Raw genomic sequence first — 72089 nt, forward strand, 5'->3', positions numbered from 1 at the left:
TTTCTTTCTCTTTTTTTACTTAATGCTACTTAGGCTTGCCAACCCTTTCCCCTTGATGGTGGATGAGACCTTAGAGCTGCGACTAGCAGAAAATTATCCAGTGCTGCTTATCTCTTCAAGTGAATTGAGCTCCCATCCCCAATAATTCACAAAATGGAACGAGTTTGCTGTATGGGTGGAACAGGGCTAGCCTAAGACATTTTGGCACCTGAGGTGAACCACAAGATATCACCCACCAGGGAAGAAGGAGTGAGTGAAGATCTACATCCAGGAACAAGATGGCAGGTGAAGATTTCCATCGGGAACAAGGGTCAAATCAAATCCATTTTCCTGACAGGTGAAATGGGAATCAAAGACAGGGAGTGGGCCCTTCGTTCTGAATCATACTAGGTGGGCTTGGAGCCCAGGAGACCCCAGAGGGCAGCCCCCATCATTTTCTCCCTAGGGGTGGGGGGAGACCAGCAGCTCCTCCTATTTGCGGACTGTCTCACCAGAGTGGTGCATACTCTAGTTATCTCTCATTTGGATTACTACAATGCGCTGTACGTGGGGCTACCTTTGAAGGTGAGCCAGAAACTACAACTAATCCAGAATGCGGCAGCTAGACTGATGACTGGGAGTGGCCACTGGGACCACATAACACCGGTCCTGAGAGATCTGCATTGGCTCCCAGTACGTTTCCGAGCACAATTCAAAGTATTGGTGCTGACCTTTAAAGTCCTAAACGGCCTCGGTCCTGTATACCTGTCTCCACCCCCATCGTTCAGCCTGGACACTGAGATCCAGCACCGAGGACCTTCTGGTGGTTCCCTCATTGCGAGAAGTGAGGTTACAGGGAACCAGACAGAGGGCCTTCTTGGTGGTGGCGCCCACCCTGTGGAACGCCCTCCCATCAGATGTCAAGGAAATAAACAACTATCTGACTTTTAGAAGACATCTGAAGGCAGCCCTGTTTAGGGAAGTTTTTAATGTTTGTTGTTTTGTCGTATTTTTAATATTCTGTTGTGAGCCACCCAGAGTGGCTGGGGAAACCCAGCCATATGGGCAGGGTATAAATAATAAATTATTATTCACCAAAAATATTCAGAGATGGTGGGGTCTACTCCAAACAATGCACCACAGCTATTGCTGCCATTGTGACAACAGCATCAGGAGTGGATGATTCATTCCTTGGAGGCCATATCTGCTGCCCCTGGATCTTGTTACCTGAGGTAGTCGCCTCGCCTTGCTTCATGGGTGGGGAAGATGCTGGGGAAGATGCTGTCTTGGAGATTTTTATCAAATCTGCCCCTACCCCGCAAACTAAAAAGCTAAACGATTTGGTTAGTAATGGTTGTAAGTAAGAGCAACAATTTGAGGCAATTCAATTACTAATGGGATTGATTTATTAGTTATTGGAAACCGAAGTTTTCCCTTGCACCTAAATGAGATCAATGTGGGGACAAGCAAATGCCATTTGGAAGGGAATGCCATAACTGTGTGGGCCACCACCAAGAATGCCCTGCTTTGAATTCCTGCTTGGTCAAGGCATGCTGGAACAACAAGAGGGCATCTTCAGCAGACTCTGGAACACTGCAAGGGAGGGAAGTAAAAGTTCTGTCCCCCTTTACTCATGATTTTGAAGTGAACATAAACTTTATCTACTTAGTCATTCATTATAAATCAAAATATTATATATTTCTGCATTGTGAGTGGTATGGCAAATCACACAGTCAAAACTGAGGCCCAGAATTTCCTGATAGAGCTCAGGTGACTAGTGAGAAAATTGTGTGTGTGGGGGGGTTAATTTAAAAAAAACTCTCATAAGTGTGTGTGAGTGAAGCATACATACATCAACAAACACACATTCACCTTTAAAAAATTGCACTCCTCTGAATTTTGCAATGCATTCCTCTAAGCAAGTAACAAGTACAAAAATGCATATACCAAAGCAAAATATGTGTAAAAATCCCTACGTTCAGAAAATTGACATGCAACAATGCATTATATTAGGGCTTGGGCAGAATTGCATACAACAATGTGCAGAAATGTAAGGTAAAATGTTGATGAATTTTCACGGGGACTTTCCCAAAAATTACAAATTTCTCTGGAAAGCAGAACTGGACTTTAGACTGGAAAAATGAGAAACAGAGAGAACTGAAATTGATCAGATCACACACCCTAACATTCCGGACTGGAAGATAATGATTTGGGTTGTCTGACAATTTTTTCCAGCAATTTTCCCTCCATTTTTTATCTTTATCAACAATGTCTGGAATACTGCCTGGGAATTAATGTTCCTCCAGGTGGTGAACAAGACTGGTGCATGTTTCCTTGAAGTACTAAGCTTGTCTAGATAGGCTATGAGGTGGTTACTGAGAGGAGAAGTTGCTTCTTGCATGACAGGCACCGAACGGGCTGCTCCAAGTGCATGGAAGATACATCAAAACATCGTAAAAGTGGCTAGACTGAAATTTTAGAACCTTCGGCTTATGCCGCTCCTTATTTTCATGCGATGCTTTATTGCCTCTTTCTTTCTTTCTATCCAGAGCCCTTAACTGGATCTCGCCATGCTTTGCCCTAGGCATTTATCACATTTCCCTTTGACAAAAGAACAGAAAACAGCAATTGTAGTTTACCCCTAAATTGATTATCCTTTTTTAGAAAGTCTTAAAGTTCTGTGACAGATCAACAAAAAAAGCCACAGAAAACTAATTCCTTAAAAAAATATGTGAAAAGAGGAAGTTGTGCAAAATGGGGGCAATTAATCTTGCAATAAAATAATTGTTTACAGTTAAAATTAATGTAACATGCATTCCTCAGCAGATAATAAATTATGGGTTTTCTCATTAGCATTTGAATTGATTTCCTCTAATTTCTGAGGAACAAATGAGCATGTGACTAGATTAAGTTTAATTGGGCTACAGCTGGTACTGATTGGGAGTGGATAAAGGTGGGAGGTTTTCTGACTCATTGGCTGCTTCCGCATTGCTTTCCATTGTCTACATTCCCCTTCTCATTTCGGCTCCCCTGCTCAGGGACGATAAGAAAGGGTGAACCAAAGTAACAAGAGTATAAAAAGTAAAAAAGAATCCTGAGATTTCTAAACGAGGGGAAATGTGACAAAGGGCGTTTACGGGAGTTCTTGGTTTCAAGGGCTGAGCGAGATTCAGAAGAATAATCCTTCCTCTTGCCTTTCAGAACACCATATGGCACAGGGCAGCGTGCAGAAATGAACATTTGTAAACAATTGCCTTACTCCAGACTCAAACCTCACTTAGGCAGTGAAATGTACAGATGCGCTGATTTCTCCGGGAGCTAGCTGAGGAAGGTTGACTCTGTGAATCCCAGTTTCTTTCAGTTTCTCCCCATTTTTCAGTTCTCCAGTCATGCATTGTTAAAAGTCTTCATGAAAATTCAGTAGCATTGCAGTGCACGTTTCTCTTAATATAGACACGCTTGTATGCAGATTTGTCCATAACGTACATTTTTGCAAAGCCACTTATCCCAAATAAATACTTTTTGTATGTTATTTTCACTAATACTTCAATTTTTACTTTAAATATATGCATTTTTTGTATACATTACTTGGCTGGATAGCAAAATCTGGAAATGTGCAAATTTTGAAGGGTGTGTGTAGATTAGATAAGTATGCCCTACTGCTTGCCTCTACTGCTTGCCTTGTGAAGTCAGTTCTCTAAATGGGCTGATTTAAAACAGGAATGTAGAACTTTTGGCTCTTTGGGTGTTGTTAGACTCCAAGTCCCATCAGTGGTTGAGACCAATATTGTCTCCAGGATCTTGATTATGAATTTCAGACCCAGATTCATTCCTGCTCTACTGCATGCATTTTCAGGATTCATTCTGAACCAAAATTGTGAGTTTTTTCTCTTTTAATTTTTCTTTCTTTCTTAGCAGCACTGAGTTGGGTGAATACTTTCTAAAAGGTATATGTGCCCCTCATGAATTAATTACCCTTTAGATTAGAGAAGTAGTTTATTTTTAATTTTTTTAGAAAAGGTCAATTAATTGCTGATTCAAAACATAATGTGTAATGTAAAATAATGCTGATGTATTACTAGTGCTCTTTAACCTCAGGTTTCCAGATGTTGTTGGACTACAACTCCTATCATCCCTGACCATGGGGATAATGGAAGTTGTAGTCCAACAATATTTGGGGACCCAAGGTTGAAGTACACTGCACTGGAGTCAGAGTAACCAGAATGAGATCTAAAGAAACCTTGGTATATGTGCTCAAGGATTTCTGCACTCACATAAAAGAAAAGCTCTCTCTCTCTCTGTGTGTAGCTCTGAAAATCAAAATGTGTATGCTGTTTTCCACAGTAGTTATTTCCGTTTCACAGTGTATTTTAAATATGTATTCTATTTCAACACAGCCACTCAGCATTTAGGCCAGCCTTTCTGCCTGTCTGATCTTAATCAGGGGAGATTTCAACAACTTAGAAGTGTAAGTATCAACATCTTCTACCCTGTCTTTGAGTTTCTGTCAAACTGTGATTTTAAAAGAATGTAAAATTAAAATACAGGGTGCAAGGTTTAAAGCAGACCCACCCAGTAAAAGGAATGCTGTATCTCTAAACGCTTCCTTCCTTTCAGCTGATGGTTATCTAGTGGTTATATATGGCCTACTCATTTGTAATCCATGGTTGACAAACCCTGATAGGAAGAATGGAGCATCTCTTGCTTTTCCATCTCTCTCTCTCCATTGTTGTTATATCTAACCTTCATTGCTAATTAACATGAATTCCCAAATGAGTCTTGGGGGAAAGTGTCATGCTTTGTTCAAAGTCATATGTGCTTGCTGGATATGGCAACCTTCAGTCAGAAGCTTTTAATTTATGTAAAAAGGCGGGGTTCATCTCTGCTGAAATGCCATTCACTTGCCGTTTTAAAAAAGCCACATTCAGCCTGCAAACTCATGCAGTTACTTGGGAGTGAGCCCCATTGAACTTGATGGGACTTACTTAAATACACCTACCCACAGGACAGTGCTATTGTGGGTGACCTTTAATTCACTGAGGCAAAGTTGGAGTTCGCTTACAACTTCTTATTTGACATTCTGCCATGGTAGCAGAAATTAGGTCAGTGCTTAGGCAGAATATAATTTCTACCCACTTCAAGTCTGCTGGCCTCTGTCCATTTCATTCCAGCCTCCAAGTAATTTTTCTGCCCCTTCCCATGACTGGGAGAAACAATAACAAAAGTTCAAATGAATAAATACAATAAAAATTGTCGAACTAGCGTCTATGATTTATAGATTCTTCTTCTTAGGCGATCACTTGTAGCCAAGTAAGATTGTCTTCCATAAACACAGTTTTAACAGTGAGTCCGTAAGTGACTGAGGAGGCCAATTCTGGATCCACACGTCCTTCCACAGTGGGGACATAAGTTTCCGGGTGCGAGTTGATCATGGTGAAGGTTTGCCAAACATGCCTTCCTCTTGGCACGTTTCTCCCTTTCGTCCTGAGTTCGAGCGTCTTCAAAGCCCATGACACCTTTGGTAAAGGCTATTCTAAAATTGAAGCGCTCACAGGCCTGTGTTTCCCAGTTGTCGGTGTTTATACTCCATTTTTTAAGATTTGCCTTGAGAGAGTCTTTAAACCTCTTTTGTTGACCACCAGCATTACGCTTTCCATGTTTGAGCTTGCATTTTTAAGTTTACCTGCAACACAACAAACGTTTGCATGACTTTTTCCTAACCGGCTGGGCTGCCACGACAGGGTTTACCTCTCAGCAGGAGAAATCTCCCACCAGGGCCCGCCTATTAAATCTTTCGCCAGTCAAAAAGAGGCCTTAGCCCTCAACTCTTTCTTGCTTTGCTCTGCAGGAGAGCTATAATCCACAGTATTTGTTTGACGGTGGGAAGTGGTGGGGTTATCATAAATTGAAATACAAGCACACTTAAAATATCCTAATAAATAAAGTGCTATGTTGTTTCAAAGCTGCCTTTTCACCTCATTACAGGCTCAGCAGAGTGGAGAATGATGTCATGGTTGACCTAGCACCAGTCCGCCCATAAATGTTACAGTATGCGCCCCTCTTTACTTCCTGGCTAAAGCACCGGGAAGCAGCTTAATATGAAATTCATGTTGTGCTGACAGATTTAAAAGTTGCCACAATCTGGAACAGACAGCAGCCTCAGGTTTACAGACACATCTCGGGCACTCTCTCGTATACCTAAGTGATGACATTTTCCCTTAAAAGAGTTGTGTTTCTATCATATAGAATTTCTGTCCATCTAAAGAAATTTGGCAGGAAAAGGAGGAAAGCGAGGAGGGGGGGGAGGTCTCTGAATTTGATCGAGAGTTTTTACTAGGATAGTTTGCTACATGTCAATGACCGGGCTTGAGAGACCGCACACCGTGGAGTTCAAATATACAGCCTCTGTTGTCTGCCTTATGTGAAGGGAGAAGTGAGGGGAAGGAGATTGGATGTAGGGAGGAGATGGCCCCAGCTGTTGCACTTCATGGGGTTGAAATGCGTCCCTTATTCTTCGGACACTTAAAACCCGGAAAGTTCAAATGTTGCTAAACTGTAAATCTAGAGGCAGGAAATGAACAAGATGGCAAACTCAAGACACCCCTGTTTGGCTGGGTTTTTCCAAGCAATTAAGTAAATAGCTGTCACCCAATATCTCCTGAGTGATAAAGCATGTCACTGAAGTGGATTTATAGAAGAGGCCCAATAAGGCTTCCCCTCACAACCAAGCTCCGAAATTAGACCTTCCAAGTGTCCCTATTTTCCAGGGACAGTCCCGTATTTAAAGAAGGCCTTTTGGTTTTTGATTTGATCCTTAGGATGTCTCTATTTTCATGGGAGAAATGTTGGAGGGTATGGATTTATGCAAGGAGATAAGTACCGTATTTTTCGCTCTATAACACGCACCCGACCATAACACGCACGTAGTTTTTAGAGGAGGAAAATCCGTAGGCATGCCACCCATAGGCATTGATCCTTAGGATGTCTCTATTTTCATGGGAGAAATGTTGGAGGGTATGGATTTATGCAAGGAGATAAGTACCGTATTTTTCGCTCTATAACACGCACCCGACCATAACACGCACGTAGTTTTTAGAGGAGGAAAATCCGTAGGCATGCCACCCATAGGCATTGATCCTTAGGATGTCTCTATTTTCATGGGAGAAATGTTGGAGGGTATGGATTTATGCAAGGAGATAAGTACCGTATTTTTCGCTCTATAACACGCACCCGACCATAACACGCACGTAGTTTTTAGAGGAGGAAAATCCGTAGGCATGCCACCCATAGGCATTCCCTCCATAACACGCACAGACATTTCCCCTTACTTTTTAGGAGGAAAAAAGTGAGTGTTATGGTGCAAAAAATACGGTAGTTTAGAAGACATCTGAAGGCAGCCCTGTATAAGGAAGTTTTTTTAAAAAAAAAGTTTAATGTTTTAGTATGTTTTTATATACGTTGGAAGCCACCCAGAGTGGCTGGGACAACCCAGTCAGATGGGTAAGGTATAAATAATAGCATTGTTAATAATAATATTATGGAATAGGATGTCCCTATTTTCATCAGAGAAATGTTGAGGGAATATGAAATACTTCTGTGGCCCTGGCTATTCCCCTATGCTGAAGGGACTTCCATACTGAAAAAAAGCCAGACTGTGAAATGTAAGCTTCTGTATCTGCCTGTAACCTTGGTGCGTTCGTTTACCCTCTGTTAGCTACTTCCTTTCACTTTTATTTACTGTTGCACCACATGTGAGATAAAGCCCTCTCAGATTTATAGGTACCATGCAAAGTTATGCAAATAAATAAGTATTAATTATTAAACATTGGCCTAGATGAAAAGAAAAGACATTGACTCCTTCCCAGAAGGTATATTGCACCCTGCTCTCTCCGAATACATATAAACAGCTGGTGAAATTATGTTCTGTATCATCCATCAAACAGTTCCACACTAAAGGTGCTCTAAAATAGCATTCCTTTAAAACAGTGGTTTTCATGCCGAGGCACTGAGGCAGGATTTCCTATGAAAAAGACCACAGGGGCAAGCGTTGAGCTCTCAATTCAGTTTTAATCTGCCTTTTTTCTGGTGCACGAACATCACCTGACTTACCTATAGCCTCCAACATTTTTCTGATGAAAATAGGGATGGCCTTTTCAATAGTAGTAGTAGTAGTAGTAGTAGTTGTAGTAGTAGTTGTAGTTGTAGTTGTAGTAGTAGTAGTAATAATAATAATAATAATAATAATAATAATAATAATAATAATTTTATTATTTATCCTCCTTAACTTGGGTGGGTCACATAACTCCATACCCTCCAGCATCTCTCCAATGAAAAAAAGGACATCCTAAGGAAAAGTGCGACATTCTGGGATCAAATCAGAAATCAGGATGGCTTCTATAAATTTGGGACTGTCCCTGGAAAATAGGGACACTTGGAGTGTCCAGTCTTACATAGAATTATATGTTGTCCAAGGGGCTATTTCAATTTCAAATGGGGGGTGAGTAATAATAATAATAATAATAATAATAATAATAATAATAACAATAACAATAACAATAATATTTTTTACTCACAAAAGCTGTCGTGTGGGCATGGTGAGCAAAATTCACTGCAAAATTCAAAGGCCTTATTTTGGATCTGCTGAAGATTAAATTGTGGAAAAAAGAAAAAGAAATGAGATCTCCACTGACTGATCTACCACCATTGTAGCATGTGAGACAAGACAGATGCGAGCAACTTTATCCTTGCATGCCTGGCAAACACCCCACAGCATGACACGGAAGGTTCTGTGCTAGATTTGAAAAGCACGTGCACTACCCCAAATACTCAGCTGGACATTGTTGAGAAGACACAAAAGTTAGGGAGAAATTGCATCTTTGTCCCTATCACAGCCATCAAGCGGGCTTGATGCTGAGCTAATTACTTGTGTTCTGTTGGGCTTCCTGCATGGTTTCCATTGCTTCCATTCAAGCTGCCTTCCATCCTGATTCATTCCCCTCTGCTCTAGTGTATATCAAAGAGCTGAACAGCCTCAGAAGAACGTGATTGGTAGCATGGAAAAGAAGAGAAAGACTCAAACTCCTAGCATGATTTGGAGGGAGATGTCTGATTTCTAAGCAGGCTTCTGCCAATTCTCTTTACTCTAGAAGGCGGTTCGTTGACTTTTGAAGCAGAGTGTGGAAGTGGTCAATGCCTTCTCACCAGTTTGTATCTATGGAAAGTCTGCCAGGTAGAATCAAGGGCCACCATGTTTTACGGTTTGACCTTCACAGAACACAACTTGAAGTCCATATCTGAATATTGCCCTCACCTATCTCCCCAGCCCAAACTATTACACCCACCACACACTTCACCCCACAGGAGCCAACTCCTAGTGGCCAAGGTCCTTTCAGGTCCACCAATAAAATGTTTGAGCGGGCCACCCCCCAAAAAAATCATTGGGCATTGCCATTTAAATATGGGGGGGGGGGGTTGCGCTGCATCTTGTAATTGATTATGCAGGGCGGGCCCCCTCCAAAATTTTATTCAAGTTGGCATCCCTGCTTCACCCTCATCCCAGCCCTGCCCTCTTCTTAAAAAAGAAATTAGGCTGGACCACGAGATGCTTAGGAAATACAGCCGTTGTGAGTTTTCCAGTCTGATAGCACAGCTGAGAAGGGAACACACACAAAAACGTCAGGTGGGGTCAACCCATTGAAATGACTAGGTTAGGTCCATTAATTTCAGTGGTTCTACTCTGAGTAAAACCTAGCTGAGTACCCACCCATCCAATGGAGCTACTCTTCTTCAACCTCTCTGCTCTTCCTTTCTAGCTCTGGCCTCTCCACCCACAAGTGACCAGCCATAGGATTTGGCCCTCCGATTCCAGAAGAGGTATGACGACACTCTATTTTCCTGACATTTCCAATTAACGTGTGTAAATAAGACCTGGCACCTTAAGGTAGGGCATGCCACCGGGTGTCCTCTGTCACACCGCTGTCAGGCAAAGAGGACATCTTTTTAATCCTCTCTTCGGCCCAGCTTCCCCAGATCCATATTAATTTATCTTTGTCTCTGGCAAGGCCTCCCTCAGATAATTGTCTCTCATTTGTACTGTGACCTTTGCTAGCCCACTGGTTATCTTGTAACGAATGAAGGGAAACTCCCCTCACATGGATGGTTCTCCCTCCTTGCTCAGCTCTGCGCTAGAGAGAGCCCTGCTGTTTACAGAAGGTCTATGTGAGGATTTCCTATCCTTCTTGGAAAGGGCTCCAGCACTGACTGTAACAGGACAGCAACAAAATGTATTTAAAAGTGGGCATTAATGAAAAGCTACAGAAATCTCCTTGGAAGGTTAGATGAAGAGATCCATTGCATAGTTCCTTAGCGTGGTGGGTTTCTTTTTTTAAACAGTTCTTTCACACTCGTATGGTTGGCTGGATCTCTCTTTCCCCTTTACATTATTGATTTAAAGCAGCATATATTACATTACCAGCAATCTGCTCAGTTTCATTATTTTTATAGCCCACAGAGGATAGTATTATTGTTCCAGAATTAAGATATTTTTAAGGGGAAGTGTGGCTGATGCTGTAAAACTGAGGGAGTGAGAGAAACTCTGCGGCCTTTTTGCCAGACTAGGAGCATGGATTAGCAGTGTGTAAAGAAGAAGAAGAAGAAAGAAAAGAAAAGAAATCCCCAGGGATGAACTATTGACCCAACGAGCAAGTCCTCATCAACAGAGAGTCTAACAAAGTAGAGTGTTATTAATCACTACTTCCCATGTGTATTTTGATTTTTATTCTTTATTTGGCTAAGCAATATTGTTAATAAGTCATTTACTGAATATTGTTACTGTAAACATCCAGTAGATACACAGAGATATATAGCTACTGCTTCTCTTTCAAGTGACAAATTTATTGGGGTACCTATTAAAGGAATGGAGGCATTATATTGTCTACAATGGTATAGTCCCACTGGCTTCAGCAGAAGGTTACTGGAATTGAAAGGCCTTAAAATAACACCGTGCTGCTAAACATACTTCTTGGATGCAAATTCCATTAACTTTGGCAACGTGTTTAGGATTTTGAAAACTGGCTATGAACCAGAAGGTTAATCCAAAATGCTGTGTCACTGAAAAATATATGACTAGAGACTCAACTATACAGCTGCAAATAAAATGTTTTAAGTGTGTTTTCAGTGCAATATACAATGTGAAACTAGATGCTGATAGTGAGCCTTATGGAAAATTCAATGTAATTTTGAAAACGCTTTAAAAAACCCCAAACATTTCAGAACGGTTTTTATATGTGTGTAGATTCCACCTATGACAGGCCAGCTCCAGACATGGAAAAAGTGGGCTGGGGACTGCAACATTCTGAGTGTTCCCCTGAATGCCTGAACTGAGGTTCAGGGTATGGTCTGAAGACAGAGGAGGCTTCCAGAAGCTAAGCCGGTCTGGGTGTGGTCAGTGTTGAGATGAGAGACCTCTCAAGAACTGCATGTGTTGGGGTCCATGATGGAAGCCAGTGTGGTGTAGTGGTTAAGAGCGGTAGACTCGTAATCTGGTGAACCGGGTTTGATTCCCCGCTCCTCCACATGCAGCTGCTGGGTGACCTTGGGTTAGTCACACTTCTGTGAAGTCTCTCAGCCCCACTCACCTCACAGAGTGTTTGTTGTGGGGGAGGAAGGGAAAGGAGAATGTTAGCCACTTTGAGACTCCTTCGGGTAGTGATAAAGCGGGATATCAAATCCAAACTCTTCTTATAAATATAAGAAGTCAATCAATCAATCAATCAATCAAGTAAATCTTGCAAATGCTTTTAAGAAAAAGTGGCGATGCCCTTTGCACATGTATTTGCCATGTATGTTTCCAAAAAGTTAACCTGTGCAACATGGTAAGCAGAAAAATGAGTTGCACGTGTGATTTGTCAGTGCATTTCTGCACATCCTGTCCGCTACCCAGCCTGTTGCTTCATGCAAGCTGTTAAACTTTATAACCCCAGGAGTAATTGACTGCTGGAAGTTGGTGATCATACTGCCTCCAGAGTGTTAGTATTTTGTGGGAGGGTTTTTAAGCACATACTATAAATTTAGGTTTGCACCATTAAAGCGGATTAAAGCACCTTGTTGCCCTGCTGCAATAAACCTGCTTAACCCCCCCCCCAAAAAAAAACCCCTGAAGGCTTTTGGTAGAAAAGTGACATGGGAACACATTAAAAAGTGTAGGATGAATGAAACACCAATGGGAAGACATATAAACACCACACAAGGAAATCAGGATGAATTCAGGTAGAATGCTCCTATTTGTATAACCTCGCCACAAACAAAACAGGATGAACACTCAGTAAAGGGCCTTCTGGTGGTTCCCTCATTGCGAGAAGTGAGGTTACAGGGAACCAGACAGAGGGCCTTCTCGGTAGTGGCACCCGCCCTGTGAAACACCCTCCCTTCAGATGTCAAGGAAATAAGCAGCTATCTTATCTTTAAAAGACATCTGAAAGCAGATCTGTTTAGGGAAGTTTTTAATATTTAATGCTGTATTGTTCTTAACACTCAATTGGAAGCTGCCCAGAGTGGCTGGGGAAACTCAGCCAGATGGGTGGGGTATTAATAATAATAGTAATAGTAATAATAATAATAATAATAATAATAATAATAATAATTATAAAGGCCACACATAATCTAACCTCTGCGTTTGTGCAAGCAAATCTGGACAAATGCTCAATAAACAGTTTGTTAGGAAAAACCCACAGGGAGTGGGTTGTTGCACATATTTGGGGGTGCACTTCCAGTGTAAATAGTGCATATGTACCAAATTGGCTAAAATATGTCGATAAATATAAATATTGATTATTGTATAAACAGGGCTGCCTTCAGATGTCTTCTAAAAGTCAGATAGTTGTTTATTTCCTTGACATCTGATGGGAGGGCATTCCACAGGGCAGGTGCCACTACCAAGAAGGCCCTCTGCCTGGTTCCCTGTAAACTTACTTCTCATAGGGAGGGAACCACCAGAAGGCCCTCGGAGCTGGACCTCAGTGTCCTGGCTGAACAATGGGGGTGGAGACGCTCCTTCAGGTATACTGGGTCGAGGCCGTTTAGGGCTCTAAAGGTCAGCACCAACACTTTGAATTGTGCTTGGAAACGTACATAATAAATGATTTTTAATAGAGGGTGAATTGATTGGGTGGAAGGGGTGGGGGTTAGAGGAGAGACAGAAAGAAGAGCTATTGTCCGTGGCTAGGGGGCACAATCTGGACAGTTCTGCCAGGGGCGCAAGATCACCTAGCTACGGCTCCGTTTTTTCCATGATCCCAAAAGGGCTTTAGACTTGTGTCTCTTGAAAAGTAACCCCCCCCCATCCTACCCATCCACACAAATCTGCATGGCAAACTGCTTTTGAAACTGGTGTGGCCTTTTCTTTCCCTCGAAGGGAAAAAAAGAGGAAAACTCCATAGGTGTGCCCAAGCCTTGGGATGTGACTGAGAAGCAGTTTGGATCCCAGCCCTCGAAAACGGAACTCTTCCAACTATTTCAATTAAGCCGTGTTGTTAAAATGTTTTAATGTATGACTTCACCCTTCATTTTTATGGCATTCCTGGAATACTGTTACAAATACAATAAATGCTCTTTTAATCTTAAACGCTCTACTAGTTGTCATTTGTGAGACAGTGCAATAAAATGATCACAAGTACTAAATGGCCTATTTTATATAGAATACAATATCCGTTGCTATAACTGTGAGGTATGTTTCAAGTTAGGATTTACTTTAGGATTTAAAGTTAAAACGTCCGAAAGGAGCTGTTCGTATTTCATTTGGCACATGATTTCCAGTAGAAGTTAATCAATCCCTGAATGTTCTGGGCCTTCCAGTTGTGTAACATATTTATAGGTGAATGTAATTGATTCTATGCCACTGTTTGCTTTAATTCTGCAAAGTATATATTCAAAGTCTGCTTCTTATTATCAGCTAATATGGATATCCCCATCAGAACTATTACTTTATGGTTCCACAGAAGTCATTGCTTATGCATGCACTTTGTATAGTTGTGAGTGACAGTCACCATTTGGTGCATGATATTTACACCCGTTCATCAAACTGTCTCCCCGCTGCAAGTTCTCACAAGCTCTCTCTGCTATATACACAATTATGGTAATTTGGAAACGAAACATAGAGTAGAAAAAAGTGCATGATAAATGCATATCATCTTAGTTTTTATGGCTCTAGTAAATTTCACACCCTAGGCTAGATCAAATTCACTTTGAGTTGCTCATGCAGCAATCATTTTTGAAATGAGTCAATCAACAGGCTTTTCCTTACTCATTACTCCTTTGCAGAAAAATCTTAGAAATCTGTTTTCATTCCTTTATCAGTTTATTTCCAAGTAATATTGTTGCCTTTACCTAGCACTGAAACCATTATTTCCTGTTTATAACAGTTGCAAAAGTAAAAGATTTCCCTCTAATGCCAAAGACGTCTACTTTTGTGGCTGAATATTTCAATTTCTCCAAGATGCTTGGCTAAGAACAAAAATAAAAAAGCAATTTTCTCTCAGCAGTAGGTGAATGTTAGAAAAGAAGGGGTTAAATCCCCCCCAACACTGTTGATATACAACTGTGAATTCATCTGAAGAATTTGGATTTAGAATGATTTAATCCCATCAAAGTCCATGACATCAGATTGGTTCAGATGGATCACAGCACTTCAGTTTTACACGATTGTGGATAGATTCTTCAGCTATTAGATTATTTTATATTACTACCCTAAAGACAGTTATATTCAGTCTCCCTGGGCATTACGGAAGACTACATTCTACACTGTCCAGCAAATAGATTGTAGGAGGGAAATAAAGATTGCCTGAAAATGGCTTGTATTTGTAAACAGTTCTGCGAGAACATTGTACACACTGTATATCAGCTTGTCAGTGTAGTATATTTTTTGAGTTTATATGCATCATCCCCCGCTCCTTTAGCATTTTCAAGTAAATAGCTCTTGGAATAGAAATATTAAATATTAAGATCTGAGAACCTTGGAGAAAAAGAAGGGAAGACAAACTGTCACTTAAAAGACAATTCTGGTTGTGAGACTTATAGCTGAAAGGTGTGTGTGTGTGTGTGTGTGTGTGTGTGTGTGTGTGTGTGTTTTACACTCAATGTCACCCCAGGATCATTAATAAAGAAGAGCATTCACAAAGTGGTATATGTGGAAACATCTCTGCTAGCTTTATTAAATATTAGAATGTGTAACAGAAAACACACGCCACAGTTTAATTAATATGGATGATTAAGAAGAAAACATGGTGGACCATTTGAGTCCTCTGCAGGTATTCTTGTTCTCTTGTTTGCTGACACAGGAGTAAGAATAAATGAATAAAACTTTATTTGCGTCAGCCATCGGCCATAGCAACAAAAGAACATTGCGATATACACAGAACAAAATAAAATTTGATTATATAAAACACAGTTTAGGATCCTGAATCAGCAGTCAAATAGTGGACCATATTCTGACTGCCCCAGCTAGAAACCTTTGCAGTCATCTGCTCCTCTTGATCTGCCAGGAGAAAAAGACACTGTGGCAGTGGTTGGGTGACCCAGAATAGACAATAAAAGATGGGTGATAATCTCGTTCATCAGGTCTTTGTAAAGAATGCACACAAGGAGGGCATCCACCACTGATTCGGTGCTGCCATCTCTGCAGGGACATAAGCGTTTTTCATATGGAAGCTGTTGGAATCGTCCCTCAAGTACAGCCGAGGGGAGTACATTCCAGTGGTACCTCTAGTTACAAACTTAATTCATTCTGGAGGTCCGTTGTTAACCTGAAACTGTTCTTAACTAGAGGCGTGCTTTTGCTAATGGGGCCTCTTGCTGCCGCTGCGCCACTGGCACATGATTTCCATTCTCTCTCTTTTTAAAAAAAATATGTTTATTAACAGGCCAATCAAGTCACATTATTTCCAAATCACATTAGTTCCATGTTATACAGCCAGATTTTTAAATTTTGCTGGGGGTACCCATACTTCAAGCTCCGAACGGGGGTCCAAGCATCACTTATATTGCTGCTTTAATTAGACAATTCTATCCAGTTCTGTCCAGATAGTCTCTTTATTACTTTCTTCATCTTCTTGTTGTTATCATATATTCCTTTCTTTGCGATCTCTGATAATCTTCACAAGCGGGTTGGAAACAAACATCCTCTGTGTGGGTTTTAGACTCTCCCAAAAATCATATCACATAGGGACAGATGCCATTCCACACTTCCGTAAAGAATTTATCCTCGGTCTGCCCTTTAATTTCCCCAGGCTTGCCAAGTATATCACAAAGGGCTCTGCCAGGTTTAGATCACATTCCAATCATCATTCACATTCCGATGATCCTGGTCCTCTCATCCTGGGGCAAAGTTCTCAACTTGAGGTAACTCTTCCAGGTTAGTGGAGTTTGTAACCTGAAGCGTTTGTAACCTGAGACATTTGTAACCCGAGGTACCACTGTACAAGAGTAAGGAATGAGGGTGTTCCAAGTAGCACCCCTCTCTAGTCTTTGTGTGAATTGCTCAGCCGTCTGTAGTGATGGGGACTTTACACATATAGCTGCACACAGAAAGACTTTCTTGCAACCACAGAACATCCATTGTGTAGGGTCTGCAGCAGATGATAGTGTGGTGTGGGAGTGCTCAGCTGATCTCTGGTTGCTGGGTTGCAGCACTCCAGGAAGGAAAGGGAGAGTATTAAGGTTGGTGGGATGCAAACGAAGCTGCGGAGCCAATCCAGTGTTCCTGCTGGTATGTTTGCACCATGATGACACGTCACCCCTCCCCATTCTGGTATGCAGCAGTGATGTCCCCTGTTCCCCCCCCCCCAGGAAATGTGGAATCTTATGCACATATACCACACAAAGGTTATATATAAAAAAAGGTTGCACTTTTCGTACAAAGAAACCTGTTGGGAAACATGGGAGCAAGAATGCTTGGAATAGGGCTTTGGTGAGTTAGCCATTTGTCTCGGGCAAATATCAGAAGCCTTGACTGATGGGAGAGGAGTCTATGATGTAGCTCTGATGGGTTTCCATGTGCAAGAGGATGCCAAAAGGCCCAGTGTCCATGCCCCCTTGTCCCCTCCCGCACATGATTAGCCACTTCCAGCTGGATAGTTTCTTGTTGTTTATTAGGGACAGGGTGTTACATCACATGCTTCCCCCCCAGTTGACAACACTCCAGCAGTTCCTTCTTGGGGCACCTGTTGGATATAGTTTGAGACATCACCCTGTGGCCTCTTGAGCTTCTTTCCAGGAACTTCTCCCTCCTGAGAGAACTCAGGCCATCTCTCCACCGCCCCTTCTCTTCCTCCTCAGTTGTAAGGAACTCTGAAGTCCTACCAACAACAGTTGGGTCCTTCCTGTTGTTGTTGTTTTAATCTGTCTTGTTGTCAGGCTTCACTGGAGAGAGGCTAGTCTTGCCAACCAGAGTTCTGACCCTGCATGTACAATTCCCATAATTCCCTTTGACGAGGGATTGATTGCTAAACCACTCAGAGAGTTAGGCGCACCAACTTGATATTTGTTTTAAGGGAGCTGGGCCTCCTCAATCTTCAGGTGGCCCTACATGCATGTGACGTCATGTGCACAGCATGTGGTGCATGGTGTAGGTCTGGTGTGTCAGGCTTTGGGGAATCAGCTTCTTCCCCCGTGGCGGTAAATAAGAAAATCCAGCAAAAGGAATGTCTTACCAGTTAGGTTCTTTAATAACCACAGGGAGAGACAAAAGAACACGTCTTCTTAGAATGGCGGTGCTCCAAATTAAGGCTCACTCTGCCTTTCCGTCCCTATTAATCTACATCACTCTTACGTCTTGTAATCTGAGCTTGTACCCTCTATGCTTTCTGTTCTAACACTTACTGAGCTCTCAGTCTCTTTGGGGAAGGTGGGGGTGATGCTGTCCAGAGACAGTGAACCCGTTAACCCTCTCTCTCCCAGTGTTTCTTTTCCTAGCTGTTCCCCATCCAGTATTTCCCAGCTTCTGCCTTCTGAACTATGGCCCTCCGCAAACCACTGTTCCAAATCTCTAAACACCCTTAACAGACTACAGCTTCCAGAATTCTTTGGTGTAAGCCATCACTGTTTAAAGTCGTATCATAGTGCTTTAAATATAAGGTGTGAATATGACCATACACTATTCCCACAATTTTGTCTGCTTGGGGGGGGGCTTCATTTAAAGGATTATGCTAAAGAATAGTGGATTGACTTTAGCAAGTGTTTGAAAATGGTGGCACTCTGGCTGCTGACATTAGGCATGTGAGGCTCCTGCTTCTTCCACCATATACTTTTTAATTCCCCAACATGCATCCATGATAGTAGGGGCTTTGTTTATAGGGTTATGCTATGCCCTCTGTTGTTGTTGTTTAAGTAAGTCAAGCTGAATGTCAGGAATTACCAGCAGGACATCTAGCCTGTTTTGCAATGGGTGTATAGTTTAGACCTCTAGTCAAACACAGACAGCAGTTTAGCTGTTGAGGCACTATCACTCCTGTGAAAGGTGAGATGATTTAGAGGCCGGGAGAAGCTTAATTTTTCTTGATCACCACATGCAACCTGGAATTTTAATGGCAGGCATAATTAATTCTTCTGATGTTAATCATCAGGGCTGGACTCCACAATTATCAGCCTTGTGCAGCTGGGGCATGGTGCAGACATGAAAAATTAGGAAAATGAATCCGTAATAGGGTGGCAGATTTAATCTGCATCGTGCAAAACAAAGTTGAAAAAGAAGGGAGACTGGGAGAATTTCAGCCGAAGCTTTTGTGCCAATAAGTGCTGACAGAACTGAAAAATGTTGCCGATGTCCAAAGTGATTGGTAATTACCAAGCCATTGAATTTTTTATTGTCAATTTATCATTGCACCAGAGGTTAAATTTAACATCTTCTTCTAAAGCCATCACTCTAGGAGGAAGGCAAGCTTTGTATCACGTGATCCCAGGAGTCAGTGAAAGGTTAATCAGGTATTCCTTTAGCTGGCGTGTGCTTCCAAATAATTCTTCCTTTTTGTGTCCTTGTATGGGTGTGTGTCTCTGCCGGGGTGGAGGGTGTGGGGAAGAGATTTAATTTTCACATTTACAGCACCTGTGCATTTCAGTTAAACATCTGATTGCATTCCTCAGATGCATCTCTGGTCCATACAATTTCCCTTCCTTAAGGTGAAAAAAAACCACATTGAAATTTTACTTATAGGGTAATACAAGGGAGGATATTTCAGAGCTTCTCACTGTGTGTTTTAAATCACATCTTTAGCTGCCCACAAATAGAATCTTAAGCGTCTTGCATCTCAGAAATGCCTCTTTTCTGGTCAGAAATCTTTATTTCATTTCATTTCAATTTTGCCTCTTCGTTTCCCTAATGAGTCATAACTGGATAGTTTATTGTAAAGTGAGGGGCCTATATTTTTTAGAACGGAAAGATATTTTTTAGTTGTAAGCAATATGTGACATGTTTACATGCCTTGTGGAACTCCCAGAACAATGATGCTTCTTAAAGAAAAGGAATATATAGGATGTTTATGTGTGTTTTAATATGGATTGCCCCATAGTCAAAACATGCATGGCACAATCCAGACAAATTTAAGTGCTGTAACAGCACCAGCCTAGACATATATACTCAGAGGTAAGTCCTATCCTGTTCAAAGTACGTTATGGTATTTGTGCATAGGATTGCAGTCTTAGTCGCATTAATTTCAGGGGAAGAGATATATATATCACAAGCCTATGCATTCTTATTCAAAAGTAAGTCTCACTACATTAAATGAAGCTTACACCCAGGTAAACTTGTATCAGTATTAAGCATGCATTTAATGCTCCACCTGAAATCAGTGGGACGTAATATGCTTGCTATTGTTTTGATAACACACACAAAAAGTTTAAAATTACCACAAGATTCATAGTAAAATTCCCTAAATGGCGTCCTGATATCAGGAACCAATCCCAGCACATGTAAAAATCCAATATATCTTCATAAAGTTAGTGAGATTATTTTCTTTAGCAGATTGAGTTACAGCCTCCATTGTTAGCTCCTCCCTCTAAACAGCAAATATGTTTTTTTCCCCCTAATCATTGCAGTTCAGCCTCTTTTTAATATGATATGAAATTCACCCCTTGCCCTCATCGCTCGCTCATCTTTCCACAGAGCAGGCACCGGATATTTTTTTCTTGAATTCTGGGCTGTGCTCTGTTGAAAAGGAATTGTATGCGCTTTCTATAAATTAAATATGGAAATGACCTTTAAGGGGGAAAGTGGGGATCGGAATCAATGTGTGCATTAATTACTGCAATTCATTACCCAAATAAACACAGAGCCTTTCCTTCTTTCTTTCTTTTCCTGGGTGCAAATGTTGGGGCAAAAGATGTTCGCAAGAGACAAAGGCTTTTGATCCGGCTATGTTAATCTGCAGATAAAAAAAGAAAGGGAAAGAGTGTGACTTCAGCTTCAGTGTGCAAGCTCCTCTGGGGATATCCTGGTTGGGATCAATTCCCACATGCAGGCAGTGAATTATTGATGCTGAATACAAAAGCTAGTCATGTGACCCACACCGCTATCACCTAACAGTCCCCTGCACGATCTTCATGTTCTGACGCCCTGCCTTTTTATTATTAAACTCAACACACAAACCAGCACCTCTATTCTGATTTCTCTTATAATCAGAAAGATAATGCCTCTCATTGCAGCTACTCATTTATCTCTCTCTGTGTATATGGGAGGAAACCCAACATGAAAACGAAATCTTTAGCACCCTAGAGCCCAAGCAGAAGCCTAGAAAATATATAGCACGCATAGTTCTATGGGAAAGATGCAGTGAATTATTGAAAGGATTTCCTGCTCGTCTTCTGAATTAGTATCATCTGTTCCTTCTTTTTCTTAAGCAGAGCCACTGCACAAATGTAATTCCCCCTCCCCTCCTCGCAGTGTTGGGCTGCCTTCCTTTATAGCCTGATGATAAATTGTCACAGGAAGGTTTTTTCCCCTACAAAAAAAAAAAAAAAGCCCCAACGACGAGGTATGATTTTAATTCTGAAGGGTTTTTGCATAGCAGCCATTGCTTATGAGAGGGCATAGCAATACACATTAGACCGGAAACTTCAGCTATTTTAATTGGATGCCATCCAAAATCGCAAGTAATTAAGAATCAATTTGAGGCCATTAGTAAGTGAGGCTAGCTAGCCAGTGTTGCATATTTCAGAAGAGTTAGTTTTAATGAGAGGAGTTCCTGGATTGGGAAGAGAGGAGAAAAAGAAAAGGGGGAAGCGGAAGGGGGGGGGGAACGCACCAGAGAGAGATTAAAGATAGTGTAGGGACTGTCTGCTGCTTAACTAAACAACTAATGGTACATGGAAAGATGCTGAACTTGTAGTCCTCTCTAATTGATCTACTTACTGTTCTTGAGGAAACTTTAAAAAATGAATGTAGGTATTTACTGTGCATTAGTGGCTCAATACCTATTTATAAACATTAGAAATGAGTGCATCCCTCAATGCCTTTCTCTTCACCATGGAAGCCTAAGCTGTTTCTTTTCAGACATATCAAGCTTACGACCGTCAAGCCATTTGCTCCTCCCTGGACTTGGTAGCCCCATAGTTTCCACCGCGTTGTCTGCAGAGGGCAATGTGAAAAATAATAACAACAACAAAAGGATTTAGAGAGTCATAAATTGGGGTGGGAAGAAAGCTATTGGCTTGTCTGCCAATTCCGAGGAGCTCATTTGATTCGTAATTGAACCTTGCTCAAATCTAGATTTCTCCTCCTCTCTCTCACACACGCTCTATTGCTTAATGATAAGTTTTAATTCATTTTAAAGAAGGGGGAAAGGGGGAGAATGTTGGATTATTAGATGCTCACCTGGGCTTGAAGGTTACAGGCTGGAGGGATGAAGTTTCATGGGAAGAGTTGCAGATTTACTATAGGAGCGGCAATGCAATAAATCAAGCACACAGACCTGGGCATGGTCTCGATATTTCTGTTGCAGACCTCACTTTTTCCATGGACGTATCTCCTTACAAATTATTTGGGCCCAGGTTTTCCGGTAAAACAAACACCAGTGCCACATTACTGCTACCGGGTTGTTATTTGTTTATACACCATACAATGGCGCAACCCTTCGGAGAGCTATTTGTATTTCCAGGCTGTGAACAGAAAAGAACATTGTTCAATGAAGTGCTGGCGTTACTAAGATTAAGGGTTACATTCTTCTTTTGAAAAGTAAATATAGGTCACAAGAGCATCACTCTCATATGACCTTAGCAGTGATGGATTCCCTCAAAGTGATTTTGTGTGTGTGTGTCCCCCCCCAATTTTTTATTCATTTTATAACACAAATAAAAAAACACAAACAGAAAACATCTGAAGAAGTGTGCATGCACACGAGAGCTCATACCAAGAACTAACTTAGTTGGTCTTTAAGGTGCTACTGGAAGGATTTTTTTTTTATTTTGACAAACAGAAAAGACAAACAATACAAACAAATTCTTGTCATATCCTTATTTTTCTAAACATTGTTAAGTGGGCTTCCCCAAGTCCCACCTGTCTGATTTTCATTTTACTTCATCTTTAGCAGCTTACATATATCATAATTTCTAACCATCTTTTTTTTAAAAAATCACACTTAAAATAACTTCACATGTTATCACTTACAAATAATACTATTTTAAAATACCCTATCTTCTACTTCTAACCCTACAGCCTATATCCACTTCCAAAGCTATTCTAAGTTTTAAATATTAACATATTTTTTCAAATATTCCTTAAACTTCTTCCAGTCTTCTTCCACCATCTCTTCTCTCTGGTCACGGAGTCTCCCGGTCAGTTCGGCAAGTTCCATATAGTCCATCATCTTCATCTGCCATTCTTCAATAGTTGGCAAATCTTGTTTCTTCCAGTTCTTCGCTAACAATATCCTCGCAGCTGTTGTGGCATACAGAAAAACAGTAACATCCTTTTTGGGGATTTCACACACCCCCTCAAAGTGATTTTTGGGGGAAGGGGGAACGAGGTGCTGGTACTCATATTTTGAAAAAAAATATATGCCATGGGTGCCAACACAAAATGGCTGCCATGAGCAGCAAAAATATTGGTGACAATACTACAGTCCTGGTCCTTGGAACTGTAGCCCTATGAGGCATCTCTGAACAACTCACATCACGTTTATCAAACTATGAGGGAAGTGGTATAAGAGTATGTTAAATGTATGGTGTGAATGTGAACATGGAAAAGAAGAAATTTATAATAAAAAATAAGAGAAGCACCAATAGAACAGAGCTAAATGGGTGCCGGAAACCAGCTTAGAAGGACACGTCGTACCTTACGAAATTGAGAAAGAGCATTTCTCAGTCATTTCACCTGCCTCAAAATCAGTTATTTTGTTTGAGTTATATCTCATGGGTGGACAAAATTCTGTTTGAGGAGAATTGGCTGCCATTTTGTTGTTCTGGTTGTTTTTCTTTCTTCTTTATTTTGAGAAATTCAAAATGGCTGGCAACTTCTTCTTTTTTAAATGGCTGCCTCTTTTGCCACCCACTGATGGTGTAATACCCCACCCTAAGTAAGGGCATTTGTTGTAGCAGGCTTGTTTAAAATATGATATCACAGCACATCGTTCCAAACAACCTTACTTTTAAACCTAAAGAACTTATTTAATGTTTGCTTTTATTTTTATTTTAAATGTTTTTGCAGAAAGCCAAAGACACTTTAACCAAAAGAAGATGCAAAGATTTTAAAGGCATCTCATGTTTTCTAATACTTGTGTTGGGGAGAACCAGAGATTAATAGTGCAGTCCTGTGTGGCTAAACAAAGGTAAACAAAGTTCAATCGGACTTATTTTTGTTATTATTTTTTTTAAAAGAAAAATGGTCTTAAAGAAAATCCATCAGCATTTTAGTGCAAATTTATCCTAACAGACACATTTTTGAAAAGCAATTTCCCCTAAAATAATGCATTTTTTGTACTGTACGTTGTGTTCACTAATACATTATTTTTTAATGGACACTTTACTCCAGGCTTCCTCAGCCTCGGTCCTCCAGATGTTTTGAGACTACAATTCCCATCATCCCTGACCACTGGTCCTGCTAGCTAGGGATCATGGGAGTTGTAGGCCAAAAACATCTGGAGGGCCGAGGTTGAGGAAGCCAGCTTTACTCCAATATATACATATTTTATACAAATTACTTGGCTGGATAACTGCATTGCAAAATTCAAATATGTGCAAATATTGAGGGATGGGTGTGTCTTGGTTCATGAATTGTGCCTGAAAGTGAAAATCAAGAATAAGAAAAAACAAAGAGAAGTTACAAGCTCAGAAAGAAATGAGTTTAGGTTCCAAAGCACAGGATGTGAGCATGTTTTTTTTTTCTTTCCATTTTTCATTTTGCTTCTGGCAGCCACACTGGTTAATTTTCCCCACAGATTAGGAAAGGTTATGGAAAATTGATTTAAAATTTACAGATTGTTCTTTGTTGAAAGAAAATTATATGAAGATGATGTATAGATGGTATATGACACAATTGCAGTTAGGAAAAATGTATAAAACCAGCTCAAATATGTGTTGGAAGTGTAAGGAAAAGGAAGGGACATTTTACCATATGTGGTGGGAGTGTAATGAAATTAAAAAGTTTTGGGAAATGATATACAATGAATTGAGGAAAACGTTCCATCTAACATTTGTTAAGAAACCTGAAGCATTTCTGTTAGGGATTGTAGGAAAAGACCTGCCAAGGAAGCTGAAAAATATCTTCATGATTGCGACAACGGTGGTGAGAGTTTTAATAACACAAGGATGGAAGAATGAGAAAACCCCGACGAAAGAACTATGGCAAGAGAAACTGATGGACTATGCAGAATTGGCAAAACTGACACATAAACTACGGGACAAGGATAACTGTGACTTTAAAGATGAATGGGAACCTTTTACAAAGTACTTAAAAAAGCAACAAAGTGAAGTGGGCTCCTTGGCAGGTTTTGAATAAACACTCACAAACTTTTTATTGACAATAACCAGTCAGATAAATTAAGGATTTATACAATTTTGTAACAGGCAGAGAATAGCATTTGTAGAGAAACCAGAGATTGGAGCTGAGGGAAGTCGGGGGGGGGAGGGGGGTTGTTATATGGAGGGGGGAATGGGAAAAAAATTAAGGATGATATGTTTTAAGATAATACGTTTTGTTCGCATGTCTAATAAAAAAATATTTTTTTAAAAAAATTCCCACTCATTATTTTATAATACATTTTCTTCCCCATTTGTTAGTTTTTTTATGTGTTTTTAATTTCTAATTTGTTTGGCTTCTTCTTTGGAAATGCAGCCCGGGTTCTGATGCCTGAAACTTTAGTGTTTTCAATCCAAAGGGTATGACATATTCAGGTATACTCTCTACTGCTTTCACAAGGCTCAGCACAGTCTGAACTGGTTCCAACTGGCCTAGACCTGTTCCAACCAGTTTGGAGTGGTTCAAAATGGCTTGGACCGGTTCCAACCTGTCCCAACTGGTTCCAACCGGCTTAGATCTGTTCCAGCTGGCTTGGACCAGTACCACCCGGTCTGTTCCAGTTCCTACTTGCCTAGACCGGTTCCAACCGGCTAAGACCGGTTCCAACTGGTCTGAACTGGTTCCAACCGGCTTGGAGTGGTTCAAACCAGTCTGTACTGGCTTCACTTGGTCTGGACCGGTTCCAACTGGCTTGGACCAGTTCCAGTTGGCTTGGATCGCTTCCAACCATCTTGTACCAGTTCCAACCAATCTGGGCTGATACCAACTAACCTTGACCTGATCTAACCAGCTTGGACCGGTTCTAACCAGTTTGAACCAGTTACAACTGGCCTGGCTTGGTTCAATCCTGCTTGGACTGGTTCCAACTGGTGTGAACCGGTTCAGAACTGTTGGAACTGGTCCGAGCCGGTTTGAACCAGTTTAGACTGGTTAGAACTGGTTCAGACCTGTTGGAACCGGTTCAGACCGGTTGAAACTGGTCCGAGCCAGTTGGAACTGGTTCAGACCAGTTGGAACAGGTTCAGACCGGTTGAAAGTGGTCCGAGCCAGTTGGAACCAGTTCAGACCAGTTGAAACCGGTCCAAGCTGGTTGGAACTGGTTTGGACCAGTTGGAGCCGGTTCGGACTGCTTGGAACTGGTCTGAGCCGGTTTGAACCGGTTTAGACCGGTTCAAACCGGTTCAGACCGGTTAGAACTAGTCCGAGCCAGTTGGAACCGGTTTAGACTAGTTGGATCCGGTTCAGACCAGTTGGAACTGGTCTGAGCCAGTTGGAACCAGTTCAGACCGGTTGAAACTGGTCCGAGCCAGTTGGAACTGGTCCGAGCCATTGGAACCAGTCCAAGCCAGTTGGGACCGGTTTAGACCGGTTGGAGGCGGTTTAGACCGGTTGAAACTGGTCCGAGCCAGTTGGATCCAGTTCAGACCGGTTGGAACTGGTCTGAGCCGGTTGGAACCAGTTCAGACCGGTTGTTTCCATGCGCTGCTCTGGTTCTCCAGAAGCGGCTTAGTCATGCTGGCCATGTGACCCAGAAGCTTGGCCAATAAAGCAAGATGAGCGCCGCAACACCAGAGTCGGTCATGACTGGACCTAACGGTCAGGGGTCCCTTTACCTTTACCTACCTAATTGGCAGTTCCCTAATCAATGCACAAACTGAAACAAAGTTATCCTTCAAACTTCAGACAACCCTCCTCCCTCAAGAGTCATTTAAAATGAATACTTTAGTGAAAAATAACATACAAAAATGCATTGCGTGGACAGGCGGAGTCCCCAGATCCTGCACGGTCCCCCCGTCATGTGGAATAACGACTCAAGACAACGTGCTATGGGATTAAATTGGCCACAACTTTATTAAATTTCAAATGTGGGTAGACCTTGGCTCAGGCATTGGGCGTTCTCCCTCCCCGGTCCCCAGCCGGGGACCTAGGGAGCATCAGGGTTATCCAGTGTGTGTGGGGGGGATGGGCCGGCTCTGGAGAACATATGTTCAAGCAGAGATAGCCGCCCCCGTAACGCCGCCGCCGCAGGAGAGAGCAATGACGACCTTTCGGTGTACGGCCAAAGCCTCCCTTCAGAAAACCCCTTTAACGGGGAACCCTGGTATCGCCGCCGCAAGAGGAAGATGGACAAAAGGATTCCGCCCAAGGCCTGATACCGCCAAAGTTGTGACGTTTTGCTATGGGAAAGGCGAAACCTGCCAATGCAGGGAAATTCCTTTCCGGCCCTTTAACAGTGACCTTAACGTAGCAGCGCCCGCATACCTGTGAAGAAAAGTTAACCTGCAAAACCTGTGAAGAAAAGTTAACCTGCAACATAAGACATTAACTGAGGGTGGATAGGGTGGGAGAAGCTCTGGAGCCAAGTGAGGATTCCTAGGTAAGATCCTCCCTCTATTGTGTGGGCAGGTAATCCCTCCCCTACCTGGCCTGGTCTCCTTGGCAACGCTTCCCCCAGGTGGGATTGGACAACTGACTGAGGTAGGCGGAGACCTCCAGGTATCCCACCTGAGGGAAGGCAAAGCCAAGCCTATGCTGATGGGGCCGCTCCAGATCCAGGGGCTGCATGCGTCCACGCAAAGGGCGCCCCCCATTTTAAGCGGGGAGTGGGCATTATATTAGGGAAAATTGGTTCCCAAAATGTGCATGCTAGGAGGAATGTGCATTAAAATGCCGGGTTTCATGAGGAATTAAATAAATCACAAACTGATACATGAATGTGGTGAACTTAACTATTCACATTTACATGATGTGGAATTTTTGCCAAAATAACAGCTGAGTCCCATCTTTCGAAAGCACAGTCCCCAGACAATCTTTGTTGAGTTCACATTCTTGAACTTTTGTCTTTCCGTTGATGAAATGCTATTTCTAATAAACATTCTCCTCTGCACTGTACAATAATGCTGTCACTAAGATTTTTGACTCCTGGAATTTCTTTTGCAAATGACATCATGGAGTACCTCAGCTGTTGACGAGATACCAAAATCAAGTCTAGTGAAGAATATATAAATGAACCTGGAACTGCATTCCAAATGTATTTGGCGATGTCCTGAAATATTCAGGCTAAGCTTTGAGAAAATTGTGCACCACTGAGATCATGTCAGCTGTTGGTCGCATGATATGTCTCTCTCAGATGGTCACTTGATTACCCACATGCAATGAAGTTGTTTACTGTGTTGGTAGTCACTATAATGTTCAGAGCAACTGGTGCTCGTTGTGTAATAATCCATCCAGCTGAAGAGAAAGTTGAAATATTCTCTCAATTTTTAGATGTTGTGATACTAAAATGTTTAAACCACCCCCTTGAAGCCATGGACATGTAGAAAATGGGTTGAACATTCACATTGTGGGTGAGTCCTTCAGGCCTCCATTGGCTATTTCATCTAGAACAGAGGCGTGAACCTGTAGTCCTCCATATGTTGTTGGTCCAGGCAGGTCCAGGTTGGTTGGAACCTGTTTGAACCATTCCAAGCCTGTTTGAACCACTCCAAGCTGGTTGGAACTGGTCCAAGCTGGTTGGAACCAATTCACACCAGTTGGAACCAGTCCAAGCAGGATTGAACCAAGCCAGGCCAGTTGGAACTGGTTCAAACTGGTTAGAACCAGTCCAAGCTGGTTAGATCAGGTCTAGGCTGGTTGGTATCAGCCCAGATTGGTTGGAGATGGTTGGAAGCGTCCAAGCCAACTGGAACTGGTCCAAACCAGTTGGAACCGGTCCAGACCAAGTGGAGCCAGTACAGACTGGTTGTAACCAGTCAAAACTGGTTTGAACCGCTCCAAGCCGGTTGGAACCAGTTCAGACCAGTTGGAACTGGTCCAAGCCGGTTGGAACCAGTTCAGACCAGTTGGAACTGGTCCAAGCCGGTTGGAACCGGTCTAGGCAAGTAGGAACTGGATCAGACCGGGTGGAACTGGTCCAAGCCAGCTGGAACAGGTCTAAGCCGGTTGGAACCAGTTTGGACAGGTTGGAACCGGTCCAAGCCGTTTTGAACCACTCCAAACTGGTTGGAACTGTTAGTATCTCAGCTCACAGTCAGAGGTAAACTGGCCTCCCCCAGGCAATTGAGCTGGATACTTGATGACCTCTCCGCTGCGTCTCCCGGCAGGCAAGGTCATAAACCCGGCGATTCTCCTCATTAGTCAGACGTGAGGAAAACACAACCTCTGCTACTCTTTTTCTCTCCCTCCCTGCATTCTCCCCAGGGAGGGGAAATGAGACAGACAGGAGTCCTATTTACATGTTTTATTCCTGTCATTCAGCAGTACATAGAAACGTGTCTGCACCCTTCAGACTCCATCAGAAGAGTCACAACTCCACCCCCTGTACTTCCAGCACAGGTCACATGACACTCTGAGCTAACATCCGGTGCTCAGTAGAGAGAATAGACTCCTCCTTTTCTCCAACAGTACATCTGCAAACCACAACATATTGTTTTGCATTCCAGCCATCTGGAGCTGGCTTTTGCATTGCTGCTTTTATCCAACAGGAACAGGTCTAGGCCAGTTGGAACCAGTTCAGACTGGTTGGAACCGGTTCAGACTGGTTGGAACTGGTCCGAGCGGGTTGGAACCGGTTCAGGCCAGTTGGAACTGGTTTAGACCGGTTGGAGGCAGTTCGGACCGGTTGGAACCGGTCCAAGCCGGTTGGAACTGGTCCAGACCGATTAGAACTGGTTCAGACCTGTTGGAACCGGTTCAGACCTGTTGGAACCGTTTCAGACCAGTTGAAACTGGTCTGAGCTGGTTGGAAACGGTGCAGACCGGTTGGAACTGGTCCAAGCCAGTTGGAACCGGTTCAGACCTGTTGTGACCGGTTGAAACTGGTCCGAGCTGCTTGCAACCAGTTCAGACCAGTTGGAACCGGTCCAAGCCAGTTGGAACCAGTTTAGACCGGTTGGAGCCGGTTCAGACTGGTTGGAACCGGTTCAGACTGGTTGGAACTGGTCCGAACCGGTTTGAACCGGTTTAGACCAGTTGGATCCGGTTCAGATCGGTTGGAACCGGTTCAGACCGGTTGGAACCAGTTCAGATCGGTTAGAACTGGTTCAGACCTGTTGGAACCAGTTCAGACTGGTTCAAACGGGTCTGAGCCGGTTGGAACTAGTTCAGACTGGTTGGAACAGGTCCAAGCCGGTTGGAACCGGTTTAGACCGGTTGAAACCGGTTCAGACTGGTTGGAACTGGTCCAAGCCCGTTTGAACCGGTTTAGACCGGTCAGAACTGGTTCAGACCGTTTGGATCTAGTCTGAGCCGGTTTGCACCGGTTTAGACCAGTTGGATCTGGTTCAGACCAGTTGAAACTGGTTCAGACCGGTTGAAACTGGTCCAAACCAGTTGGAACTGGTCCGAGCCGGTTGGAACCGGTTTAGACCAGTTGGATCCGGTTCAGACCGGTTGGAACTCGTCTGAGCCAGTTGGAACTAGTTCAGGCTTCTTCTTTGGAAATGCAGCCTGGCTTCTGATGCCTGAAACTTTGGTGTTTTCAGAAGGTCGGTGTTTTCTGATCAGCAAGTCCTAGGCTCTGTGGTTTAACCCACAGCGCCACTTGTGTCCCTTCACGTGCCAATTAGGTGGATTCGCCTTAAAATGTGAATTGAACTGAATATTCCCTCCATCCTTAGTTAAGTAAGTAAGTAAGTATTCCACAAAGTAACGCCCGTCTTTAAAGCAACCCAAAATATCCAAGTAGTTCATGAAGAACACTATAACCCTTCCTGTAGGTTCAAAGTCTAACACTGCTTTTACACAACACAAAAGAGAAGGGCTGCCGACTGGTCCTTGCAGTGAAGTGCTGCACTGAAATTGGGGCATTACCTGCACACAACCACTGAGCAGACACTTTAGCTTTAGCCACGTTCAGCTCCCAGGTGTGTATTAACTCTAGATGAAGACCTGCCTCTCTTTAGTGCAAAATTGGCGATTCCTGTGGCCCTCAGATGTTGGGCTCCTACTCCCATTGGCCCCAGCTAATTGCTGGGATACTGCTGGGGAGACGGGGATGTCAGGTAGGCCCCCAGCTGGTTCCAGCCACCGGCGGGCAGCCGGGCGATCACCAATCTCCCTTGGAACAGCATCAAACAGCGACACAAGCCTCAGATAACTTTAGAGACTCGGCACGCTCTATCAGCAGAGTGAATTCATCTTCTCACAACGGAAGTGGCAGACAGAGACATGTGTAAGCATATTGACAGCGTTTATTCAGCATCGTTCAGGAACAAAGGAAAAACATGTCTGCTTCCCTTCGTGTCAGAGCAAACAGCAATAGCAAAAGCCATCTACAAAACAGAAGTTCCCAGCAGTCTGTGCTGGAAGTAAACAGGCATGTGACACACAACAGTCATGCCTGTTCCCTTTTAAGGTGGAATGGAACTATATCCTAACACTAATATGGCCAATATGCAGGGATGATGGGAGCTAGCGTCTAGCAACTTCTGGAGGGCTGCTCCCTGCTTTAAATGTGAACAGGGTTCCCCATTGGAATGTGCAGTGAACGTATGTGAAGCTCCACTTCTTGTAGTACATGAAGTGGACCTCTAACATCAAAACATGTTGGCTGTGCTTGGAGATAGCCAGGGTGCAGTGTGAGACGCAGCTTACAAAGCACCCTGCACATTGAAACTGATGGATAATGCGCTGTCTTGCTCCTGGGCACCTTCTCCTTAGAGCTAAATACAGTGTGTTATTATTACAAGAGATGTTTAACTACACAGAGGGCACCCTCTCTGCATCCTCTTACCTTCCTTCTGACCATTTCCACAAGCATTATTAACCTCTCCAGGAGCTTCCATGTTTGTTGGTCATGGAATCTGCTGCAACAGTTTTGATAATAAAATTTAGAAAAACAGGAACCCCAAAAGCAGAGCTTCTGGAAATCGGCCAAAGAGAAAAGCGAATGGAAATCAAAGGCAGGGTAATTAAATGACTACAGACGAAAGATTAGCCAAGGCTGCAGTAGCCTGGTAGGCGCACACACACACACACACACACACACACACACACACACACACACACTAAAGCTAGCGATGGAAAGCCTCGCTTCCCATTCTTTATGCTTAAGAGTCTGGCAGGGTCATTACATTTTTTATCATTTGGGCTGCAATGTGCTGGAAAGCAAAGAATGCCCAGAACCCACAAAGACCGGGGACTGATCCAAGCTTGTATGGTTTTTAATGGAGTAAAGAGGGTGGCAATGGAAGCTAGACAGAACTTTTTACGAAGAGCGAAACTACAAAACGTTCTAGAACGGACTGTCCCGTTAAGTCTGGATGAGACATTCTGCGAACACAGGGTGTTATGTCTTGTATTGGTTTGCACATGTATGTGATTCCCTTGATGACAATGGATTGCTCCACAGGGGAGGCTTCCCTGACACCTCAAACACAATGTGTAACAGAGACAAAACCCCTATGTTGCAATATAGAAAAATCTTCTCAAATCAAACCGCAACACATGGCTAATAATGTATTATCAATACAGTCATACCTCAGGTTACAGATGCTTCAGGTTGTGTTTTTTCGGGTTACGGACCACCAAAACCCAGAAGTACCGGAACGGGTTACTTCCAGGTTTTGGCGACTGTGCATGCGCAGAAGCGCTAAATCATGCTTTGTATGTGCTCAGAAGCGTCGAATCGCAACCCGCATGTGCACAGATGCGCCGCTGCGGGTTGCGGACGTGCATCCCGCACGGATCACGTTTGCAACCTGAGCGTCCACTGTAGTTAGGTCATAATACAAAATTTACAAATCATAAACATCCACATATAATGTATGTATAGTTATGCAAAAGTCCATAAACAAGAAATAGTAAGCACAATAAACTGAACAGAACAGAACAGTGTTTCTGGGATAAGTTAACTGTTTCAAGGATGATTCTTCATCAGCAGATAAATTCTTATTCCGGAAACACTGTTCTGTTCTGTTCCTGTTTTGTTTGCTGTTCATTGCTGCATTCTACATGTTGAAACACCTACCACTGCAATATTGCTGGATATTGACTATTGATAGGCATCCTGCCTTCCTTGCGGTGTCCCCTGGCAGCAATTTATCATGCTTACTATTTCTTGTTTATGGACTTTTGCATAACTATACACACATTATATGTGGATGTTTATTCTTTTTAAATTTTGTATGATGACCTAACTATTGATAATACATTATTAACCATGTGTTGCGGTTGGCTTTGAGCAGACCTCAAACACAATGGCTTGTATCCTGAGATCCTGTGACCAGCACTCTACTCATGTGATGCTCCTCCTGATGGGAGAGAGGTGCTTTTTGATGGTTCCTCCTTCGCCACAGAGCTCCATGCAGCTGGCACGCCATCACACCTCAACATGCAAATACCTCATATACAACCAAGCGCCAAAACATTCTGGGGGAAAGAGCATCTTCTGCTGCTGCTGCTGCTGCTGCAAAAAAGTGACCACCAAGGCATTTTCTCCAGAGTGTCCTAAAATGATGCTTGGCCCAGTGCATTCTGGGGGAAGGGGGAATGTCACAAGGGAAGAGCTATACTCTGCTGGCTTCCGTCAGCAGAGAAGAGCACAACTTGTGGCAGGGGGCTCCACCATAATGGAGACCCCAGTTCCCAGTGGCAGTAGCATTGGAGTGCTTCAGGGATTGGGGCATGGTGTTCGTGGCTTTGAATCCATTCAGTCCAAAGTCCTGTTGTACCCCCAAGGGCCAAATTCTTGGTCTCTTATGCTGGTGTAGCCAAAAAACAAAACAAAATGGTGACAGCACCACTCACCCACTGAAGGTTGAATCCTGTGAATGATAACATGGTTTTCCCACCACAGATCAAGGCCACTGTGGACAAATTCCTTCTACAACCAGCTTATGCCAGATTTTTGTGTGATTTGACAGTGATGATCCATAAAAGCAAAGTTTAGAGAAATCGGAGCTTTCAAAATATTTAAGAAGCACAAACAAAAGCAGCAACAAGGCACAAGAATTCTATCTGTAATCTGTTTCGGTGCTGTTTTCTAACAAAGATGACTCCCTTCCCCCCGCTTAAATTTTGATAATTTGTTGGATTTTATTTTAAAAAAGCAATAAGACATGACAAGTGTGAATTATGGCACGCTCATTCACACTTCAGTTCAACACAACTGGATGTAAATTAATGTCCCATAACTCATTTAGCAGAGCGCAGGGTCTTATTACAATTGTAAAGTTTTATTTGAAAATGTTTTTTAAAAATATTTATACTGTTAATTAAGTGATGATGAGTCCCATAAATTCTGACAAGTGAGTGATGTTGTATTAGTCACTCTCCAGATTCCACATATTAGCCAATCAGGAGTCTTGTATTGCTGTGCTATGTCTTGATTTATGAAATATTAAGGCCTGCCTAGGGCACTTTTCAGTTTTGTGGGTACTCTTTGTTCAAGACTTTACTCTGTAAGCTAGTAATAACACCTGGATGGGTCAATCCAGAGATGTTACATTCATCTACAGATGCAATGGGCATAATTCACAGGACATTTTCCTGCCTAAGTTCTACTGAAAGGAGTGAACGCAAAATCAGAAACTGTTATGCTCCCATCAAACTTTAAGAAGAAGATTGTTCCCCTCCCCCAATGGTTTTGAAGGAAAGCAATTTGAATGTTTCTGTTCTCCTTTACAAATGAAATGAAGCACAGGGCTGATTGGTGCATATTGCAATCTATCTAACATCTATCTATCTATCTATCTATCTATCTATCTATCTATCTATCTATCTATCTATCATCTATCTATCATCAGAAGTTGACTGATAATGCTGGTCTTTGCCATGCTTGGATTACAGTGTTCCTGGGGCTTTTCTCAGCAAAGTGTGCCAGGCATTCTGATTATCACACTGGTTTCTCCTTTTCTCCTTTGTTCTTTAAAACACAATTTCATTTTTTGTGCTTCCAACGCTAGGAGCCTGCTGTATCATTCGTTGAAGGTGTGAAGACCAACAGACATTAGAAACGGTCAAATGAAGTCGAGGTTTAGATGAACGTAGTATATTTCTTTCACATTTATATGCGAAAATTAAAAACAAACGAATGGTGCCAAAATTAAATATATAACCTGGTAGCCAATGAAATGGGCAATAACAGCTAAATGCTCTTGTGCAGCTTTACAACATTTTAGTACAAACACAGTGTGTAATCTCATATAAATCTGTTCTAAGATCTAGCTGTGCTTGCAGAATATGTCTTATAATTCCTAGTTATACCACAATAGAATACATAGTTGTTTTTGCAAATGTTCAAACCACTTACAAAATCTTCATTCATAGATTTGCTTTGAGTATTACTCAGAGAGCTGTTTTTAATTTTGTGTCCAAGCTGGATTTTTAAAGGCTCACTTGAACACTGGGAGGTGTACTTGAACAAGGCGGGCTGCCAAGCATCTCATAGTTTCTGAAATTGCACTCCTTCCTTTTCCCCCATATGTCTGCCACTAGGAGGGAAGCTATTTCAGTAAGTTTATTCCAAGATACCATTGCTGGAAAACATTGGGTCTGCAATGAATGCAAAAGAGAGCTCTCCATAGGTCTGTTATTCACAGTGGAATGGACTTCAGACTTGAAAGCTTAAAACCGATTACATTTCCACCTTGGCATGCTTCTCTGTCATGAACTGTAGGCAGAATACCTGCTTTTCTGTAGCTTGGTGTTAAGTATCAATGGAGCTTGCCCTATGCAAAAGCAGCTTTTCAAATATTATGATACAATGAAGACAACCTTTGTGGAGAATTGTGAGTCTTGGTGTGAAAGAATACTATAGGTGTAGCCAGGGGGGCAGCTCCCCCCATCAAGCAAATAAGTAAAAATACTTAACTAAAAGTAGAAATAATCAGAATATTTGAAATTCAAATGCTCGCTGAGAAGAAGAGTTTGGATTTGATATCCCACTTTTTCACTACCCGAAGGAGTCTCAAAGCGGCTTACATTCTCCTTTCCCTTCCTCTCCCACAACAAACACTCTGTGAGGTGAGTGGGGCTGAGAGACTTCAAAAAAGTGTGACTAGCCCAAGGTCACCCAGCAGCTGCATGTGGAGGAGTGGGGACACGAACCCGGTTCACCAGATTACAAGTCTACTACTCTTAACCACTACACCACACTGGCTGAGGTCACTTGGATGATGTTGTGGAGCATTCTAGTGATGCAACTGGCAAGCCAACTGAACGATAGGCGAACTGACCAATTACTTCACAGGTAGCTCAGTTCTATCCCTCCCATCATAAATTCTGGCTACGCCCATGAAGAATAGGTAAGGCAGAAAAGTGAGTTGGGGGGGGGGGAGATTATTCCAGATGAGTTAATTCAGAACATTTCTTTCTCTGACCCCATCCATCATCTGCTTTGCCTCAGCCTGCCACCAGCATGCAGCCCCTGCTAGATTCTTGTAGCCCTAAAAAAATGGATGATGTCCACCCCTTAATTAGCGATCCACTCTTGTAGTCACGTAACCTCACAAACAACTTGCCTTTTCTTTTTCAAAAACAGGACTTACATGAATTTGAACATTAACCTGAAATTTGCCAGAATGCTGTTTCTATCCAAAACCAAGATGAATTAATCAGTTGGTCCAGATGACAAGTCTTAACTTCAGGCCCAGATGGAACAACATTTTGCATCTGATATTTAGAACAGTAAAGGTGTAGACTAGACTCTCTGTTCATTAGCTGAGGCTGTGTACCTTCAATTAAGTACTGGTGATGCAAACCATTGCGCGCACCCCCCCTTCTAGCGATGCCTGATGAAGCTCTATTAACTCACTAGAGGTCACTCCATACTAAAAGAGCAACGAGATGGACTTGGCGACAGATCTAAATATTCAAATGCCCAAGAGCTTGCAAGCACTTAAAGCTTCCAATTTCCAACCAGGGCCACCAGGGATTGGTCAGTAGAGCTTCAGTGATTCTAGGAATTTGTTTTAGAATGGGTTGCTAAATCTCTGTGTCAAGCATGAGAAATCTCTAGGGCAAGAAGCCCTACTAGTGGTTGACCGGCAGAGTCGAAGGATGCAGTTGTTAGCTTTCTTGGAAAATGTCACAATGGTAATATAGTTAAGAACAGAAACCAAATTTTAAATCTAAGTCTAATGTCTGATCCTTTTTAATTGAAAAGGAAGTTGAAAGGCAAAGTCAAGAGGGCCAAACTACTCCAAAATGCTTGGGAGTTGTTGTTGTTTTCTGTGTTTTTCCAAAAAGTGACTCAACTAAAGTGTAGACCTCAAAGCAGAAAAGGTACCACCAGGGCTGGATTTAGGTTTGATGAGGCCCTAAAGTATTGAAGGTAATGGGGCCCTTTATATCCCAGCTGTCCTTTGTCAACAACAAATTGTCACTGTTTTTTATGTTGAATATATGCTATACAGTGGTACCTCGGGTTACATATGCTTCAGGTTACAGACTCTGCTAACCCAGAAATAGTGCTTCAGGTTAAGAACTTTGCTTCAGGATGAGAACAGAAATCGTGCTCTGGCGGTGCGGCAGCAGCAGGAGGCCCCATTAGCTAAAGTGGTGCTTCAGGTTAAGAACAGTTTCAGGTTAAGTACGGACCTCCAGAACGAATTAAGTACTTAACCTGAGGTACCACTGTATGGTAATTTATGGACCTAATAGGCAGTGGCGTAGCGGGGGTGCAGGGGGGGCTGGCCGCACCGGGCGCAACACCTGGGGGTTAGGGTTAGGGGGCGCAAATCCATGGGTTAGGGGGTGCAAATTACTTGCTTTGCCCCGGGTGCTGACAACCCACGCTACGCCACTGCTAATAGGTATCTAAAATCAGTGATATTTTAGGGAGCAGGCTAGCAGGCGGGGCCCATTACTTATATCATAGGAACCTACACACCACAAACACTGCTGCTGTATGTAGGTTTTATTTTATTTGTTTTTTTATCTTATATTTTGGAAATGTACACCCAGTTTTTCTCCCTTTTGGGGGGGCACTCCTAAGCTATAGCTTGCTTAGCTTATACGTAAATCCAGCACTGGGTACCACCCAAGCTAAGAGGATGCTAAATAAGCTATTAGAGGCAAGAAGGCTTCCTTCAAATGATGAGAACAAAAAGAAACACAAACGTTGACAAAGGAAGTGCAGGTAGACAATAATGAAGAGAACACCGCTAAAAACATTAAGATCGCCAACAAAATGTTATTTAAATATGTTAGTAGGCGTAAACCTAGGGCGGTGGTTGGACCCCTGGATGACAAGGAAGTCAAAGGTGTACTAAACGAGAATAAGGAGATTGTAAAGATGCTGAATGATTTGCATCTGTCTTCACAGGGGAAGATATAGGGCCGATCCCCATGCCTGAATTTTGCAGCAGGGGAGCCTGAGTAACTGAGGCAAAAAGTGTGGTTTAGAGACGAAGTTCTAGATAATAAAAACTTGTCCCTAAGACCAGCTTCCATACCTAAAAGCTAACAAGCCAGTGCAACACCAGTTCTACAAAGGGATCCAACGGGGTTTCTGGGAATTATAAGCCTGTTAGGGAAACCTCTTAGCAAATTAAACATGGCTTTGTTTGGGCTGCATACTTGTTCTTTTACCTGGGAGTAAGTTTCATTGAACTCTGCAGGGCTTACTTCAGAGGAAGCGTGCCTGAGATCACACTGTTAAGCGCTTATGGTAAAACTCTGATTGTGTGCCACATATGTATGGAAAGCAATTAGAGAGCGTGCCAGGAAAGCAAAGTACATTTCCGACAGTTCCAGGTGATGTGGGATTGCGGCACATTAAGAGCATTTGTTGATCCAAATGGATCCGCTGGGCTTTCCTTTGCAAGGTAAATAGAAAAACGAATGCATATCTGTTGGCTATTGATGCTTACAGACTGAGGATGGAGGCAATTTGGGGACTGCAACAGTCTCCACAGACTGCATCACTTGACGATGCCTTTCTTTTTCTCTGCACACAGCAGCCCAAGTAACATTTAGATCTGCACCATCATTAAAATTCAGATCACATTCCCGAAGCTGGTGCTTTTATAGATAATCCCCCAGAAATTTCATCAGCGCGAAAGCTTTGGTGTACAGTAGGCAGCGAATGATAAGGGCTAATATTTAATAAAACCATTCGCGGAGAGCTATATTTTTTGACAGGATGCTTCAGAACTGATCTGATTCATTACAGATATTAGGCAGCATTTGAAAATATTAGAAAATTGCAAAGTAAAAACGCTCTGTGGTTTAGTTCCGCTTAAACCATTGCTTAATATTAATGAAAGCAACTTGAGTGAAAAAAGAGGAAAGTTTAACTGTCTTCCAAATAAGCTAGGAAAACAAATCCCCAATCATGTATAGCTACTAAATGTCAGATTTCTTAAATGTCAGGGAAGCAATAAAATAAAATAAAATCTTGATAGTATTTTAGTTTTGATTCAATTCTTGGGGTGCCATTGCCTGTGTAGACAAAATAGCAACAGTCACACACAGTATCACCAGACTGAGGCTTGCAAAAGTTCAAAAAACCTTTTACAGTGTGTGTGTGTGTGTGGGGGGGAGAGAGACAGAGGACAGGGTAACCTTCCACAAGCGTCCCAATGTGGACTGAGCATGCCCAGTGGCCATGGAATGCTGGCATGCCTGTTGTGAGGAAAAACCACAACAACTGGGCATGAGTGGATATGGAACAAAGTGACTGGAAAAGCAAGATGGCAGAAAAGACACTTAGACAGATGTTCACTGATTCTCTCACCAACTGACACCTGTCCGTTTACTCTCTCACCTGTCCATTTGCTTCAAATTTTGAGCATTTAAAAAAAAATTATTCCACCCAGTTTTACTCTGAGGGTTGTTGTTTTTTAAAAAACTTGATAGAATACACATCCAGTGCCAGATTTACGTATAAGCTAAACAAGCTATAGCTTAGGGCCCCACTCTCTTGGGGGGCTCCAAAAAAGGAAAAAACCAAACCTGGATGTACATTTCCAAAATATAAGATAAAAAACAAATAAAATAAAACCTGCATACAGCAACAGTGGCAAATGGCTTTAGATACCTATTAGGTCCAAAAATCACCACATAGCATATATTCAACCCAAAAAAACAGCAACAATTTGTTGTTGACAAAAGAAAGCTGGACATATAAAGGGCTTCAGTAGCTTAGGGCCTCATCAGACCTAAATTGGGCCCTCTACACATCTATCCATGACTATAAATCAGGCAGACAGGGGTTGTCTTTGTTTGTTTTCCCTCTATTATGTATTCTTTTTATATTGTGATTTTTGTGTTGTAAACCTCGGTATAAAAATTTATTTAATTGTTATTATTAATAATAAAGGGCATAAACAAAAGGTGCTAAAGAAGGGTCACCTCTTCGTGTCAGAAAGCATGCTCTGCATGCAGAAGATTCCAGGTTCGAGCCTCAGCATCACCAGGTATGGCTAGCAAAGGCTCCTGTCTGAAACCCTGGCAGCCTTTCTCAACCTGTGGGTCCCCAGATGTGGTTGAACTACAGCTCCCATCACCCCTAGCTAGCAAGGCCAGAGCTCAGGGATGATGGGAGTTGTAGTCCAACAACATCTGGGGACCCATAGGTTGAGAACCGCTGCACCTGGAGAGTTACAGCCAGTTAGACAAAGCTGAGCTTCCTCAAGGCAACTTCTTATGTGGCTCATCAAGATTCCAGTTTTTCAAACCAGTTAGGAGCTTCGGGATGGAAAGAGGTGGGAAAGAAAGTCCTCATTACAAGTTTGCAGTGGGTCCAGGGAAAGAATACTTGAGCAATGGATCTACCTAATTCAGTACTGACTGACTGCTCTGACTAGCAGCAGGTATCCAAGGATTCAGTCTGGTGTCCAACTGTGCTATGTGGGCTCCTTGGTAGGAATGTTGAGATAGAAAATGAACTGTATTTTTCCGTGTACAGTGGTACCTCGGGTTACAGCCGCTTCAGGTTACAGACTCCGCTAACCCAGAAATAGTACCTCGGGTTACTAAACTTTGCTTCAGGATGAGAACAGAAATCGTGCAGCAGCGGTGCGGCGGCGGCAGCAGGAGGCCCCATTAGCTAAAGTGGTACCTCAGGTTAAGAACAGTTTCAGGTCAAGAACGGACCTCCAGAATGAATTATGTTCTTAACCTGAGGTACCACTGCATAAGGCACCCCCATGTATAAGACGACCCCTATTTTGGGGGACTAAATTTAAAGAAAATGAGGGGAGAGATGGCCCAAAGTTGTTGAGGGTTTTTCCAGGGGGAATTGCACTCGCGCCATCTCCCCCAGCAGGGCAGTTGCTGGGGGTTGGCAAAGCGGGCAGCCGCTCCCCCCACGCCACTGCAGGCGGGAAGCTCCCTAGAGTGTGGCCCGCCAACCAGCTGGCTGGTGGCGTGCAGCTCCCCCCCCCCATGCCACTATCCATGACCCCAGTTTTTTGACATGATTTGAGACTCTTTATCTCTGGGTTGTGGGCTTGAGCCCCATGTTGGGCAAAAGACTCCTGCATTGCATCTATAATTCTATGATCCTGCATACAAAATATGTGGTCTCTGCCACTGAGCTATGTAATCAGAAGGCTAGCTCTCAAAGCACCACAGAAATAAAAGCCAGGATTTCTTGTCTGTTAGACAGGTGCTTTAAGCCAGTTTAGCCAGGGCATAGTAAACTCACTAGTGATGAATCAGATCACTTCCCTTGCATGCACCTCCCGTTTCCTGAAATTAGGATGCATTTGAATTTTTACTGGAGGTTTTTCTTGGGGGTGGGGGGAAGCATTATGTATTATGGGCTAAATGCTCCTCCCTCATGTTGTTGTTGTTTAGTCGTTTAGTCGTGTCCGACTCTTCGTGACCCCATGGACGAGAGCACACCAGGCACTCCTGTCTTCCACTGCCTCCCTCAGTTTGGTCAAACTCATGCTGGTAGCTTCGCTCCTCCCTCTTAACATCTTCCAAATGGCCTTCCAATTGCCAGAGAGAGGAAGAGAGAGAAGTAGCAAATACCAAAAAGACAATACTGCTGCAGAAACAGCCCATTATGCCATGGCCCAGTAGCTGAGAGAGAGAGGGGAGGGGGAATATACCTTAACTTTTTGAAGGCTCCCTTCCCCATTGCTGCAGTACACATCTCTGCTTTAAACAAAGTGGCGAACTAATGAGTTTCAGCAGAATCTATGTTCCCAGGGCACTGGAATGACTTGGCAGCCATTCATTTCAATGATAGTAATTGTGGACAATACATATTAGAACATGTACTCTTGATGTGAGAACATTGTTGGCAGAGAAAAGACAAATGGTCCCACAAACAAACAATGCACTGGGCATCGCTTCAACAAACAATGAGCTTTGAAGAACATCTGCTTGCTGTTTTCAACTGTGAATATATTACAAAGCTGGATAGGAACCAGCTTGTTGTATATCTTGGGAAAAAATGAGTGATTTAAACCCATTCCTAATGTATCTTGTAGGTAAGCAATAACTTGATTTGCTGAGTGGGAGAAATTTATGTGTCTAATGCATTAGGCAAATAAAAACATCCTCATTCAGTAATAAAGGTGAGGATAGAATGTCTATATTTGCAAATAAATAAATTACTTAAGAGAGCCAGAATTGGCTTGCCAGGTCATTTTCTAATACATGCTACAAAAAGAAGGTGATTTACTTCCCCACTTCCCCCAACCCCGGACCTTTCTGTCAAAAAAATTATTTGAACGTCCAGGTTGTTGTAAGTAACCCAAAGTTTTCAAAATAAAATTTAAGGAAGTTATAAATATATTTGGTTTGTATCCATTATTATTTAGGGGAATGTTTTAACTTATCAATATGACTACTCATTTATTATGGAGTTTCTATTTGCTTAATATAATGCATTAGATCCATAAATACCATCCACTCCACAAGTCAAGACATTGCCTGTGGGTTTAAATCAGTCACACGTTGAGATATATTGCAACTTATTCCATATACAGACTTGCTTCCCATGGCATACTTCCTATGAGTCACTGGATGAATCTATGGCTGACACATGTTAAGAAACAGAAAGAATTCCAAAACAAATTATTATTATTTTTTATTAAAAATATATGATTGAAGCTTAACAGTACTGGTATTTCTACACCGCCCTTTCCTTCCTGCCTTTACACAATTTGCTCACTCATTTTTTCCTAGACTCCAAACAACAATCCTCCTCCATGTTATTTTCCAGTGTTGCATTGCTGCCGTGCGTGTTTTTAAATGTGATTTTTGGAGCTTCCATTGTAAGTGCAGCACAAGCCTTTCAGGTATGAGATGGCAAAGTGAATTTGTGTCACCTCTCCACCTGCTCCACCATCAATACCATTGACTTTCCCCACTTTCTGCTCTCTGATAAAACCAATAAGATGGCAGAGAAGCCTTGTCAATTCCATGGCTTCCCTGCCATTTCCCTTCCATTTTGGTGGTGCACATCACACAGGCTTTTATGAATTAAAAAATAATTCCTCAGAGCAGCATCACCTGTTACAGATCTCTGTGATTATTGCTGCTGCTGCTTCTTCTTCTTCTTCTTCTTCTTCTTCTTCTTCTTCTTCTTCTTCTTCTTCTTGTAGCATTGTCCCTTCCAAGGCTAAATAAAAATGCTAAATAAAGAATAATATATGCTGTACGTTCACCTCTAGGAAGCATGTTTTGCTAGTTTTTGTAGCATTTCAAAAATCTGCAAAATTCACAGGGACTAAAATATACTGAGGGTACATTCGTGATGTGTACGCAGAGTGTACCCGCCACAATCCTTCTATCAAAGCAGTTTCCATTCTCTCTCTCTTCCCTCTTTTACAGTGTATTAATGCGGTTGGGTTTATTACTTCAGAGCCCTCTTAAAAAGTATTGTCTGCCTTCAGGCTAAGCTGTAATTCAACGGCGGGGAGAAAAGAGCAACTGATAGCCTTACATTTTGCACGCTCCTCTACAGCTCTGCTGTTCTGAACTGAACTGCAGAAGTCTATAACAATGATAGAACTCTAAGAAGACAGAAGTCCTCCTTGGGTGGTTACCCAAGTGAAAGGCGTGTCCTGCCTTGACGCCAACTACTGTCAGCTGTAGAAGTTGGCTTCTTTCTAACATGCATTCAGAATTAATTTGCAGAGTATACAACCACTTGTTACCAACTGATGGGCGAGCCTGAGTGTTGGGGATGTCAAATGATGGACACGTAGGGTATTCAATTTAGCCAGGAACTGCTGCAGAGGCTGATATACTGTAGCATTTGACACTGATAGTGATGAGTAGTGTGCAATGCCAAGTTGGAGATGAAATGCTAAAGCACATTCTTACAGGAGAAGCCCACTTAGGAGCCTGATCTTTCTGACTGCCGTGACTGACTGGGAGAAAGGCCATGCCTGGCTTGAATTATATTACTGTAGAAGGTGAAGGGAGAAAAGACTTACCGCTTTATATCATGCCCCACCTCCCATTTGGGCGAAGCGCATTTTGACAATTCACGTAATTAGAACTTTGCTCTTGGATTAGGAGGAAATGCGCCAGGATAAAAGGAATGAAAAGCTGTCAGATTTCCTTGGCAGTGTCATGTCCTGAAGAGAGATGGCTGCCGGAGCCTTCACCTTCCATGTTTCGCCCATATCCCAGTGCAATAACGTATTGCCTGCATGGCACAGGTTGCTGGCAGGCTCAGTAAATCAAAAAGACACTGGAGATGAAAGAAGCAGGTACCCATCTAAAGAGTTCAAGAATCATGAAGCCACCTCCCTTCACCACCACCTTGGTAAGCAGCTACGGTGGTACCTCTGGTTACGAACTTAATTCGTTCCAGAGGTCCGTTCTTAACCTGAAACTGTTCTTAACCTGAAGCACCACTTTAGCTAATGGGGCCTCCCGCTGCCACCGCACGATTTCTGTTCTCATCCTGAGGTAAAGTTCTCAATCCAAGCTACTACTTCCGGGTTAGCAGAGTCCGTAACCCGAAGTGTTTGTAACCAGAGGTGTTTGTAACCCAAGGTACCACTGTACAATGGTCACCTCAATGCTATGTTTTTAAAACAGTGGCATTTGTAGGCTCTTCCCATATGTTGGTATCCATCTAGTCTTGGGAGACAATGGAAGAGTGTGCCTTCGGGGGTGAAATCAAACCATTGGAGAGTAACTGTGCCTGCTATGGCTGTAGAGACCAATATAGGGGAGACATGTTTTGCTGCAGCTAAGGCAGAGGAAGGCACTAAGTTTTGCTGTTAAAGATGCACCATGGTGTTCCTTCTCCCAGTTGTCATTTCTCCTCTGGTCACTGGTGTGGATGCACAACCTGACTGTCTGTTTCCGGGCGCTGTGGTCATCTGCAAGGGATTCCCACACAGTGGGGTTAATGTTGCCAGCCTTCATGTCACGTTTGCAGACGCCTTTGTAATGCAGAGTTGGTCTGCCAACAGGCCTGGTGTCTGAAGCCAGTTCCCCTTGGGAAGCACATCCTTGGGGATCCTGCCATCTTTCATGCTATAGACATGAACAAGCCAGCATAGATGTCACTTAGACAGGAGTGCAAACATGCTGGGAATGGGTGCTCCCACAGGGCATGTAGGAAAGTTTTGTGCAACATCCACACAACCAGGGATGTCTTACCCATAGGTGCTAGGGGTGTGGGGCACCCAGGCGCTGGGCTCTTAGGGGCACCAGGCCGAGAGTCCGGGGCCTGAGAGTTGAGTCCGGGGAAGAGCCAGCCTGTCGGTCGGAGTGCCATGATGGGCTCTCCTGCTGTGGGTGGCTCTGCGCCACAAGTTCGGGGGCGACCGAGCCAGCGAGATGCTGAGGTGACTGGCCAGCTCTGCCCTCCTGTGCACCTGGGACTGGGCAACCTGGGGGGGGGGCGCAACATATGCTTAAGACAGCCCTGCACACAACACCATCTATATCAAAATGACTTCTAATATTATTTTTCCATTTAATGTCTCTGGGGGAAACTCAAGAAAACAAACCTTGTGGAAACTGTAAGCCTGGGTTAAATGGGGGAAAGGTGGAGTGGCATTTTGACGAAGACATCATGTAACACCGGTCCTGAAAGATCTACATTGGCTCCCAAGATGTTTCCTAGCACAATTCAAAGTGTTGGTGCTGACCTTTAAAGCCCTAAACAGCCTCGGCCCAGTATACCTGAAGGAGCGTCTCCACCCCATTGTTCTGCCCAGACATTGAGGTCCAGCTCCAAGGGCTTTCTGGCGGTTCCCTCATTGCAAGAAGTGAGGTTACAGGGAACCAGGCAGAGGGCCTTCCCGGTAGTGGTGCCCACCCTGTGGAATGCCCTCCTATCAGATGTCAAGGAAATAAACAATTATCTGACTTTTAGAAGACATCTGAAGGCAGCCTTGTTTAGGGAAGTTTTTAATATTTGATGTATTTTAATATTTTTTTCGAAGCCATCCAGAGTGGCTGTAGAAATCTAGACAGATGGACAGGGTACAAAATAAGAAATCATCATCATCATCATCATCATCATCATCAGGCAACTGCTGCAAAAAGCCTGTATGAGCAGCAGTAATAAATCCACAATAAACAACTATGGGGGAGCACCACAAGTTGGCGACTGTCATTCTTTTTACAACATTCAGAAAAGAAGGAAATACAGATGGTTCTCTGATGCCCATGAAAAAGGGGTAATTCTGCCAGGGTCCAGACTGAGTCAGAGCTAACTGTGACATTGGCACCGGCAGGCTTTTCTTACATTCTTTTCTTATGTCTCTGGTAGGAACTGCCAGCTGCTACAGTCACCTGGAAGCTTTTTGCCACGTAAAGCCTCATGCACCAGCTCCTGTGTGAGCTTACTGCTTAAGAGAGCTGTAGTAACAGAGAAACTACATTAACTTTCAGGCTGAGCTTTCTGCTTTTCTGATTCCATAAACAAGGATGCCGGCAGAGGGGCAGGGGCATGGCGAAGGGCTCGGCCAGGGATGGCTGAGCCCTGGGAATAACAAGGCAAAACCAGCTATTGCTGTAGTCAGGTAACAGAAGGAAGAGCAGATTTCTAGGATCTAGCAACACTGCACTGTCTTGTCTGCTATGCCTTGGGAGGAGAGATTTGCTGTGGATGGAGGAGCTGAGCTAAATATGGAAAGAGAGGGAAGAAGAGCCTGTTCTGCTACCATTGTATACTCTTGATGAACTATGTCCTTTCAGTACTGTTTTGAATTTCATTTTTAATTCAGTATTGGCTCCACTTCAGCCACTTCCCCTATACTTCCCCTAGTCCAAATCTATAAATGGAAAGCAGCTTATCTTCCTATGATGTTTTACAGAGTATTGTTAGATTATTATTATTATTATTTAGATAATTAGATTTTTAGATTAGATAATTACTATTTCTCCCCACTCAAGACGACCTTAGGATGGTGTTCAATCTGCTCTCCACGTCACAGCAATTCACAAGACGTCTGTATGAAGAATAGTTAAATTTTACTTATCCATGTATCTATTCATTTAACAAAATTCACATACTGCTGGATTGTGAATCAGCCCTCACGAGGTTTACAAAAAATAAAACAAACATTAAAATTGTCGACAGGTATTTTGAAAAATCCAAAATATAATTAAAATCAACAGTGAAGCTAAAAGGATGCTCAGATTCATTAGGAGACCCCATTCCCCTCAATACAGTGGTGCCCCGCAAGACGAATGCCTCACAAGACGGAAAACCCGCTAGACGAAAGGGTTTTCCGTTTTTGAGCTGCTTCGCAAGACGAATTTCCCTATGGGCTTGCTTCGCAAGACGAAAATGTCTTGCGAGTGTTCCGATTTTTTTCGCTCCCCCCCTTTTTCTAAGCCGCACCACTGGTTTGACAATCAAGTCCTCTTCCAAGCACCTCTGAGAATTGTAGATCTGTGAGGGGATGGGAGTGTTCTAACGTGTCTCACCACCCTTAAGAAACCAGAATTCCCACACTTCTTTTAGGGAAGACATGACTGTTTAAAGTGGTATGATACTGCTTAAAATGTCTAGGCCACGCAGGGCCTTAGTTTCAGCAAGGTTGCTGTATCATGTACCTTCAAACCATCAGTCCTGGGACAATAACTGATTTCAGTGGTCCCTGAGCCAAACATCACCCAAGTTCGTAAACAATCAATGCAGGGCTACCGGCAGGCTTGCAAACGTGTCTGCAGGTGCCAGTTATAAATGATCTACCACATTTATGGGACTGGGGTGGGGGTGGAGAGTCTTCATGCAGTTTCCGTCAGGTTGCAATCCCCTCAATAACTCTCACCCCTGCAGGACTTTGAGACAGGAATCCAAGCTAATGGTCTCCTGATGGCGACTTCAGTATGTTTTTCCTATGGTGGAATTAATATGCTTAGCAGCTTTTCCTCCTCATCCCTGTTTGAGAAAAGGAAGGAGTCCTTATGCAGCTAACAATACTGTACTTGCCTGTTTGGTGTAAGAAATCGCCTTCCCACTGTTGTGTAACAATCACCTTATCTGCTGGGCCAATGAGACGGGTAATGGAAACTCTGGCACAACAGATTCGCTTCTTGATCAATAGTTATTTACTTCTGAGAGGTCAGAGCTTGGCTAATATAGCTGAATAATTTTATTGATAGATCCCATAACAATGAAAAATAAAGTTTGAAATGGAAGATGAATACGGCACTTTCTTCGGACCTGAATATTATTATTATTTGGAAATATTAATAGCTGCTGGAGTGTTGAAAGGGCAGACAACAAAAGCACTGAATAATTGTCCTAGGTCCATAATCAGACTTTCATTATTGACCCCTGCTAATATTCTACTGTAAGTGTCTGCTAAATTGGTTCCTTGGGGCTTGAAATATACAGTGATGTTATGAGTTCCTATCGTAAATTGCCACACCGAAAAGTAGTGAGCCTGTTGAAATAGTGTCGGCCCTGGTTTGATCAATACTCAATTCTATGCCGCGCAATAGGCAACTGTTTCCATAGAAACATTGATGTCACAGAGGTTGAACAGTGGCTGTTACAACAAATCATTTCCTTTGAGCAGTTGTAATTGACTATACGTACAGTTGGCTGTCACCTGAGACTATTTACATCAAGCCAGCACCAGAGCTGCATTAGTTATTCCAGGAGTAAGAGGGTTAGCTCTTCTTTTGGTGACCTTACAAATACTTAGGAGGATGTTGCTATGGCAACCGGAGGTATAGCAGGCTGAGCAATAACGCAGCCCCGGAATGTAGCAGCATCCTTTCTGGAATGCAAGAAGTAGTTTTTAATAAAGTTTACCTGGCCATCGCATAACATAACAGGCTGCATTAAATACTTTCCCTGCCCACCTGTACTGGGTTTAGACTTGGCAAAAAGCAAAAGCAACTAGTCGGACACTACCTGCTTCTGTTGAAAATATACAGGCTTTCTATTCTATAAAGATGCTTCAGGAATATTAAGAAGGGAGGGAGGAAGATTAGCTCAGTTAGCATTTGTACATGGAATGGAAGGGCAACTTGTTATTTGTCCCAAGACAAAGAACTAGCTCAGGATTTCAGAGTTTTGTGCAACTGTGATGAGAGGACTTTTGAGGTTTCGCTGGATCACAACTTCCATCACCTTCAATATTGTCTCTGCCCTGTGGAACCTGAGCTTGCCAGCAGGGAAGTCTGCTCCTCACTCAGTTCTGACCGGGGGCACCTACTTGGGCCCCAGATGATGGGTGCCCAGTGGCACTGACATAACATGACGTCATGGCATTGCGTGTCACGTTTCGCCGCCCCTGGAAGAAGCATCAGAGGCCCTGTGAGGCCTAGGACACCACTTCCAAGCCCCCCCGAGGCCTCAGATGCTATCTCCATGAGGCCTTCGATAGGATCTCTGGGAGTTCGTGAGGAACCAGAAGTGGAGTTGGAGATCCGGCAAGGCATAGGCTGCTGCTTTCGAGGCCCTCCAAGGCCTTGGACGGGACCTGGAAGTCACGTTCAAGGCCCCTTGGAGTGGGTGCTGAGCGCCCACAACAAAGATTTTGTGGGTGCCTGGGCAACCAGGGCCCTCTGGAGTTGGTGCCCGTGACTCTGACCAAAATAGGGGAAGTTCAGAGGGCTGGCAAAACTGACCTGACACTGGCGTCAGGGTGGGAAATGAAAATGGCAGTTAGATCCAACTGCCAAAGTTGCTTGCTTGGAGTGCTCGGCTGGGCTTCTTAAAGAAATCAAAGCCAGCGTGTGATGCTGTGGAAAATATTTAGGAAAGGCACATGCTAAGATCAGTTAGTGTCATCAGTGCGCAGCTTGTGTAGTTGCCTAGAGTCCTAGGCCCCATGTCCACTATACATTTAAAGCTTAGGGAAGAAAACGAAGAGAAAGAGAGAGACAAAAACAAACAAACAAAAAAAATGGGTCCTCCCTTAAAGAGGTGAGACCTGGACAACCGACACCCTGTGTTGTGGGTGGGTACAGCTGGTAAGCCACAACACCCAATTGGTAGGTCCCTCAAAGCTGGGTACAATCTGGCCAATGGGACGCAGTTCAAACGGTTCGAGGGACCTATTTATGCCCATGCACGTGACCCAGAGCTTCCTCTTTTGGCGCGTGCATTCGGCACACCCGCCCACCTCTCCCTACTTTTAGGGCTTGTTGTGCTTGACCTTGCTATGCTGTTGTATGTCATCTGTCATTGGGACAGGGGTACGGCAGGAATTTCCCCCACTTGGCTGATTGGCTGTTGCCATTTGTGTTTCGCCTGCTGCATAGCAAATCGTCACAACTTGTAAGGTTGTGGGTAGGCTCTGGTTCAGGTGATAGGGATGGGAGAATGCTCTTGCCATCCCGATGTGAAGGGTATTCCATTAAAGGAATCCAGGGACTCAATGGTTTGGTCAACCCCTGAGAGGGGGTTGTGCCCATGCCTGAGTCCAGGGGGGACATTTGGGTGGTGGAGCTAGCCTGTTCCCGGCTTTCCACTTATCCAGGTGTTCACCCTTGGCTGACCTATGCTGGTGCCCGGGGTCAGCGCTACCTGCATGGCAGGGAGCTAGTCAAACCAGAGCCCATGGAACCAGTCACTTTCTGTAATCAATAAAGTTGTGGCCTAAATTCTGCCAAAAACCAAAAGCAAAAATTTGTGTCAAGTGTGAATTTATTTAGGGGGGAGGTTTCTGGGTCTGCACACACAAAAATCCAAACCATAAGCAACCACTTATAAACACCGCATCCATAAGTTGCCATTTGTGAGCAATATATGCAAATGATAGGGCTATAAGGATTTGGTTCTATGGAAAAAAGCTTAAACTGCCATCCTAGCGTTTATTACCTGAACCACCTCCGGGATTCTGATAAACACCTGTGATCTGCTGGGTAATTCAGAAACGGAAGCCGCTCTCAGCAAGCCCTGCCTTTCTCTTCTTCTTTTAAGTTGCCGCAGTGTTATAAAGAGTGAACACACTGATTTTGAACATGCACAGAATACACAGGGGCAAGTCAACGTGATGGCTGTCAGCTTAGACCCAACAAAAAGGATAATAGCAGGAAGGACGCTGTTTAGCACCTCAGTATGGTGCAGTTAAAGATGGAAGGAAAGGACAGAGGACAATAGAAACCAGTGGGACCTGGAAAGCAATTTACAAGGCGATGCTATGTGTGTTTACTCAGAAGTAAGGTCCACTGTGTTCATTGGGACTTGACTGCCTCCCCCCCATGGTATTTAGGACTGCAGCCTTAGCAATTTGTTTTGAAAGAGTAAACAGTGGCAGTTTTTGAACATATATGGTTATAAATGTTTAAGGTGCTACGTGATCAGTTGAGTAGCAATTTCCTTGAAAGTAATACTTAAATATATCCATCATCATTTAGAGTTTAGACACACAGTTAAATATTATTGATCATTTGCAATTGTGTGCATCCATGTGTTCCTGTATTAAACCCAAAACTAACGGTAGCATGAAAGGAGTGGAAGATGGAATACAAAATGGCACTTGAGTTTCTAATTACTAGGATAACTTAATTCTCTCCCCTCCCCCTCGAAAGTCACAAGCAAATTACAGGCATCCAGTTTATAGCATTGCAAACTTATAAGCTTCTAGTCATGAATATGGTAATTTTTTTTATTTTACACTCTCTCAAGATGTCTTGTTAAAAACATTTTATCGGTGATCCTAAAATTCAGTAAATTTGATGCCCCTGGCACCTTAAAGATGGTTAAAGTTCTTCAAAGGGGGAGGGATGCCAGCTATAAATATCTGGCAAATCTAAAGAATATGCACATTTTCCTCAATATAGTTCTATATTTTGTGGTTCTTTTCTTCAAGTGATGACACTGCAGTTCAATGCGAAAGTGCCTATTGACATTTGCTTCTCAAAATTGCATGTGTAGCTTCAAGAGCACTGCTCCCATGCAGCTATATTTATGGGGGCACCTGGAAGTGGTTACATGCTTGCTCTGAGTTGCTGTTGTTTTGGACAACCAGGTGTAAATGGACTTTATTTGGAGCAATTAAAATCCTCACATTCGCCTCTCTTGACATGCAATTACTGGAGCTCTGCTGTTTCCACTAATTGCTCTTGCTGAGGACATTGGTGAGAAGCCAATGATTTTGATGGGTAACGGATTATCATTTTTACCCGGCTACCTGCGGGAAAAAAAATCATTTGCAGAATCCCATGTGTAATTAGCACAGCTCATGATTAATTGTCCTGCAAAATTAGCTTCACCGTTGCTTTTATTTTACTGCTTCAAATATTAATTAATGTTAACTCCTTTCCTTCATTTTCAGCTTTTGAATATTCAACATGGCTTTGAAAAATTAGTTAGGGGTTTGAGTTGCATTAGCATGCCGGGGCTTTGATTTCAGAATAAGTATTCTGATTTAGAAGATCACACTCGGGCCATAAATAATTTTTATAAGAGGACAAACAAAGCATCAAGGCATCACGGGAAGGCATTCATGCACTAACCGAAAGTAAATTGCCTCGGTAATGATTCATTCCCCCAGTGCTTTTGGGGAAACATCAGCAAATATTCAAGCGGCTACATTGTGTGGGGCAAAACAATTCCTCACTGACAGGCAATCAATGTATGTGGTTCCTAATCTGTTACTATAGGACACTGGGCAAATACTGCTGCAGTAGTATCTTTGTGGCAAAAACTTATACTCTAAACTTCAATTCTGTGCCGTATCAACTCCTTGCGTGCTGTGATCTGTGGGCTGTTAAGTTTGATGGTGCAAGATAGAAAATGCAAAGTGTCTGTATTTTAATACCATCTGCCTTAGTGCTCTCCTAACTATTATGCTTAAACCTGTGCTTAAAATAGGCAGGGAGGAGTTATGCTGCGTTGTAACCTTAAGGTGCTTGAACATAAAACAGTTCACTACCAGAGCCTTGTTGTTATTTCCCCTGGAACTGGGAAGTTGAAAGGCATGCTGCCTCTGGATTTGGACATAGTAATATCGCCATCAGGACTGGGACGCGGGTGGCGCTGTGGCCTAGACCATTGACTCTCTTGGACTTGCTGATCAGGAGGTTGGCGGTTTGAATTCCTGTGACGGAGTGAACTCCCATTGCTCTGTCCCAGCTCCTGCCAACCTAGCAGTTTGAAAGCATGCCAGTGCAAGTACATAAATAGGTACCACTCTGGCAGGAAGGTAAATGGCGTTTCCGTGTGCCCTGGCTTCCGTGACAGTGTTCCATTGGGCCAGAAGTGGTTTTGTCCTGCTGGCCACATGACCCAGAAAGCTGTCTGTGGACAAACGCCAGCTCCCTTGGCTGGAAAGCGAGATGAGCGCCACAATTGCCTTTGACTGGACTTAACCTTCCAGGGGTCCTTTACCTTTATAGTCATCATGACTAGCAGGGCGTTTCCCCCCCAGCCGAAACTCACTGGAACTCAATTCTGGCACCTCTCAGGTGGGTGCCATTGCCATTATAAGGGAACAAGGGAGGCGTTCATGTGAGTTATGGCCCCTTTTTTTGTAGAAAAATAGCCCTGATCACTAGTTGCCATTGACAGACATGAATCTGCGCAATCGCCTTTTAAAGCTATCTGAGGTATCACCCACCGCTACATCTTGTGGCAGTGAATGCCCTAAATTAATCCGGTGTTTGTATATGCATATCTGGAGCTATTGGCACCTCATTTATCCATTGCCTGTTCTAGACAAATCATATTAAAGAAAGGAACCTGCCACCAGCTTTGGACTCCTAAAGCAGGGGGGTGAGGATTTTCCATAGAGGAATGATCACTCGCGTTCAACATTTAGGGCTGTCAAAAAGGTTTTGGGATCTCAGAGCAAATATGAACCACTTGCTCCTTCAACATTTTGGAGCAGGGAGGAAGGGGGAGATTGAATAGTAGTTTCCTCCTCATCTACTCTGGTTCTACACAGCTGTCTCCCCCTGCTGTCCAAACACTGTCGTTGACAGAGCTGGCCCTACCATTAGGCAATGTGAATATCTACCTTGAGCAGTGGTAGCAGCAGCTCCTTCTCCCCAGGCTGCTCCTCCCAAATCCTTCCCTGCCAACAAGGATAGATTTGGCTGCACAAGTAAGTTCTCATAGATAAACGAAGAAAGAAAGGAAAAAGTTGTGGGGAAGCATGCATAAACCCAAACGATATATTGCACCTTATTGAAAATATTTATTGCTGGCCCCATCTTGGTTACTTGGGTTTTGGGAGCCCACATCTTTGGCTCTGTGGGAAGAGAGTGGAGGTGAAAAGCAGAAGGTTAGTACAATGAATGCCTATGGAAGAGTCAAGCAAACCAAGGTTTCCCCCCTTCCCCCGCAGCAGTTATCCTCCTTTCCCTTGAACCTACATCACCTTGATGGTGGGTTATTGCACTATCTGCACTTTAGTTGATGCATGTATATACACTGCATGAGGAATAAATTAATTCAAATCAAAATTGATTCTATTAAGAAAGTTGACATTACATTTACCATGGTATTAAAGCACTATTGGCTACTCAATAACATGGTGAGTCAGAGATGAAAACAACTTGGAGGTTACACTGTCTAGGACATGGGATCTGAAAGCAAGCACTTTGTACGCAATATATTTCTTCTATTTATGTTAATTCCTACACACTCACATCCAAACAATGCATAATTTTTTAAAAAATCACTGTGTGCATCTATGGTTGCAGGGGATTAGCCAGCCTAGTAAATATGTGTGTATATAAATACACACACACACACACACACACACACACACACACACGTATAAAATATTCCTTTACGTCTCAGGTTGCGAAAGTAAATAGAAATCTATGAAAGTAGCCAAAGTGCTGAAGTCATTCCAGTAAGTGAAGAGCTCATTAATTTAAATCTTACACTTGGCATCCTTAAAGGCTAGTGAACAGCATGGTCTGTGTGAAGCTAACTTCCAAAATTGTACTACCAGCACTATGGCAGCGGCTAGTATGTTGTTGTTGTTTTCCCCCAGTGGCATTGCTACTGATAGGAAATGCCTTAGACCTCAGCATTTTGCACAATGGAACACCAAACTCTGTGTAAACAGATCAAACATATTCACAGGCGATTCTTAAATCAGGCTGTACTTCAATTAGCCTTCAATGCAAGTGTAAAACCTACCATTGCTGGACATTTATGTTGGCTGTAATTCTATGCATGCGTAACCCTTGCTGAAGGCAACAAAGCTTACTTCTCAGTAAGCAGATGTAGGATTGTGCAATCATTTTCTCTCCCCTGTTTTTCTGCGCATTAAGATTTATTGCACAAACGATGTGAGAAGTTCAATGTCTTTCTTGATAAGTTACATGATTTATTTCGTGCTATTAGCAGCTTTGCAGGCAGACAGTAGCAGCTTAGAAGGGGATTTCCAAAGGGAAATGACACTGGGGTTGAAAAGGGGTGCCCCCCAAGAAGCTGCTTCTGGTGGTTACAAAAAGAGAGAGAGAAGACATTGCCATTGGGAACCCCAAGTTTGAGTTTCAAAGCTGCGTTTGAAGTAATGCATACTGGTACTTCAGTCTTCTCCAACCCGGCAAACTCAGATGTGATTGAACTCCCAGCCAGCAAGTGGAATAAATGAAGCAAATGGTTAATTTTTCGGGTGGAATGCATTTTGTGATTTTGCAAATGGAATGAAAGGAAGGCAAAGCGTTTTTGAGAGTGTTGATGGCAGGAAGAAATGAACACCACAGAAGAGGAACAAAATGTTGTGAGTGGTGGCAAAAAGCCCTGCGCCTCATTTTGTGGGTCCTTTCTGAGTCTGCGGCCTCCGACCTTTCAACACGAGACTGTTAAAAAAAGTACAGCAACACAAAGAACCAAACAACCTGTGTCTATTCAGAAGTCAACCACATTGGTTAAGGAGAGCTGACAAGTCAGGGATCAATTAATTAAACCCTTATTGGTAAATTTTCCTGGAAATTCTTAAACCTTTTATCTCAAGTTTCTTCTCGAAGATAAGACAAATTATATTATCCTGGCAATGGCAAAAATTTCTCTTGGTGGTAATAAGAATTAGAAATCAACACACCCTGGACTGCCTTGGAATGTTTTCTCTGAATTCCTGCTGTATTTTGCTTTAGAAATTATTGTTGTGTGTCTTTGGACCATAATAAATAATGTGTATGGACAATGAAAATGGGATTTGCAATCCAAGGTTGTAATTTTGCACATATAACTGGGGAGAAATCCTGTTCCCGCTTAAAATGTAATCTGCTCTTCAAGTTTTCTTAAATACCCTTTCGCCAATGACCACACCCCACTTTCTTTTTAAGACTGCAAGCATCTTTGAGCTGCTTTTCAACATATATGTGTGTGTGTGTGTGTGTGTGTGTGTGTGTATATATATATATATGCAGGTTTTGGTGTCTTCGGGTGTCTTCCCGTGTAAGAGTCGGGGTGTCTGTGCGACGTTTCGACGAGGTCTCACTCGTCATCTTCAGGCTGGTGCTTTCGGCTTCTTGTTACTGGAACAGAGCAGAGTCTGGTGTTTGAGTTCCTATAAATACTGTTGAGGGGTGTGGTGTATAGCCTCCAACGTTCTGGGCAGAGAGGAAGTTCCTAGATTAGTGTGCCTTTTCTTCTTTTGTTCCTTAATTACTTGAGGGATATCTTGGGTGATTTCATGAGTGATATTCTGAATATCACTGGGTGGGTCATTAAGTGTAGATTAGTTGCTAAAGCTTTCGTGTCTTGACCTCTTGAGCTTGTGAAGAGTTTTTCTGAGAAGATGGCTGTGCTGCATTTAGTTGTGCTCTGGCTTGGCTTCGTGTATAGGGGTGAGCTATGGTTTTGTGCCTTGTGCCAGCCAGATCTGTGTAGGGATTGCAGGGGGGTGCAGCATCCGGAGGTGCCACTATAGTTTGGCTACTGGATGGAGTCTGTAATATGTCTGTGGAGAGGGTCTGGGTTTGGGTCTGGTGTGGTTGATTGGTGACGGCGTTCTGTGTGCCTCTGGTTCTGGTGTCGGTTTTTGTGGGGAGGGCTAATTTCCAGATGTCTGGCAGGCGGGACGTGTCGTCACGCTTGTTCATGTTGTGAGGGTGTTTCTCTATCTCGATGGCTTCCATGATTATTCTCTTGTGGTGATGTTCCATGTTAAAGAGCAATTTGGAATCTGCAAAATTAATTTCGTGTCCTGTTTCTTTCATGTGTTGGAAAAGAGAGGAAGTTTTTTCTTCTTTTTTGACGGCATTCTTGTGTTCTGCGATACGTGCATTTATTCGTCTGTTTGTTTGTCCAATGTACGTGGCTGGGCAGACTTTGCAGGGTATTTCATAGACCCCTTGGTTTTCCAGCTGGATTTTGTCTTTTGGGTTTCTGAGGATATTGGCTATTTTTTGGTTGGTGCAGAAGGCTGTTTTGATATTGTGTTTATGGAGGATTTTGCTGATTTTGTCTGTAGTGCCCTTGATATAAGGAAGGAGGGCCATCTTCTCAGAAAAACTCTTCACAAGCTCAAGAGGTCAAGACACGAAAGCTTTAGCAACTAATCTACACTTAATGACCCACCCAGTGATATTCAGAATATCACTCATCAACCACACCAGACCCAAACCCAGACCCTCTCCACAGACATATTACAGACTCCATCCAGTAGCCAAACTATAGTGGCACCTCCGGATGCTGCACCCCCCTGCAATCCCTACACAGATCTGGCTGGCACAAGGCACAAAACCACAGCTCGCCCCTATACACGAAGCCAAGCCAGAGCACAACTAAATGCAGCACAGCCATCTTCTCAGAAAAACTCTTCACAAGCTCAAGAGGTCAAGACACAAAAGCTTTAACAACTAATCTACACTTAATGACCCACCCAGTGGTATTCAGAATATCACTCATGAAATCACTCAAGATATCCCTCAAGTAATTAAGGAACAAAAGAAGAAAAGGCACACTAATCTAGGAACTTCCTCTCTGCCCAGAACGTTGGAGGCTATACACCACACCCCTCAACAGTATTTATAGGAACTCAAACACCAGATTCTGCTCTGTTCCAGTAACAAGAAGCCGAAAGCACCAGCCTGAAGATGACGAGTGAGACCTCGTCGAAACGTCGCACAGACACCCCGACTCTTACACGGGAAGACACCCGAAGACACCAAAACCTGCATATATATATATATATATATATATATATATATATATATATATATATATATATATATAATAGAACTTCATTTTGGAGCTATACAAGCACATAGATAAATTTATGCATAAAAACAACAATAATTCTGCACTCGTTAACCTGCAGGTGCTGGAATATGTACACGGTTCCTTCACAGTGAGAGGAAAGAAATTTCTGACAGAGCTGAAAGAAGTTCCTTGGAAAACATTGGAAAACACTCCCAGTTTCTGCTGTTCCCAGAAATATGCAAATACGTGCCATGCCTGTGGGCTATTTAAAATGGGAAGATGTACAAAGAACAAGAGGTGGATGCACAAAAAGACAGAAAGTAGCCTGTGCCATCGGCATATAAGTGAAATAAATGTACCATCATATGGTGAGGTAATTGGAGGGGTGTGTCAGCTCAGCTGATGTGAGACAGATGTCTATAAATTGAAGTGAGCATTAGCAAGTTACTTGTTACTAACGGTAAGTTTGGAATGCGCTAGCATATCTCTTCCACCATTTCTCCCCCCCCCCCGTCTAGTCCTCTTTTCCTTTTTACTTTTTTGAAGTTTTTATTATTAAAATAATTCAGCATTAATACACACATATTGCGAATATACAAGCATACAAACATACATTTCATACAATCCTTAACAATGTTCAAACATACCTACACTCAATCCCACAGATAATTCCTTTTCCCATCACCATCCACCACCCCTCACCCCACCTTTGTGTTAGACTTCCAATCTACTCAATTGCAATTTCTTTCCTCTTCTATTACTTTCTTTCGCACACCTTTAACCTAATTTCATGCTTCTTTTTCTGCTACACATTGTTATCCATCTTATTTAGTATTTCAGTATTTTAAACGGAACTTGTTTATTCTAATAGGAGTTCTGATTTTTCAATATGGTTTTGCAAGTATTCTTTAAACACCTTCCTTTTCTTCCTTTTAAACACCTTCCTTTTCTCTCACCATTTCCTTTTCTTATCCTTACATGTGCAAAATTAAGTGGAAATGTCAGTTTTTTGAATAATAATTTCCTTGATGGCTCACGGGAACCTGCCTTCCTTTGAGTCCGATCGTCGGCCCACTCAGCTCAGTATCGTTGTTCCCCAGGGTTTCAAGCATAAGTCTTTCCCAGGCCCACCTAGGAACGGGGCGGAAATTTGATTCAGTCCCCTGTAATGTTGAACCTCCCTGATTCGCACTTTCTGAAACCCCACGTGAGCTGAAACACAGCCCTACTTCAAAATTCACACTTCTCCAGATTTCGCAATGTGGTTCTCTAGACGAAAGAAACGTGTACAACACACTTTATGGGGGTAAAGTATCCATGGAATGCACAAATTAGTAAAAACAACATTTTTCACTACGTGTGTGTGTGTGTGTGTGTGTGTGTATTACTTTACAAAAATCTGTATACTGGGAGAAAGTCAAACCCAAAAGCTGATGAATTTTCATGAGGACTCTCCCTCCCACTCCCCGCAAACTGAGGCGGAAATGTGGAGAACGAAACTTAAGATTGGAAAAAAGAGAAACGGAAATAGACAGATTCACCCACTCCTATGTGCTCTACCCAGGGGTGGCATGTCCTATATCGCCATGTGGTGTAGTGGTTAAGAGCGGTAGACTTGTAATCTGGTGAACCGGGTTTGATTCCCCGCTCCTCCACATGCAGCTGCTGGGTGACCTTGGGTCAGTCACACTTCTCTGAAGTCTCTCAGCCTCACTCACCTCACAGAGTGTTTGTTGTGGGGGAGGAAGGGAAAGGAGAATATTAGCCGCTTTGAGACTCCTTTGGGTAGTGATAAAGCGGGATATCAAATCCAAACTCCTCCTCCTCCTCCTCTTCCTCCTCCTCCTCCTCCTCCTCCTCCTCCTCTTCTTCTTCTTCTTCTTCTTCTTCTTCTTCTTCTTCTTCTTCTTCATGTGAGGTGAAACAGGAAGGTGCCACTCTGCTGCTGTTATGCTGCCAAAGCCCTGCTGCCAATGGCTCCCTTGCCTGGGTTGCACAGCAGCGCCCTCAAAGCGGTGACAATGATTGTATGTTACTGTGAAATCTCTTGTAGCACATGCTTGGCCTGGGGCTTGAGTTTCTGTCCTTCAGTCCACTGAGAATTCAGGTGCTAATCTACTGACATTCACATAGAGAATTCACATGATTAAAATATGAATCTCCTTTTAGGATTTTAAATCTCCCCGAGAAAAGATGGGCTTAAAAGATTTAACAAGGCAAAAGTTGGCAGGGCTGTGGGATCCAAGCGAGCAGATCCTTGCAGCCCCCTCCCCCTGTCCATAACAGCGATAAATCCTTCTCCTGGCCTTGTAAAACTGATTTAGTGTATCTAAATGGCTTTGTCCACTGATTTGTACAAGAGACTTAGATGGGCAGATGGAAATTCTTTTCGCCCATAAATACCACTAATTCTGTGATGTTGCCGAAGTTCAAATAGAGGCAGAGGGGTGTTAATACCTGCCAAAGTGCATTCCAACCTGACCCGGCTAGCGTGATGGATCCACTTCTTCTTATCAGTTTGTTTGGACAGACAGCGTCTGACCTTTGCTTGCAAGATGTGGACCAAAGAGAGTGGCTAGCTCTGGGCCAGAATGCACAAAATGACAAATTTGTCTCTACGCTTTTCCACCACTCCTCCACCCCACCCCCCAAATGCCAAGGCTTAACCTTACCCAGACATTTCTGAAGTTTCATGCATCTGCTTTATATCTATAAACGTTGCCCAGCACCACTTATTTTATTCCTCACAGACAAGGCTTCTGGGATTCCCTGGTTGCAGAAAGGTTTTGCTTAAAAATAATAATATTGAGGAATTATGATGCGTTCTGTGGATCTGTTTATTCTTCTCCTTCGCTTTGCTTTTGTTAGCATTCGGGGGGGGCTGTTGCAGTTACATTTTTCCTTTTGTCAGATTTTGCAGGGATGCTTAATGTAAGAATGTAAAAGCAACGGCACATTTTTAGATGCTACTTTGTCAGTAAGTATTATAATGTAAATAGGCTACACCAGTAAGATGAACAAGAACCGGTTTTCTTGGTTTCTGTTAATACAGTTTTTGGTCTGGCATCCATCTTGGAACCGCACCCAAGAACACAGGCCTGGAGCATTCTCACTTCCAAGTGTTTCTCAAGAAACATTTTTTGTGTTTTTGGCAACTTGGTAGCCACCATATAACCATACCTTACATGTGATATGTCAAAGCAGGACTCTGCAGCGTAGGGTGACCATCTTCTGACCTGCTTTACAGAGGACAATTCTCTCTTTGAAGGGGTGGACAGAGGACACTTTTCTGTTGGAAAGGCTGTCCAAGTTTATTTCTCCTCATATTATGCACTGTTTAACACCTCCAACATTCCTCAGATGAAAATAGGAACATTTCTCCCTCCCTCTCCCAACTGACTCTGCTCAACCCTCCATTTTGTCACCCCACCCTGAGCATTTCCTATCAAAAGAAGAACTAGGACACACACTATCCTGAGAAAACCCTCTAATCCCCTTAAAACCCCATAAACACACACACACACACACACAGAGAGAGAGAGAGAGAGAGAGAGAGAGAGAGAGAGAGAGAGAGAGGTACTTTGGTTTTTGAGCTTCTTGGAGGCCGAACATTTCAGTTTTTGAACGCCGAAAACCCAGAGGTAAATGCTCCCCTTTTAGAACTCGAATGGTTTCCATTGCGTGTTTTCCAATTTTCTCAACTGAACTTGCAGCCAGCCATTTTTGCCTCGATTTTCAGAAGTCAAACGGTCTTCCGGAACAGATTATGTAAAAATAAAAACAAACAAACCAATAAATAAATTTTAGACAGGGGCAAGATTAGACGTGGATTCAAAAATCAAGACTCCTTGCGCTCTGCTTTGCTCCCTGTTTCTTCCTGCCCGGGGCAGCCTTGCCCTCTGCCTGACTCTCAGAGCCAGCTCGCCATATGGGGCTGGGCCTCAGTGGTGGCACCCTCTCCTGTTCCTCGCCTTCTCTCCTGCAGCCGCTATGAGCTGCCCAGGCCATGGAGAGGCAACAGGATGCTCGCTTGCCACCACTGCCACTTGGGACAAGCGCCAGCTCATCCTTCTCCCTGAGCTCGGCCGTGGCAGCACTGGTAGGGGAAATAGGGAAATTTTCAGCAATGGAGCGGGCATGCTCCTGAGGGGGGCAGAGCGCAGAGGGTGGCCCTCCCAGGCGCGGGGTAGCCATTCGGGTGCACGAAGTGGTGTGTGTGCCCTGCAGCCGGGGGCAGAGCGAGCCGCCGATGGCGGACATTCGGCACGCCACCTGCTCCCAACTCCCAAGCCTCCCCCAGCTGTCAAAATGAAGGCGGAGGGGGGGAATGCCACCGGCAAAGTGGCGCAGCTCCCCCCTCCCCCAACAGGTCGGGGTAGGCTTGGGAGTCGCGGGTGGGTGGCGTGCCAAATGTCACCCCCCTCAGCAAAGACACCTGGGGCGATCTGCCCCCATTGCACCCCCCTTCCTCTACCCCTGGACATTCTGGGATCAAATCAGAAGCCAGGATGGCTTTTGTAATTCCAGGACTGTCCCTGGGAAATCGAGACACTCAGAGGGTATGCTGTTTTTTCCCCAGTTTCTGCAGTAAAGTATCCCTGGTTTCATTTCTCTCTGGACTCCGTCTTCATTACAGTCATACCTCATGTTACGTTTGCTTCATGTTACGTTTTTTCAGGTTGCGTCCTGCAGCGACCCGGAAGTACCAGAAAGGGTTACTTCCGGGTTTCGCCGCTCGCGCATGTGCAGAAGCGCTAAATTGCACTTCGCGCATGCACACAAGTGCCAAATCGTGCCACGCACCTCTGCTGATACAGCGCTTCAGGTTGCGGGCTTTTCATGTTGCGAACGGGCCTCCGGAATGGATCCCGTTTGCAACCAGAGGTACCACTGTATTTAAGTGGCCATAGGAAAACTACCCACCATTTAAGGGGTCACTGTATGTTGCATATTGTTGCTCCAGATGCATGTAACATTTCATATAAGGCACATACGTCACATTTAATAAGGGGCTAGGTGAGCAAAACTAAACGTAACATTCAAAGACGAGATTAGGTGGCTGGGGAGCTGTTAGATTGAGGAAGCCTTAAAATGTCTCTTATGGGGGCCTTTGGAGGTATTTGTTTAGTGGTTTTTAGTCTCATAGGAGATACTAAGTTAGTAAACACAGCATGCTCAGTCATCAGCAGAATACTTGTTAATTCATTAGCCAAAGCCTGTTTCTTGCAAAAGGAAAGGTGGAAACAGAGCAGGCGAGCTCCTGCTCTTTCTTTCGGGGCTGAAGGTTAATATGTGATAGCTCATAACATCTTTATTATAATGCATTTATAATGATTTACTGGAATCATTCTACGGCTAAGTATCTATGGCAATGTCATTGCCTAGGTCTGGCCTGGAATAAAGCCTCATATCCTTGGGTAGCTCTAGGGATAATAAGGCTTCAGCTGGTAGTTTCAGGTAATTTTACAAACTGTAATAAGGGTAAGGGCAACTGCATTAATGTCAATTAAGCTATTAATAATCTCCATCTTGTCATTCCCAAATCTTTGCGGTCTCATGTACATATATTACTATTGCCTGCTAAGTCTACACATAAATGAGATAACAATGTATCTATGCCCTAAAATCTGGCTAACAGCCAGTTCTCTCTCTTTTAATGGGGTAGAAATACATATTCTGCGCTGTGCTGTTTAAAAAATGTGATTTATTTAAATCATATCTGCCTTGCCAGCGATCCTATGGGTTTTTGCCAGTGCTTTTTCTCTCTAAAGGACTCTGAACTCCTTAATGGGTTTTAACCTTTTGTACCGTCACATAATAATAATAATAATAATAATAATAATAATAATAATAATGTATTTATATGCTGCCCATCTGACTGGGTTGACCCAGCCACCCTGGGCAGCTTCCAACAAATTAAAAACATTAAGCACAGTAAAACATCAAACATTATAAACTTCTTTATAGAGGACGCGGGTGGCGCTGTGGTCTAAACAACTGAGCCACTTGGGCTTGCTGATCAGAAGGTCTGCGGTTCAAATTCCCGTGACGGGGTGAGCTCCCATTGCTCAGTCCCAGCTTCTGCCAACCTAGCAGTTCAAAAGCACACCAAAAAGTGCAAGTAGATAAATAGGTACCACTCCATCGGGAAGGTAAATGGCATTTCCATGTGCTGCTCTGGTTTCGGTGTTCAGTTACGCCAGAAGCGGCTTAGTCATGCTGGCCACATGACCCAGAAAAACTGTCCGCGGACAAACGCCGGCTCCCTCGGCCTGTAAAGCAAGATGAGCTCCGTAACCCCAGAGTCGTCTGCAACTGGACTTAACTGTCAGGGGTCCTTTACCTTTATACAGGGCTGCCTTCAGATGCCTTCTAAAAGTTAAATAATTATTTATTTCCTTGACATCTGTCGGGGGGGGGTGTTCCACAGAGCGGGTGCGACATAATAGTAGTAGTATGACTTAAAAGAACCCCCAACTTCTCCTTCTCTTCCTTGGTCCTGTACAAGTTCAGTGGGAAAAGCCGTTTAAATACAGCAAAGCATAGCAATGTAATGTGTGGATGGTACCAACAGGACTGGGCGTCTTCTGCTGGGAGACAAACCGTGTGCAGTGTCCAAAAAAACCCTTAATTTGAAGCAGCGGAGTTTGCAGAAGGCTGGGAGGTAGCAGGTGCTTAGCATCATACTCCAGGGAGTGTTTGAATGCCTGGCTGCAGAACTTTGCTGCTCATCTAACTTAAATCAATAGATCTATGGCAATTATAAACAATTCTTCTGTTGAATGAGGGAGTGGAGAAGATCTCTCTGAAGCAGCTCTGACCCTCAGGGACAGAAGCTCAAAGCCAGGAGAGAGCATTCCAGGGGAGAGGAGAATAAATCACTGGCGCAATTTGCTCAGTTGCATTATGGGCAGTGTGAGTGAGGCAACTGGCCTTGTCAGTGCTTTGACACAGCAGTTGCTGTGTCTGATCCTAAACACATATTTGTTGTGTTGTGGCTCATAGGATCGACCTGCTATAGTCTCTCATGGCTCTTGGGAAAGCAATAGACTTTTTCTTCTTAATGGCATCAATTTGTTTTCCTTTCCAAAAGAATTGAGTTATTAGCATGTGTAATGGGAGCTGCTTTCTTCTTCTTTACTTACTTTTGCATGTACAGTGGTACCTCTGGTTGCGAACGGGATCCGTTCCGGAGGCCTGTTGACAACATGAAAAGAGCACAACGTGCAGCGGTGCGTCTGCGCATGCACGGTTGCGATTCACCGCTTCTTTGCATATGCGTGCCATCATTTTGTGCGTCTGCACATGCGTGAGTGGCGAAACCCGGAAGTAACCCTTTCCGGTACTTCCGGGTCACCACAGGACATAACCTGAAATAATGTAACATGAAGCAGACGTAACATGAGGTATGACTGTATCTTAAAGGGACTGGAAATTATTATTATTATTATTATTATTATTATTATTATTATTATTATTATTACCCCGCCCATCTGGCTGGGTTTCCCTAGCCACTGTGGGCAGCTTCCAACAAAATAGTAAAATACAATAGTCTGTTAAACATTAAAGGCTTCCCTAAACAACTTCCTCTTCCTCCTCTTCTTCTTCTATCAATTTACATACTGCCCTTTATCAGAAGATTCCAACATTAAAAGTACATTACAGAACATCAGTGATAAAAACGTAATAAAAAACATAATGACAGACAGCCTAATAGTAAAATTCTCATCATAATAATAGTCCACTCCCCCACATAGATGATTTAGTAGCCATAGGCCTGGGCAAAGAGGAATATTTTTGCCTGGCACCTAAAGATGTGTAATGATTGTGCCAGGTGAGATTCTGTGGGGAGAGCATTCCACAGCTGGAGAGCCACCACAGAAAAGGCCCGTTCTCTTGTTACCACCCACCAAACCTTTCTGGGATGGGGACACAGAGAAGGTTCTCAGATGACAGTTTGGTTCATATTGGGTGGGTGACCCTTAAGGTATTGCAGTCCTGAGCTGTGTAAGGCTTTGTAGAGCAATTCCACCACTTTGAATTGGGGCTGGAAACTAATCAGCAGCCAGTGCAGTTGTGCCAGGATTGGTGGATATGCTCAAACCATCTTGTTCTGGTGAGCAATCTGGCCGTTGCATTTTGCACCAGCTGATCATTCCGAACCGTCTTCAGAGGCAGCCCCACGTATGACACACTGCAGTAATCCAAGAAATATTTAAAGCATGAATAGGGAACCTGTGGTTTCACAGATTCAGAGTCAGACCTTGACAGCAAACAGGACAGCATCAGGACAGAAAAGCAGGACATCAGGACATAATGAAAACAATGCCCTAGAGACGACACATAGGTTTATTTCCAGAACCAATTGGAGGGTGAATGGCTTAGCAAGTCATTCGACCTCGCTAATGTTGCTATGGCAACCTATAGTGCACCTGGCACCTTTATCTCAGAACATCCAGATGCAGAGGAGGTGTTCCTCAGGACAGGACGAGCACGATGTAATTTAACCCATTGTTCACATGACACCAACATTGCTGTAGTCCACAAAGGGCCACAGGATGCCTTCATTGATCACAGAATTGTAGAGTTTGAAGGGACCCCAAAGGTCTCATTTAGTTCATCTTGTCAAGGCTAAAATCGCCGCTGTTTCTTTAATGCTTAAAAAAGCTGGGTCAGCATGAGTCAGCGGCCTGCACCGGGTTGTATATATAGAGTGAGAAATGTTAATTTGTGGTTGGTTGGTTGGTTGGTGAAAGCTGGTAGTGTTGATGTGTATAGTTGGTCAGTCGCTTTTGCAGAAAGACTTTTAAGAATAAAAGCAGAAAGAACTCTGCAAGGATACTTTTCTCGTGGACTCTTTTATGCCGACAAGGGTCTGAGGACCAGGCAAAGGGAGGTCAGAACCCTTTTCTTTTTTTCTTTTTCTTTTTTTGCAAACACTGACACATCTCCCTGCAATGCAGGAGATGTAAAGCTCTGATCAAACAGGTAGTTTGGAGCTGTTCTTGGGTGTGTTTTTATTCACGTGAAAATTCATTGCGGTGATGGTTCACTCTATAAAGGGAAAAGCCTTCCAAAATGTCAAAACGATTATCAAAGTTGCATTTCTGTGAATCTCGTAAGAATAGTTCAATGTGTTAATAGTTTCTTGTTTTTGTTCCTCAACAGGTGTGATGCTCTTTGTCCGAAGTATCAAGTATGTTAGTTAAGCCGGGGAATAAGTGTGACTTTAATTTCTTTAAAATGCAGAATGAAAAAACCAAACAAACCTCCAAACCATGAGTGTTTTCCTGGGAAGTGCATTTTGGATGCAATAAAAGGAGTTCCTAACCCTAGTGGCAATCACGAGAGGGGACCTCCGGTGATCACTGCAGCTCAGCAGCTGCAAAGCAGAAAATGAAGACTGTAAAAATGTCACATAAAGAAAAAATGCAGAGTGGATTCGTTTTGCGATGCCCATAATTCAGTAATGCCTTTAAGTAGCTAGAAGAAATATAATAAATATTTTTCCACAACATTGATCATACTGTATCAGAGGAAATATTAGTGTGCAGGGAGCCATGATTATGCTGGTAGTAATTCTCAGAATAGAAAACTACGAGGAGATGGAACCCTTTATAGGCTCAGTTTTTATCGGTTGCCGTTATTTAAGAATGTCCCTAATACACTATCCTGTAGCTAAATATTTTTGTGCAAACTGAGACCATCAGTGGTCAGTAAATCAGAAACTCAGATACCCTGCATGTGCCGAGAGACACAGAAAATGAAGCAATTGGCCATATTTTTTTTAAAAAGGGAAAAGACAGCTTGTAAAACTAATTCTTCTAAAGTCTGAATTTGGCCAGGCAGGTTTATTGTGCATGATCCCATCCAAAACTTGCCTGTAAGCATAAAATATCCCTATAACTTTAATGGATCATTTGATTGGACAATATAATAAAGATACATGGTTCTATAGAGGAGATACACACACAACCCCTTGTACACAAACTGCTATGGGATTCTTAGTTGTCTTACTGAATAAATTGTCTTAAGTCACATGAACAGTCATATGATGTCTGAAGAAGAAAATATGAGTATTGATTCTTGAATGCTCCTGTCTTCTTGAGCTTGTTGGGATGGAAAAAAAGCTGGCCCAGTTGACAGTAAGTCTTCCAGGACAGCAGGAGAGGATTAGAAGAAGAAGCAAGGGTGTGCATGAATAATAGTCATCTGTCAATCAGATGAATCAGGGATATAAATATGGCCTAGAGGATATTCAGCCATGTTCAAAAAAGTGGAATGGAAGACAAGAAGCAAAATCAAAATTCTGATAGAAAGTCAAAAGCCTCCATTGCAGAAAACTGGAAATAATAATAATAATAATAATTTATTATTTATACCCCGCCCATCTGGCTGGGCCTCCCCAGCCACTCTGGGCAGCTTCCATAAAAACCAAAAATACAATAAAATATCACACGTTAAAAACTTCCCTGAACAGGGCTGCCTTAAGATGTCTCCTGAATGTCAGGTAGTTGTTTATCGCTTTGACATCTGCTGGAAGGGCGTTCCACAGGGCGGGCGCCACTACCGAGAAGGCCCTCTGCCTGGTTCCCTGTAGCTTTGCTTCTCGCAATGAGGGAACCGCCAGAAGGCCCTCGGCGCTGGACCTCAGCGTCCGGGCAGAATGATGGGGGTGGAGACGCTCCTTCAGGAAGGAATCAAAACTTACCTGCAATGCCTCACTCTCAGCGAAGCCACAGTCACTTTTCTAAAAAACAAGGAGCCCCATCTTTAAAATGTTTACACAGAAGTTTAGCGGGCTTTACTCATGAGTAAGTATAGACAGAATTTCAGCTTTTTACGGCACCTCTGAATAAGTATGGGTGACACACTTTTCAAAGGCAAATGACAAGGCACCCATCTTGAAAATTGTGATGGCCTTCTTAGCTGGACTGAGCCAAAATGCCTCTCTCTCTCTCACACACACACAACTGCACCACTCTCTTTGCATGCTGTGTAGCTGGAGGGTGCCATTCTGGCAAACCTGGGCAGGGGCAAAGTGTGCATGTGTGAAATGGAGTAAAGATGGTGCTGCTGTTGGATATTCTCTCTGCGTGTGAGAGAACAGAGAAGTAGTTTCAAGATGCAGCAGAATGCTGAGATTGTTTTCTCTATACAAGGACATTTCTGTGGGAACTGTTCTTTGGACATGCGCAGTGTGACAGGAAGTACTGATAACAAAGGTTATGTGTAACTTGTAACTTGTTGTGAGTCTCTTGTTTGCACCTTGCAGTGAGAGAAGCAGAGAGAGAGAGTCTTCGACTCTTGTTGGACTCTAAGCCTGCCTTAACCACGGCAGTAGTGAATGTCTGTATATCTTTGCTACCAAAATGCTTTTAAGGCTGTCAAGTAAACCTCTACACTAGACCGAATCTTTATGGTGTCCATGAGTGTGTACCTTCAACCCAGTAATTCTGCTGAGTATGAATACTGGCACACACACGGAGCAAAAGTGATACCAGACCCAATCCTTCTAAATAATCCACCAGAGGTTGATGGATGGATCCAACAGCTGCAACAATGGCACTCCTCAGCATCTCAGCAAGAACCAGCCACCACTTCTCAGTAACAAATCACCACAGAGTAAGAACTGGAAACATTGCTCTCCCTCTGGTTGGAAGAACCAGTGAAGATGGCCCCAGGTAGAACATCTCCACGAAGGTTTGGGAGAGACTTCTGTCTGAAATCCTGGACAGCTGCTGCCAATCATCAGAGACTGTGCTGAGCTAGATGGCCCAATGGAATGACTTCATATAAGGCACCTTACTATGTTCCTACGGTTTGCATCACGGTGAATCTACGTTCTCTCAAGAATGTTTGGCTTGGCCTTACCACCATTGGCTTGAGCAGCTAGTGACACCCCATGCTGAAACACAGTCCACTCTCCACGAATGGTGAATCACTACCAGGGACTCCATAGAAGTGCAAGAGTTTCGGCCACTTGCCTAGAACTGCAAAACTACCACCTCCAGTAGACTGCCACATGGTTGGGAGGCTGCTTTTGGTTTAGCATGTTACAACCTGTGAAGACATGGCCGACCATTTCAGACAAATTGGCATCTGAATGAAAAGTACGCAGATACACGGTGGGCCTTTTTCTTAGAAAACACTGTATATCAGGCTGTACTGTACTAAAAAGGTGTCAGCGCTAGGGGCTTGTGCTTGTATTTCATGGAAGAAAACCAATTATTCCTCAGAAGGAAAGAAAATGTCAGGCTCTGATTCTACAGCTATCTGTTGCACTTGGACATGTTGACATGAACTGAAATACTTTCCCCACTCCGTGACAGAAATACATATCTATCCCCGAGTTGTTGTTTTTGTTTGTGAGGAATACAAAATAAGATCAGGTGTCTTAAGCCTAGTGGTCCTGAGAAGAAGAAGAAGAGTTTGGATTTGATATCCCGCCTTTCACTCCCCTTCAGGAGTCTCAAAGCGGCTAACAATCTCCTTTCCCTTCCTCCCCCACAACAAACACTCTGTGAGGTGAGTGGGGCTGAGAGACTTCAAAGAAGTGTGACTGGCCCAAGGTCACCAGGCAGCTGCATGTGGAGGAGCGGAGACGCGAACCTGGTTTCCCAGATTACATGACTACCGCTCTTAACCACTACACCACACTGGCTCTCAGCACCGTTGTGGCAGCATCAGGGCTGTTCTGTAACATCAGGGCCATGGCTTGGCATGTGGAGAAGGAGAGAATGAACACCGGAAGTTGCCTTATACTGCATTGCTTCTGCTGTGTGGGGTATTGGCTCTCCTTTCTTCCCAATACCTACATAAGATCATAAGAAGAGAGTGCTGGGTCAGGCCCATAGCCCCATCTAATTCAGCATGCTGTTCTCTCAGTGCTCGATGGCTTCAGTGGGACTGGACTACAACCGAAAATGCTATCACACTGATCCAGAAAGTTGCGGATACAATTACTTTAGTGCACATTTAATTCAGTGAAGGGCCTGATCCATGCATATAAAGGAATACAGTTGAAGATTGGCTTCTTTCACTGGCTGTAACACAGAAGCGGTTCTAATGTACACATGACAGTTGTGGAGCCTGGAATGCATTGATATGCTGCATAGGTTAACTTGCACCTTACACCTAAGTAGTGGAGGCTGGTCCATTAGGTTAAAAGGTAAAGGCAAAGGACCCCTGGATGGTTAAGTCCAGTCAAAAGTGACCATGGGGTTGCGATGCTCATCTCGCTTTCAGGCTGAGGGAGCTGGTGTTTGTCCACAGACAGCTTTCCAGGTCATGTGGCCAGCAGGACTAAACTGCTTCTGGCACACCAGAACACCGTGACGGAAACTAGAGTGCATGGAAATGCCATTTACCTTCCCACCGCTGTGGCACCTATTTATCTACTTCCACTGGTGTGCTTTCAAACTGCTAGGTTGGCAGTACCTGGGACAGAGCAACAGGAGCTCATCCCGCCGTGGGGATTTGAACCACTGACCTTCTGATCAGTAAACCCAAGAGGCTCAGTGGTTTGGACCACAGTGCCACCCGCGTCCATTAGGGTGGTTGTTCCACCAGCTTCTCTCTGCCCTCAGCCAGCCCCCACCTGCCTACCTGCTTACTTGCAACCATTCCAGGGGCTAGTACTGCCTATCAGAT

The 72089-nt window shown here is 43.3% G+C and overlaps 1 long non-coding RNA gene across 3 annotated transcripts; it reads right to left on the reverse strand.

Annotated features, from left to right (window-relative positions):
• Positions 1–18209: 18209 nt before the first annotated feature.
• On the reverse strand, positions 18210–43471 carry LOC309525152. 3 transcript variants are annotated; one of them, XR_014216065.1, is made up of 4 exons: positions 43394–43471; positions 21836–22119; positions 20282–20387; positions 18210–19140 (listed from the first exon to the last, which is right to left on the reverse strand). It is a non-coding gene; the product is annotated as an uncharacterized lncRNA (long non-coding RNA). The 3 variants fall into 3 exon arrangements; XR_014216066.1 differs by lacking the exon at positions 43394–43471 and adding an exon at positions 22628–23269; XR_014216067.1 differs by lacking the exon at positions 43394–43471 and adding an exon at positions 23294–23493 and having other exon boundaries at positions 18212–19140.
• Between the last annotated feature and the right edge of the window lie 28618 nt (positions 43472–72089).

The sequence above is a fragment of the Podarcis vaucheri genome, assembly GCF_965113315.1.
Source record: "Podarcis vaucheri genome assembly, chromosome: 1".
NCBI lineage: Eukaryota > Metazoa > Chordata > Lepidosauria > Squamata > Lacertidae > Podarcis > Podarcis vaucheri.